Source organism: Neltuma alba, unplaced genomic scaffold (genome assembly GCF_004799145.2).
Source record: "Neltuma alba isolate B1F8T4 unplaced genomic scaffold, ASM479914v2 tig00010594_pilon, whole genome shotgun sequence".
Lineage (NCBI taxonomy): Eukaryota > Viridiplantae > Streptophyta > Magnoliopsida > Fabales > Fabaceae > Neltuma > Neltuma alba.
Window position 1 is genome coordinate 47,396 of NW_021635457.1, and position 60,948 is coordinate 108,343.

Sequence of the window (60,948 nt, forward strand, 5' to 3'; positions counted from 1 at the left end):
CCTTGTTTGTAATTTACAAACAAGGTCTTATAAGGACTGGAGGCAGTATATTGTAATTGTGATTCACGCACGTGCTGTTTATCATTGCTTAGCTTTCCCTCTCTCTCTGTTTTTTTTTTCCTCACTAGAATACTTAGCTTTCTCTTTGTACGTACCCCTGTATACCTGTGAAATATATGCCAAAATTCCCGTTTTTTATGTGCGTATGGGTAGATATTCAGTTCCTTGTTCTATACTGAAGGTTTTAGGCAGAGAAATATTAATAACGCACAACGTTCACTTCATATTGATTCTTATGGGCTAAGTTGGTCATATAATTTGCATGAAAAGGCCATGCATAACATGAAATGACACGGCATAAAGAAGGCGTAGAAAAAGAAGAATGAGGGGTTGGTTCATTGAAAGAGTCATATAGCGACTGTTTCAGAAAATTGAATAGAAAGAACTTAACTAATAGAGACCTTTAAGCATATCAAAACCAACCAGGGCACTGGCATACCCTTCTTCGGCCAAAGCTTCAACTTGTTTCTACTAACTGCTGCTTGCTTGCTTGCTTTTGGGCCATGTGTTCAACCAAACAAGCCCTTCCCACTTTAAAAACGACTTCACAACCCTCCCTGGAGGAAACACGTAGCTTAGACAAGAGCAATAAATTATGTCAGTGAGGGAGGGGTAGTTGAAGCTATAACTTCTAACTGATTGATGAAATTGGAGGTCAGTTACTATTCAAACAACCAACCTTAAAAACCATTCCCTTTATAGATTTCTATATAAAGGCCGCAAGCCATTTGGTTCTTCATTCCATCTCTCATCCTCATTTTCATTTCTTCAAGCTACATCTCTAGAAGCATTTCGTTCGAGCTTTCTTGTTCCAATATGAAGTTTCAAATCTTTCCCATCTTTGCTTTGCTCTCTGTGAGCTTCAACTAACTATTTTCTTTAATTAGCAATGCTGCGTTATATATATATATTTTTAAATCTTCCTTTTGGTCTGATTTTGTCCTTGACTTGTTTGTGTTAATGCTCTTGACCTGAGGAGCTAATGAGGTTGTTTGTGGGAAAATTATGCAGCTTGTGATGGTGGCAACTGATGCTGCTTTCACTTCTGAACTCTACTGGTTGTCCAAGCTTCCCACTACGCCAATGCCAAAGGCCATCACGAATCTCCTGCATTCTGGTTTGTTTTTTGTGTTCAAGGGCACCATTTTGAAAATTTCACAATCAGTAGATAAAGTATTTGCAAATTTCATTCTCATAGAATACGTATGGTATGCATGTTACTGTAAGATTTTTCAAGCTCTAAAATTACCAACAAAGATGACTAATATGCTGACGTGCATGGAAGGGACTCCTAAATCATAATTAAGGCATAGAGGTAGATAACAAAAAGGAAATGTAAGTGAGAGTGCAAGATCTAAATTTATCTCTTAATTAACCCAAGTATATTTGCAGAGTTGAAAGAAGACAAAAGCACATCGGTGGATGTAGGGAATGGTGGAGTAAACGTTGATGCAGGAAACGCGGGAGGTGGTGGCACCAACGTGGACGTTGGAAAAGGAGGAGTTAATGTAAATGCTGGACACAAGGGAAAGCCTGTATATGTTGATGTTGGGAACCCCTTTCAGTACCTTTATGCTGCCACTGAGACTCAGTTGCATCATGATCCAAACACAGCCTTGTTCTTCTTGGAGAAGGACATGTATGCTGGCAAAGAACTGAGCTTACATTTCACCAAGACCACACAAAATTCAGTCAAATTCTTGCCTCAACAAGTTGCCAAGAGAATACCCTTTTCATCAAGCAAAATCCCAGAAATATTCAGCAAGCTATCTGTCAAACCTGGGTCCTTGAAGGCTCAGACTTTGAAGAATACCATAAAGGAATGTGAAGAGCCAGGCATCAGAGGTGAGGAAAAGTACTGTGCCACTTCCCTGGAATCCATGGTAGAATTCACAACCACAAGGCTTGGGAAAGATTTGTGGGCCCTCTCTACGGAGGTTGATAAGGAGACCCACATGCAGAAATACATAATGACAGTTGGAGTGAGAAAGATGAGAGGGCTAAAGGCCATTGTGTGCCATTTAACCAAGTACCCATATGCTGTGTTTTACTGTCACAAAACAGAAACCACCAGAGCTTATTATGTGCCTCTTCAGAGTAAAGATGGCGGAAGCAAAGTGAAAGCAGTAGCAATCTGCCACAAAGACACATCACAATGGAACCCAAAGCATTTGGCCTTCCAAGTGCTAAATGTTAAACCAGGAACTGTTCCAGTTTGCCACTTCCTTCCTGAGGATCATCTTGTGTGGATTCCGAAGTAGAAAATTTAAGAGGGGACATCCATGAATAACTAGGCCGTTGTGGAAACATCAGCTCTAAAACTCAAGCCTTTTACTTGGCATTGTGTCATTTACCTTTACGCACATCTAGCAGTTTGTGCATCGTTAGTTTGTAATTGTGATGGATCACGTGTGAAATAGTGAATGTTAGTCTTTCCTTCTCCTAACTATGGGAATATATGTATTTTCTTACAAGAATTCAATTCCGATCAAATTACTTTAATCCCTTTGTCTAATTATTCTGGCAGGAATTTACAATTGGAATCTTCTAGCCTTTCGAACTTATATTGCTCTTCAGCGTTGTTAGATAGGGTCGATGTCTCTGTTATTTGATATAAACATGAACCTAAAAAGCCTTCCTTTCTCCCAAAAAAAATGGTACAAACGGGAGCATGTTGAATTTTGAAGCAAATATCAAAATGGATAAATGAATTATGTGGTTCTTAACTTTACAAAATGGAAGATAAGTTGTTCCATTTACATTAGCTTTCATAAAAGAACTCTACAAGATTTAATTTTTCTATTAAAAAGAATGAATTGAAGAGGGACAACGGTATTTCTGGCAAAAAGAAAAAAGAAAAAGAAGAGGAGTGATAACAGTACTGGCGCATGCGGGGCATTGAAGCTCATCTTGTTGCTTCATTAATCGTTTCTCTGATTGTCTGACAGACGCTCCATGATTGATCACTAGAGTCGCAGCATCGTTCTTTCCTCCCCTTAAGAGACAACAATCCTCTCCAAAGAATTTTCCTGTTTTCCTGCTAGTCTTTTTCTTTCACTGCCAATCTACTGTGGCTGCATTTCTCGACGTCTTAAGAATTTTCCTGTTGTCCTGAAGAACTAGTCTTTAAACTCAATCAGGTATCAAAGGCTCCAAAGATCCCCATGTTCTCCCAACCATAAGTTTAACGGGCAGAGGAACTGCAAAGTATATACATAACATTAAATTTCATATGAACAGAGAAACTCATCCTCTTTTACCCAGCCTCTTTCCAACCCAAAAAAAAAAAAAGCAACATGAAAAATAAAATAGAATACAAACCAAGAAGTGAGACAGCATTCTCCATGCTAGCCTTCAACAACAGGGCAGCTTCCTTAATTACCGAGGGATCAGCTTCCAGCACCAATTCATCATGAACCTGAACAACAGTCGCTTAGAAAATGAAAAACAAACAAATAAAAATAGAGAGGGCATAATCCTTAAAGTTACCTGTAACAGAATGCGACACCGATCTCTAAGCATATGAAACCTGGTAGCCAAAGAGCAACTGGAGCCTGGGCTATTAATGTCATCGACAATAACAGAGTAGATTCTTAACATTGCAATCTTAATTACGTCAGCAGCAGACCCCTGGAGCCAAACACAAGAACATAATGAACATTAGCAAGCTCTGAGGGAAAAGCATGCTTACCCAGGCAGGAAAAAATAAGTTATACCTGACAAACGGAATTCACAGCTTGCCTCTGAGCTTTTGATTTTTCTTTACTGCCGCCAAATTTTATTTTTGACAAAAATCGTTTTCTTCCCTTGAGAGTCTCCACATATCTAGGAAATGCATTCACAAATGGTTAGTCCAAATATGGCCCACAAGTAACACGACTTTAGCAGAAACACACGGATTACAAGACCAATGAGATATCATAAATCACATCGTTTAAATAATTAAAAATGCTATAATAGTATAGGAATAAAGCCAATGACCATTTGCTTGCGCAACAAACGTTCAAAATGACTTGCATAGAGAAACTAAAAAAGGGTCACAACAATTTAAATAACTACTTAAACTAGAGAGCATTCAATGCTTATAACATAATCATTCTATTAATGCTAGAGGAAGCAAATATGTCAGACATGATATGCACAATTGAAACAAGGAGTCCAGACCCTTTGCTACGACAAGACGCAACAGCTTCTTGAAGCCAAGAAGCAACACCAGGAAAAGAGCTTTTGAAGTTTTTAATCTTTTCATCAGCTTCGACGGGAGAGCAGTCCAGTTGTTCTGCAAGGCTATTGGCACCCATGCCATAAAGAATGCCATACACCATCCTTTTGGTCTGATCTCTTTCATGGGAGCCCACACTATCCTCAGAACACCCAATCCATCTAGCTGCTATCATTGTAAAGACATCGCCATCAGGTTTGCTGAGAAGTTCAACGAGTGAAGAGTCCTTTGAGAAGTGAGCCATCAACCTCAATTCTACCTGAGAGTAATCTGCTGTTAACAGTAACCAATCTTCCTGCAATAAAAAACAAATAAATAGAAATTCACCATGAATATAACTGACAAACTTAATGTATTGAAGTTAGACAAATAAAACGAACAAGACAGCTAACACTATGTTCAGCAGTGCTGGAGTCAAGGAAAGAGTGAAAGAGAGAAAATTTCTTTGCCCTTTTGAGACTTGAGAGATAGTGGAAATGAAATAATAGACGGGAAGAGTTATGAATTGCGCAACATGTTAGATATGCTTTAGAAATTTATATATTAAGACGATAAAACAAAGAAAAATGATTATGATAAGAATGGCATAATGTAATTTGAGTGTCGGGGTTAATTACTAGTTGATGCTACACCTTAGCAAAAAAGAGTATGATATATCAAATTAGCAATGGAAAAGTTAAGACTTCTGCTAGGCGTAGGTGATTTTAGAAAATTCAATATTATTTTACGGCTTAGTAATTATATTTATTCTTAAAGGTTTGGTTTTTCATGTTATTTTAAATTTTGAATGTAAACTAAAGTAGTTTCAACTCTGCAGATGCACATGTAAATGAATTTTTCCAAAAAAAAATTTAAATTGTTAAAAAAATAAAATATAGTACAAAGCATTGAATAAAATTATTATATATGTTGGAACGTTTAGGACAATGGAAGTGCATTTAACTTATATGATATATAAGACTGAAGGCTGCAAGGACGATAAGAGATAGATTAAAAATTTCAGATAATTTTTGAATTTAAAGTGAAAAGTTTTTTGGGGAAGAAGAGAGAAAGAAGAAAATGAAACATACGCTGACAACCATAGAACATGAGGGCATCTGTTTGATGACTTGGTATTTTGTTTTCACAGTTTTAAGGAATTTTTTGGAGAAAGAAAAGAAAACCTGGGTAGCTCTCAGATTGTATAGAACTAGCTTCACTTTCATGATTGTTTCTTGTTCATTGCTCTTTCATATATGGGATTGGAAAAAAGGATCTGGGGGCGGGGAGGCATATATATATAAATGAAAAAATGGATCTTCTAATTAATTATGCTGAAATTCTGGTTTTACAAAAAAATAACTTTCGCAAAAATTGATTTTAGAGTATTCAGTTAGCTTTGTTCTCGAGTATTATTTAATATTACTAATGTTTCGGTCTATTTAGGAATTATTATTTCTACTTGGAGCAAAAAATACAAGGGATAAGGAATCAGCTCTGTAGAGTACCCCATGCAACAAGAACGAGAGGAGGAGAAAAAGAAGAATCGATTTTGTTGATTTTAAAGTGATGATAGGACGCCAAGAGACTACCCTAGTTAATGTAAGAAGTCATGCACAGAAGAAATCCAAGGTGCCAGTTAAAAACCAATCACCTGAGTGGGGATAAAGAAATCACGAGCATTAACAACGTAGTGATGATCATCAGCATCACCTCCATTTTTATCCTCTTCCATGTTGAATTCCACCTCATGCTCGACACACTGCATAACTCAACAAGAACCGCACATACTGTTAAACCTTACAAACAACCGGGGAAACAAACAAAAGCATGCAGTAATTCAGAATTTAAACCTGAAGATTAGGTTCTTCCATTGACAGCCGACCAGTTGCTGTGGACGTCTGGAGCCAATGACCATGTAACGTGTACTTCTGTGTGCTTACAGATAGCCTAGCCAGTGAGCATATAGACCCCAGAGTGGAGTTTAAGAGCTTTGCCAACATACGATACTCTTTGATGACTGGAACAATGGGATGCTCATGCCTGAAATACAATCTATCTCCCTAAAAAACAAATTCCAAACAAAGAAGACAATGGAAATTTCCCAAGTCCTATTCCCCCTGTGTTTCACAAGTTAAATGTTTTATTTCCTGTTCTTTTTCCTTAATTTTTTAATTGTAACCAGGTATTTATTTCTACGTTTTTTATGTTGTCTGACCATGTCATTTATTGTAGCCAGTCAACATCCATTTTCCTTCTTTAGACTCTTGGTTTTCGTTGCCTTTGTGCTGGCTTTATTAGCTGAATTTCAGGGACCGAACGACAAGATTATTGCCCTATGTTTCTCTATATATTTTCACCTTCTTCCTTACGAAGAGTCCTCAGTATGACCACTATTGTTATCAACTATGGATTATGAGACACAAAAAATGATAAGATAACCCGTCAAAATGGTACCTTAGCGCGTCCAAACAATGCTTATCAGTACTCAAATGTTGCTTTCCTTTATTGCTCCCACTAGGTACGGGCAGCTTCAGGTGTTCATATAGTACATTTGCAATATCTGCCGGCATATGCAATGAAAAAGTCCTCCCAGCCAGCCTATAAGCTTCTTTCTCAAGATACCTTAGTCTCCTTGCCAACAATTTACGAGCCTGGATGCATCTCTCCAAGTCAACACCAATTCCCCAGCATTCCATGTCAGCAAGAACATTTACCTGATAAACAAGTGTAGTGTATAAAGTACCATCAGATATCTCACACATGCAACCAATTCAAGAAACGAAGTAAACAAGCAAGGGGGCTTTAAATAGGGTCTGTAGGCTAGGGCAACAACTTCCGAATTAGTGTCCCATCATTAATTGCTAAATATAGATGAAATAAAACCGAAGCACAATACAACAGAAATTGTGATTTCATTAAAGGCAATAGGCATGAAATTATGACATGTTGCCCATTTCACAAGTTAAACATGACAATAATTCATCAAAGTTAGAAATACAGTCAACTAGGATAAACAATAAATTAGCTTTGATGATCCTTCATCTTTATGCTTGTTAAAGGTGCTGCATCTCCCTAGGAAAAAAATTACCAAAAACAACGAAAATGCCAAAGATGCATCAAGTCACATGTATGCACAAGATGTTTCCAGAGCATCCATCAGCAAAAGATGTCCTAGGTAAGTTGAAAACCGTTCAATATTATATTTCACTTTCGCAAGCATAAACATGCATCAAACACAAGAAGTGGTGTGTCTTAGAGTGTTGAACACGTCAGGAACAATACGTTTCTATCCAAGAGTATCAGCTTCATGAACTCTCACCAAAGGGATTTCTATGCTCATAAGCACTCCAACAAGCCCTTCAGAAACAAGTAATTTCCATAGAACAGAACATAAGGCTCGCATTTGTGCTGCCCGACGGCAGCACCCATTATGTGCGGCTCTACGCATCTGATTCTTCCATCTTCCACTCCGATTAGCTGCTGCAACATCCTCGCTGGATAATCTTTTCTTCACTTCCTGTTTTAGTTAACACCACATACCAAAATGTCTTTTTAAAGCATTCATATTTCTCAAATGATGATATGGGTAATTATTTGTCAACCACAGATTAAGATATCAAGTCTTAGATCACGAGCACTCTTATAATCTCTAATTAATTGTTTTAAGTTCATTTTCCTTATAAAACATCAGTTGTAGACTTTATGTTCTTCTTTTACCGAAGGGGTTTGAATTGGCTCCCCCTAATCATCTCTCAGTTTTAGCAACGAAATAAAGTACCAGGATATTGCTCATATGATCCACTAATCTTTCCCCTCTCCCTCTAGATATCTTCATTTCTTCCCTTTCCCTACTGGTTCTACATTACTGCTTGTTTATTTCTACCTTCTCCAGATTTGGGTTGGCGCTCCTCTCTTCATCAGGCCAGAGAATCCAAGACGTGATGCACAAGTCAATTGCATCTTTAACATGGATAGGGGGCAATAATACGTGTGAATTGTCTACAACAGAAAGGTCCATATTCTTGTCAATGTTATCCAGGCAGCCAAATCTCTGAACTGAAACTGCAGGCCTTTTAAGCACCTGAATCTGAGTCTTCAAATTCCAGGAGAACTTCCTGGCATCTCTTTTCCCCATAATTTTACAAATCATGCTCCATCTATGCCTAGCGATCTCCAAGTCAGTCTTAGAAGATGAAACCTTATGTTTATTACCGAATGCACTCAAGGAAATGTTATCATCTCCCCTATCACCAATCCACAGAAGATCCTTGGGAAGATTAATATAGTACACAGGAGAATTTTCCCAACAGATGGCTATGCCATGTATTTCAAAAGGGGCAGCAGAGTTCAGTTCCAACCGCTTGTTGTAGTGGATATCAAAGTAGAATTCTGGTGTACTGTCCCATATATCCAAAAATGAATCAAACCCACCAGGACTACATGCTGCATTGATAGGACCTCTCTGGCACGGGTTATCCATTTTAACAATAGCCATATTTTCCTTCAAATATTGTTTCTCTATACCATGAGAAAGACATCTATCATGGAGCCCAGTATGATCATTTGGTTTCGGTAAATTATTGGTGGTGGCAGCAACCGTATCTTCAGTGGATTTAAAAGTACCATTGACCCCACCCCTCAGAGAGTCCTCAACTGAAACTAAAAACTTTTCAGTAGAAACATTACATCGCATTGCACTTCTTGATTTTTCTTCTGCGTGACCACCATTGCAAGATGATTTTTTTACATCTTCTCTCTCATTTTCTAAATGACCCTGATCAGAAGTTTCCATGTGGTCTGCATCAATAAAGCTATTATTAGAATCAGCTGCATCACTTCCAGAGGAGGTACCCCCTGCTCCTTGCCCATTAGAATCAGAAGCAAGAGGGGACAACACTGGGGGAGCAAACTGTGGGACATCGTAGCCAAGTGATTTAAAGGCTAAAAAGGCAGCAACCCTTGCCTCTTCAGCTTTATCAAGAACAATCTTACGAGCACCATTCTTTATCTTCTTGGCTACACCAACTTGTACACGCCTTTGTGCAGAACCTTCCAAAGGAATAAAATAAAATCTTTATAAGAAAAATATACTTATTAAAAACAGAAAAATATACTCAGGTTACAAAAGGGTGCATAGAAATATAGAGGAATTAGAAGGCAAGAACTAAAAAATCCAAAGAAGCTACAACTAATCACACAAATAGTATTACTGAATTCAAAGAATAATTTAAGAATTAAAATGAAAGATAAGTTACACATGATGGTTTGAATCATGGAGGGGGGAAAATAAAAATTGAACCAAGTAAAATTATAGTGTTACTGGTGGAACTCAGTACATTGTAAAAGGTAAAAGCTGGTCATAGGGATGGTCTAAAGTGGAGTTTGTTATAATAAAAATGAGATTGAAAGGTGAAATAACCAATGGCTGGCAGCAGTTAAGAACAATAGAAGCATGAGTTTTTAATCCAGTGATTTTTGTGCCAAGTCTATCATTAATAATTTCAAGGAGCAAATGTCAACAATATAAACTCATCCTTAACCAAAACAAAGACTTCACTCAATATTACTATTATATTACCACCAGAGGCCCATGATGCAGATTCAAATAGTGCTTTTACTATTTCAGGAATGGATGCTTCAGCAATTGCAAGAGGTGTACGTAAACCTGCTTTATAGAGTGCTCTGGCCCGAGAACCCTGCAAATGGAACAAGAGCAGCATGAAACAGATTCAAGTAGAAATACAAGCTAATATTGACAGCAAAGCAAAATTATGCAATACTGTCAAACCACATGAGTTGAGCTTACTTACCTTAACATATGGAATAGTGGTAAGCTCTACAATCTCTGCTCTGACTCCAAATGATACACGATTTTGAAACTTGGCAACCAAGCCTTCAAGATCATGCCATCCAAGCCTCTCACAGAACACAGAAACCATTGATGCAAACCTTCCAGCATTCTCTTGCAAGGCTTGAACCATTCCTCTGGCAACTTTAAACGCTTCACAAACCTCACTGACAGGTGTTTCCTTCATGAAATCATAATTTTTCCACAAAACTATAAGCTCAAGTGCTCAAGGCCACACCAGATGAAAATAAAATATAATCGAATAGGTCAGTAAAATAAATACTCCCAACATTTAGACCAAAGGTACAGGGGACACAATCAGAGGAAAACCTCATAAACTGATGGTACCAAGAAGTATTTGAACCTAGAGAATCAAACACGCATGCTAGGATTGTGTGTATAATATTGTGAAAAGGGGATGAAGCTAATGTTTAAGGATACAAAATTTACAATTTAACGGACAAATTGGCAGGAAACAAACTTAAAAAGACAACCAATCAAAGGAATTAAAAACTTAAGGGACTAAAATATTAATTTAAACAAATAATATTTTTGAAAAAACACAGTGCTACTGTGAGGGGACAGAGAAGAAGAACTGGAGCAAAAGGAGAAGAAAAATGAGGAAGACAAAAGGAAATACCAAAATAACAGAAAATAAATATTATTTTTGTAACAGATATATACATATATTCAACCAAATATCTAGTTGGATAGTTGGATAAGAGTTCTAAGATATTAAATACGTAATCCATCCATTAAAAAAAATGTAATCCAAAAGGTTAAAGATATGAAACATTCAAAAGTCTCTCTTATCAGGAGAAATTTGCATTAATGTGAGAGAAATGCACCTGAACTAGTCTTGACAAAATAAGAGCAACATAGAATCTTTTACACACACGAAGTGTGTGATCATCTGAGTTAGCTGTTCCATGGGATATCGCAATTTGATTTCCTTGTTTACGGCGCATCCATTTTGTAGTGTCTCTTGACTTGTTTGAAGTGGATACTGGTGCGCCATGAGCCATGCGCATCAAGAATGGTTCTGTCACACCCACTCGATTGCCTACTGACTGCAATGATAATATAATACATTAACTAATCGTATTTGAAATATGGTAAGGCATTCCATAATTAACTAACCACATTTAAAATATGATAGAGCATTCCATAATAAAAGCAAATATACACAAGCAAGTATAACACATCAAGTGATTCTTCCAATAAGGGGAACACAATTCAAACAGTAAATGGATACATAAAGGAGAGAACACAAAAATGATGTATCTATTTGAGGGATTACCATTTTAATGATGTATCTATTTGAGAGATTGCCTTCTTAATTTATTTAAAACGGATTTTCATTTTTGAAAAACTGTAAGAACGGAGCAGTCTGTGTTCAGCAAAGCCATTTGTTAACCGTTTTTATCAATATTATTGTATTTGGCAATTATTGCAAAGAAAGTGTAGTTGACTAACAAATTACTTAAAAGGGCACGTCTTATAATGGATCAGTAAAAAGGATAAAAAAAAAATCATAAAATAATTAATGATTTTGATAGGTGATACTTCTGGCATTAAAACAATAATGTTATGCTCCCTTTTTATAATTTGAAGGAGTAGCTACAACCCTCTGCTTCCTTCCCACAGCCCCAAAAGAGGGGGGGGGGAACTGATGCTGTTTCGACCACAATTTGGTAAGCGCTCATTTTTCTTGCAAAAATAGTTCTGCCAAAAGTTAAAATTTCAAAATAAGTCATTTTATGAAAGAAGGGCGGCTTCTTCAGCTAGATAAGCTTGACCCAAAACATCGGTTTACAACATCTAAAGTTTTGCATTGCAAAGCAAGGAAGGGGAGAAAAGATCAGGTTACTAAGAAGCATGCACCTGATCAAGTGGAGACAGCTGCAGAAAACGCTCATAGTACAGTTCCCAATCTGGCTCAACATCAACATTGATTGGTGTCACCAAGTAAACTAAATGCAAGTCTGATGCAAGGATAAATCCTTCCCGTGCCCTTGAAAGGTCAGCTAGCACAATCTAAGAAATCAATTAAAAAGTATAGTTATGTCAATCACAGCACGATTATCCAAAAACTGCCAAAAGTCAGCTGCCTCAATTTGAAAAATCAGGTACAAAAGTAGAGCTAAACAAGTTGTAATAGACAAAGCTGACTGGACAAAAATTCTCAACAGCAGTAAAAATAAAATAGATTGAAGTACTTACAAGTGATTCTTCAGGACAGAGAGAACTGCCAAAGGCTGCCCGTCCAAGAGGTGTGGTACTGTAAAGTTTGGTTTCTTCATTCCATTCAACGAATTTTCTTTGGCACAGCCACCTAAGGGATTCTTGCGCTGATTTCACCACATCTTGAAATGGTCTTGTGGAGTTCAGAAGAGTGCATCGAACATAACGATGAATATCATTAGCAGTTTGAACCGTTCCTCCAGCCACAACTTCAAGGATTGCATGAGTCATTCCATTGATATCTTCAGACAAACACGAATGTAATGGTGGACAATTTTCATTAAGAAGTCCCATAACTTTTTTTATTTCTTCTGATTTGCAGATGAGTACCTACAAAGATAATCAAAATTTGATAGCGTGAAGGAATAAATTAACACAACCCTGCAAGCAATGTCATCAGCAGATAAGCCAGATATAGGCATATACTATTTATGTAAAAAAAACCTACAAAAAATAAAACAATAGCATATATGCACAAAACCCTCCAGAACAATCAGTATGTCAACCTGGATGAAAACATATAAGGTACCCATTTAGTACTAGACAAGATAATAAGACGTACACTTTCTCCTTTTGTATCAATTCCAGTGCGACCAGCCCGACCAGCCATCTGCTTGTACCTCGTCCCATCAATAAAATCACGACCAATTCTGGGCTGGCGAAAAATGACCCGCCTGGCTGGCAAGTTAACTCCAGCTGCTAAGGTTGATGTAGCAGTTAAAACACGCAGAAGGCCTCTGCGGTAACAAGTTTCAATAATCTCTCTTTCCTCAACCTATAAAAGCAGCACCAAAAAATAGCCCAAACCATAAGAGGTAGGTAGGTATTACAGCATTTTCATGCATGTAATGAATAAATCAAAACCAGTTATCAAAGATGAGCTTCAATGAACAAAATTCATGATAGCATTTGTGAATAGAAGCCATAAAACCAAAAAAGAAAGAATGAAATACCGTGAGTCCAGCATGGTGAAATGCAACACCAGAAGGAACTGTTTCCTCCAGTATGGGGTCCAACCCACCCGGGCATTTTCTCAAAGAGTCAATAGCTGACGTAATATCAGCAAACTCACAATCACTTTTGTGAATGTCAACAGTAAACTTGTTAAGGAACTTTGCCACATGCTTTGCAGTTGATTCACATCCCTTTCTGCTGGAGCAAAATATCAACACTGAATGTCCCTCTTGAACAACCTGATAGTATGCAAATCTATCCGCAGTCAGATTTAGCTTTCCAAAACAAAACAAATAGCAGTAAGACATTGAAGCACACCTCATTACACAGTTCAACAACATGATCAGGATCTCTACCACCAAGGTCAGCTGCTTTTGAGACTGTTCTAACAAGTTCCATTCTCTTGTTATAGATGCAATTACCAACCTTAATATATTCTTCTAAGGGAACTGGTCGAAACTCAGTCTGATATAGTGCTGCCTTCATGAAAGTATTTGAGAAATGGGTTTAAATGTGTGCCAAGGTGGCAATTTTAGAAATGAGTCAATTTAAAACACAACAACCAAACATTTCATTTGAAAAAGAGAATACAAAGCTTGAAGAAGTAAATGTATTAAAGACCTACAGAGTCTATGCCATTCTTAACAAGAAGATACAAATATGCTCATCACTTCATGGGTTGCCACCCGACGTTATCTCCCATCTGTAGTCTACAACACTTTTCAGGATTCATAATAATAAATCATCTTTACACTAAGCACTTTCTGATCACCTGATTGCCAAACTCATAAAGATTATAGAGCATTTCAAACATTCACCAACCAACCCTTTCCTGATCAACAATTTTTAATTAAATTTGTGTACCATATTAGAATTAGACATCAAATGCCACAAAGATTGGACAGAGTTTTGTGTTAGTTATTGAGAGCCCAACACAACTCTTCTCCTTTATCCGAGCTTAGGGCCGGCTATAAAACAATTTACACAAAGATTTGTTCATTGATAGAGTATACAGGTGTTATGCGATTCATGTAACTAATCCCACCTAGTGGGATAAGATTGCTTGTTGTTTTCATTGCTGTTAGACATCAAATGACATGATATAATCCATAGCAATGTCCACTTGTGTCCTATAAATAATGAAATGTAGAAGCTATAACTTTCATTTACTAGACAATAACGCAAAAACTCAGAGAAGGTCATACATGATCAAGCAGTATTAAACACAAAATATGCTTCTAAAATAGGGAATGCTCAATTTTGAGGGGAAAAATGTGAAATTCAGATGGATACAAAATGTTTTGCAGACTAATGGATCAATTTAAACAGATCCCAATAAATCCACTACCAGAAGTCACAGCAGCATAAGAGGACTAAAAAATGGACCTCCCAACGTAAAATAGACCTATACAGGTCATCAGTACATAAAAAAACTTATGCTTGCAATTATCCTTACTTGAAGCCAATCAGCAACTGCAGCAACATTAGGCATTGTTGCACTCATTCCAACCATCTGCAGTCCTTGAGCAGGATCAGCTTTATTGCTGCTCCCACCTGAACTTTCTCCACTACTTGATTCTGAATGACCTTCGCCAGCAGCATAACGAAGTTTTGTCAACATAAGTTCTAGAAGATAACCTCTACTTGGATCCCCAACCTGTTATCAGACACAAGTCAGGAAAAAGAATGAGAGCCATCCCATCAAATCATTAAGAGACAGTTTTTTCCTTTTTCTGAAGGGGCAAAGGAGCAACAGAAAGAAATGATCGCAAACATCTAAAGAACAGTTTTCCGAAAAAAATAATGTCATCAGAATTGGGGGGGGGGGGTAGAAGAAGTACCATTTGCAGTTCCTCTACCATAATAATCCATAAAAGGTCAGCAGAAAACAGCCTGTAAAATAATTTATGAACAGACAAATAACAACAAAACAATGATGAAAGATACCATATGTAGTTCATCTATCACAATAACTCCCATTTCTGATAGACGGCCCTCTTCCAATAATCTATTTATCAAGGAGTTTGCCTTCTCTATTGTGCATACAGCTACGGAAGTATCTTTAGGAAGCGTTCCACCACCTTGATTCCCATAATAACTACGTACATGTTTGCCAAGCGGCTCAAGAAGACGCTCAAGGTGTTCTGCCTGCCAAAGTCAAAATGAAAATGCATTATCATATTTAAAACAATTATTAATATCTTAAACATGAATACTGCAAACGGGCACACATATATAAAGAACCATTTAAACAAAACCCACCATCTGAAAAATATTTAAGGAAAGAAGATAACCTTTTCTGCACAAATTGACACATAAGGAAGAACAAGCATGGCCATTTTTCCCGTCAAAACCACCCTCCGTAGCATTAAAATCTCAGCAACAAAACTCTTCCCGGCACTGTAGAAACATGAGAAAGATCAAAATCATCGCCCCAACTTTCTTCACCCCTCTCCCCAAAAGAAAAGAAAGAAAACAAGAAAGAAGAGACAAGAAAAAAGAACGAGCAGCATGAGACAAACAGAAAAAGGGGAGGACAAAAAAAAAACAAGAAGAAGAAGAAGAAAATAACATAGAGAAAAGATGGAGCAGAATACAAAAGAAACAGCACAATGAACAAGAAATGAATATCAAATCATCAGGTAGCTTAATTAAATGTTCAACACAAGAAAAGGAATTATCAATAAAATAATTACAAATTATTCTGCCCCTAGTCCCAAAGTAGACAGCATAAGTGTGTAAGCCAAAATTCTGGTTAACATCACCAAATCCCATCCTACTCCTCGAATCTATGTCTGATCTAATTCTTTTACCTGCATAAAACTGAAGATAACACAAAAACTACTCAGGGTTTGCTGTAATTTCCAGTCAAATGGGAGAATACCTTGTAGAAGCACAATATACCAGATTTCTTCTCTGCAAGACACCATCCACCTGAAGGCAATCAACCTAAAATACAGAAAAATAAAATAGAATTGTCAATTAAACATCAAACCGAAAGAACTTTGAGCAGGAAAAAATGCAGTAAAGGGGCAGGCAGCAAATTTTTGGGCAGAGGGGTCAAATAAATTATATAAATCGAAAATGGTCCACTGCTAAAATGCGCAGAACCTACACTCTAAAAATGCAAATATACCTGCCACTTATATAGCTTTGAGATTCCTTTTTTCCTATATATGCTGCATATTTCAGGTGGAAGCCACCTGTTAAGGTCTAAACGATCATGAAAAAACATATTGCTCGAAGGAGTGCTGGTTTCATCAGATGAATGAGTACGGGCTGAATTAGATGTCAGAATATCATCATGCTGGCTTGGTAAATTCACTTCCCTGCTTGCAGCATGGACTGAAGCCTTCTCCTGCACTTCATTCGTTATTCCATCTGTATGAAGTGTCCCAACTACAGTGAAGTTCTTGGTAAAGTTCACTTTTTTAGTGTTGACGGAACCTATTTCATACTGTCTGTGACCCTCATGAGTTATGCTGATCAGATCGCCAGCACCACATTGTTGTGGAGAATTCTCATCCAAATTAGTGTCCTCAAATGAAAAATCAAAATGCTTAACAGGCAGGCCGGACACTTCTTTCACAGAATCTTTTCCATGCATCCCAACCAACCCAAAAGGAGTAACACTTTCCAAATTCTCACCTCTGCTTGGACTCTGACGCAATATTTTGCTTGGCTTGCCCTCGTTGTTTTGTAAATTACATGAATTCTTCTCACAAACTTGGTCTTCTGCCATCTCATTATGTCCACCAGCCTCACAAGAATTATAAGTTCTGGGAGCACACAAACCATCAGCTAGTTGAATTGCTTCATCCCAAAATGCCTCCCCAGGCGAAAACATTGAGCTCCCACGTGTTGACTTTGGGGTCTCCTTAACGCAATCTTTAACAACCAAGGATCCTGGTGTGAAGCATTTATTCATATTCACAGATGATTTAGGTGTATAATTACATCTTTTAAAGCTTCTGTCCAGAGCATTATTATCGTCACCAGTGTAAACCTGCTGCTCGGAAAGCATGACATTAAAAATCTCAAAAAAGTTGCAATGAGAACCTGGCTACAAAAACCAAATTAATTTTGAACTTGATCTAACCTCTGTGTTACTGCCAGAGACAAACGCTGAAGAAATACCAGCAGCATCAGGATTGATGTTGTCAGGGTTTTTGTCAACAGTGAAAAGGTTTTCATCACCAGAAGGGGATTCATTATTGGCATCATTACACTTCTGGAGCAAACTACTCTTCACCTCCGAGAATGTTAAAGCATTGTTTCTCTTAGAGTCATCTTCCTTCACCTCTAAAGGAGAATTAATGCTGCGTAATCCACTGCAAGTTGCATAGATTTAACCAAAAAGAAAAAAGAAAACAGAGAGAGAGAATGAGAGCGAGAGTAAACTTTGAGAAAAAGGGTGATAATTGGACCGATACGTCAACAAAATATTGTCACCGTCAAACAAATCAAACCTTTCTGATATGTGTGGAGAAGTTACCTACAATACAGCGACAAAAAGTCTGCTGCAAACTGTTTACGCTCTCCCTGTCTGCTATCTGCGTTATTTTCTCGGGCAGGTTTTTCAACTGCTTCATCACTCGCCTTGGGTAAATCATTTGTTAGTCCCTTCTGAGTTGCTTGAGAGTATTGATGAATTTGAGCAGGCGGAACAAGCTGCTTACGTTCATTGTCAAAAGAACTATTAATCATAGGTGCCAGACTTCTTTTGACTGCATCCGCCCTAGCCGAAGGATCGGTGGGAGTGTATGACAGCCTAGCAGCACTGGAATTTTCCTGCGAAGAAACCAGGTAACTGTCCAGGGTACCTTTAGCACTCGGAGAACCATCGACAGTAGTTCTTCCACCCTTTTCAGATCTTCCATGCTTAGAAACAGGTGACTCGGCTTTCCTTTTCTTTGAAACGAAAAACTGCATACATAAATCAACAACAACATCAAGAAGTAACCCATTGAGTTCGTAAGAGTGTATTCGAAGCTACTGTCAAGCACGATTCTTGGGACACAGGCTAAGCAAAGATTATTGAAAGACTTATTTTTCTTGGTCCCCAAATATGTAAGCCGGATTTGTTTGCACGTTGAGTTCTGAATTTTCGAACCCACGTGGTTTCAGTCCATTTCTTGGCCCCCAAACGGAAACATTAGAGATAACTCATGCATCTTTTCCAACAACTTTTGTAGTCAGCCAGAGGGATAAATTTTTCTTCTTTGCACCAAATTTCATACATAACTCAAATTGTTGGTTTCGTTCGTGATGCCAAATAAAACCAAGAAGAAATCGGAACTTGTGTGATACAATGCGCAAAGGAACGGCATCGAGGGTTTGCAAGCTCCTGATGCAAAGAGAAAGACCTGATCGATACGGTCCCTAGGCGAACCAGAGGCCATGGTGGATGAAATAAAACCAAGAAGAGTATGCAGAAAAGCTGTGTGTACATGCGCGCAAAGAACGGCATCGAGGGTTTGCAAGCTCCTGATGCAAAGAGAAAGACCTGATCGATACGGTCCCTAGGCGAACCAGAGGCCATGGTGGACGAGGTGGAATTCCACGAAAGTATGCAGAAAAGCTAGGCCCTTCTTCGCCGTCGTCTAGGCGCGAGAGTCCCACCGAGGACGCCGCTAACCCCTTGAGTCCTCATGTCGAGCGTCTCCAGTTCAGCCGATTAAGGAGGGAACGGTTCTGCAATGGCGGCAGTTCACTCTTCAAATTGAAATTGACGGAAGGTACAAAAATCCATCTAACTTTTCGTCAATGCATATATAAGGGGGTGTTTTTTTTATTTTTCAAATTTTAAGTAGGTTTTGGTTCTTCAAATGCTTTTATTTAAAATATTAATTTTTATAATTTAATAAAGATTTATATTATTTTATTTTTTGAGACATTAATATTATGTTTGGGTGGAGAGAAAATGAAAGAGAAAATAAAACTATGAAGGAAAATAGGAGGACAAGTGATTTTTTTCCTTATTTGAATGAGGAAGGAAAAGTGGAAGAAATAAAAGTTGGGAAGAAAACGAGGTGGGTCCGCAGCCCATTTTCCTCCCAACTTTTCTCTCCATATATGGAGAGAAAATAAAAAGAAATATATTTTTTTTCTATCCTTGCATATTTTTTCTTAGCAACATAATCCCTATTTATTTTTTTTATTTTTTTAATTTATTTATTATTATCAAGTATTTCTTCTGTGTTTGTTTGGTTGAAAATAAAATAACTAAATTGCAAAAATCCTTCTAAGATGAATTGAAAGGAAAAATGAGTTTTTGTTTTGGTTTTTTTAGCATTACATTGCACAAAATGTTTTTTTTTCCTTTTTTTACAAAATTATTTGATATTAAAATATAATAACATGATAATATGTCTTTATCAAATAATTTGATTTTAAATTATATGATTATGTTAATGTAAATATGGTTTTTCATTATGATATTTAATTTAATTTTAATAGAGATATATTTTGATGTACCAGAAATGGTATTTTAGTCATTCGTATATTTACTTATTTTTTTCCTTTCTGTTTTCTCTTGTCATCCAAACATAAGAGGTAATAATATTTTCTCTTCTTTCTATTTTCTCTCCTCTCATTTTCTTTCCTCTTAATTTTTCTTTCCATCCAACAAGGGTAAGCTTATTATTTGAAATTTAAGGGTAACTTATTTTTATAAAAATCTGTTTTAACAAAATATAATTATTTTAAATATATTATAACGAATAAATATGAGTTTTGCATCGATTTGAGAAAAATGCTTTTCAGAAACATTTTTATGTGATGCCAAACACCCCCTTAAAGACTCAAAATTAACCAACAAGCAGTTGGTCAAACTGGTAAATGGATTCGCCTCCATAAGAATGAGAACGCGTGCTTGAATCCCAGTCCCACCTATGTAGGTGGTACTCCTATCCCTCGATTCTGGATTAGTCGGTTGTTAATAAGCACCGGATTACCGGGCAGTGTAAACCAAAAAAAAAATCCAAATTGAATTATATTAATCTGATATAATAAAAAAACTGTTGTCAAGAAACTCACTCCTCCACCGACAAGAAAGGCTCAGACCTCGCCACTGTGGTTCTCAGATCGATGATATGGATTTGAGTCCGATGATAAGGATGTGGATTCATTATTTCCTCTTTTTTCAGTCCATAAAAAAGATTGCAGTTTAGTATTACAAGTTACTCATATTATTTGAAAGAAAAATAAAATTGACGATGATTGTGTTATATGATATTTATTTCTGGGTACACTTATTTTGTAATGGCTAATTTTTCAAGTCAAGTTCAACATGATAGAAAATGATTAATAATTAAAGGCCGTGTTTGGGTGACATCCCAAACCATGGTTTGGGGAATAAATCACCCAACACCCCCACCCAAAACCAAAACCATGGTTTTGGAAAAAGCAAAAAATTTTGTTTTAAAGAAAAAAAGGAGAGTGTGAGAGCCTATAGATATGTATCTTGTTATTTTTTTTATAAACGTATTTTTTATAAACATATTTAATCTTATATTTTATAAATATATATACATATTAATTATTTATTAATTATATTATCTTATGTATTATTAATTATGTTAATAAAAAATATATTATTAATAATTTTATTCCTTTAAATTAAAATATATCATAAAATCTATTTTTCTGTAATTATCATATTAACTTAAGTATTTTTTAGTAATTTGTATATATAAAAAGTGCTTCTGATAACAACTATCCAAACACTCTCACTTCTCAAAATTACTTTTTCATAAAATCTATTCTTTCCAAAATCTATTCTTCTCAGAATCTATTCTCCAGAATCATTTTTCTAAACCACGGTTTGATTTCATCCAAACACACCCAAAAACATTAAAGCAGATGCTGTTTATCTTTCTTTCAGCACTTCCCATAAGCTTTTTGCTTTCTTTTCTCATCATCCCATGGTGAGGTGATTCACATTTTCAAGGGGGCCTTTGCCACCCTCATCATCGACTCAAATATATCCTTGAAGTGCTACTGTGAACACTGGTTGGTACTGGGAAAATGGGATGCACGCTAGGATGGTGTTTTTTTTCATAATAGTAAGCGGCAGATAATGCTTGGGTCTTCTGAAAGTATTAGAATTAAACTGGATATGGTAACATATATCATGAGAAGCCATGTGTTGAAGCTGCTTCTTCGTACCACACTTCTGAGGAGCAAGGCGGTGAGGCCTGGGTCTCTCTCATCAGTGGAGGAGTGAGTCTCCTCCTATGCCCTGTGCTCTCTTTCTTCCGTCATCACCGCTCGAATATCCATGGCCGACAATAACACTCAGATCGAGAGGAGAGGATCAATTGGAGAAAGCTGATATGGAAGCTATTTTGACCCGCCTGGTGCTGACTTGTGCAGTTATATTAGTTGTTTTTGACATGTAGGGTGAGTCGGGAGATAAAATGGACAATAATATTAAGTAATAAAGAGATGACGGCTTGAGTTACATGCGAGTCAAAAGTTAAGCGGCCGACTCGTATCGAGTCATAGTTGAAAGGTTGAATTATAAAAAGTTAAAAGTATGAAATATTAATTTTCCCTTATTTATAGTTGGGTTGGTATTTTTAAGAAATCAATTTGAAAAGTTAAAAATTGTCTAAATAGATAATAAAAAAGTAAGTTTAAATATAAAATGACTGAAAAATGTATGAGTTTTTATACGAGACTCAGTTAACTAATTTGATAAAATTAAAAAAATTAAATAAATTACTATAAAATATTTATGTTTATTATTTTTCTTCAAACTAATTTGCTTTACTTATAAACTAATATATAATACAACGATGCACATAAATATTTTGGAGACATCAGAAAACGTATAATATAATTAAGTAATTTATTTAGCTTTTTTAATCTGTTTAAATTAATCTATTAGAATTTTATATTAAGGGACAGATATAATAATCATACATATACAATTTGATAAATTTCAGAAAAAAATAATTAAATTAATTTAATTAAATTTTATTAGTTACTTTTTTCTTCTTATAAAAAAATCAAATTATCGAGTCAAGATAAGACATAGATAAATACTGTTATTTTTGTTTTTTATCTTCTCCCGACGTTGGTAAAAGCAAAAGCTAGAAAAATTGACATATGCTCTACTGAGCATTTATTTCAGAAGCTAAATGGGAAAAAAAAAAAATCCAAGCAAAGCTCCATCTTGACCACACCACCACAACTCACTTTTTACACTTTCAATATATTTTTTCATATTCAAAGGGTGATCAAAACATATTTTAATAGTATGTGATTATTTTTATTTAACTATTGATTATTTTGGTTTTGCTATTTACTATTTGTTTCTTCAATAATTATTCTTTTTAAACTATTTTCTAATTTTTTTTATTTTATTATTTTGCTTTTATAGTTTTAATGATTACTAGTATTTAATTATTTACGATTTTCACAGAATGCAATCAATGCATTACCAACTCCTAAAAATCTAGTGAACGTTCACAAAGAGTCGGAAATGCCCTCGGGCTCAAACTCCGGTGTGCTCTGTATCGTGCCTAAAAAAATGTGACCGTTGTTTTAAAATATGTCGACAAGACACCTAGTCGTCAAATGTCGCGAGTACCTTCAATTTTCTACTCTCCGCGACTGCGCAAATTTCTGTTCTCCGCACTGCTCCTGCTGCTCTCATCATCCCCGTACCGCTTCTTGGCTGTATCTCACTCTCCCTTTGTGCTTGACACAATGCCCAGCTAGCCTCACGCATCCGCTTTCTGGGACAACAAGCCCTTTTTTCCTCTCCCCAGCCTTCCCTCAAGATCTTCAAGCCGTTGATGTTGTTTTTTGCTTCGGCCAAAAAGCCGTTGTTGTTTGAAAGCTCATCTTTTTAGCATGATATAATAACTTCATCTCTTCATTTTCTCAAAGCGAAGGCCTTTTTCTCTCTAACAAATCCGGAGTACTTCCTAAATGGGTTGTGCGCAGTCGAAAATAGATAATGAAGAATCGGTGGCTCGCTGTAAAGACAGGAAGAACTTGATGAAAAATGCGGTAGTTGCTCGGAATGCCTTCGCCGCCGGCCATTCCGGGTACGCTATGGCTCTGAAGAACACTGGAGCGGCACTGAGTGACTACGGCCACGGCGAAAGCTACATCACTGAAGAACTCCACCAGCCGCCATTGGACATCACTTCAGAGCTGCCGCCTCCGCCTCCGCCGATCACGGAAGACAACCTCCCGCCACCTCCGCCCCCGCTCCCAGATTTCTCTCCGAGCCCGCTTAAGCGCTCTGTGACGATGCCGGCAATCACTATGCAACATCAAAAACCCTCCCGCATGATGGATTCCGACACCATTGCCGAAGAAGGTGAAGATGAAGAAGAAAATATTAAAATGAGTAAAGGTAATGGAGGAAAGTCGTTAAAAAAGGGAGGATCTGAAGCAGCGTCGTCTTCTCCGCCTCGGACTCCAGATATGAAGTCAGTCCCGCCTATGCCTGAATCGAAGGGCATGGCTTGGGATTACTTTTTTATGGTGGATAACATGCCAGGACCATCTTTGGGTGGGGAAGATGAGATTGGAAATGAGAACGAGGAGAGTGAAGCAATGGGTTATCATGAAGCGGAGAATGTGGGTGTTGGGGCAAGCAATATGAATGAAGTTGAACCCAAGACGCCGGAGAAGGTAGAGGAAAATGTGCAGGAGGAGATAGTGGAGTCTGTGAAGGAGGCAAAGCATATTGAGCACTCGAAAACTGCTCCACCAGACTTTAGAAGAGCAACGAAGGTGGTTCCAACCGTTAATCTGATGCAGATTCTTAATGAACTTGACGATCATTTCTTGAAGGCTTCGGAGAGTGCACAAGAGGTTACCAAGATGCTTGAGGCCACTAGATTGCATTACCACTCAAATTTCGCTGATAATCGGGGTAACTTTCATATATCTATTCCCTTGAAAACGTCGTGATATAATCTGTAATTAACCGATATAATTTTTTTATGTGCTTTAGGCTTATGTTTTATGTTCTCAAATATTTTATGTCTGTTGTATCCAACAAGCTTAAATAACCTGCCAATGACGCGTTGAGTGATTTGGGTTCACCATTTTTGTCAGATTCCTCTGGATTCTCCCTGTTTATATATTATACTTGGCCATACCCCTATATCTTCAATTTTTCTGGGAACTATTGATCAGGTCTTGGCATAGCTGGTCATTCTATATTTGTTTAGATGCAACACATACTACTCATTCTTCTCCATTAAAATCCATTGTTCAATGTGTAGCGGGATTTCTACGAATCAATTCACTCATTTTTTAAACTTGGTTAGTATCATTATCACTGCATTATCTATGCAAATGTTGAAAAAGAAACAAGACTAATTATGGAGTCTGTTATTATCGGAATTCTGAAAGACATTAACTTCTTCCCAAACTTATGATTATTTGTTGAGCTTTTTGGATGAAAATGCCAAATCGCCTGTGTATTCTCAACTATCGTGATGAAATTGAAGTGTTTACGTTGTTTTATTCCCTTCCCCATTTCTTCAAAGGTGAAGTATGCCATCACTAATTATCAGTTTGAATAGATGAAAAATTGATGCTTGCTTATACGTCACATGCAGTTGCACTTTTCATTGTTGGACATAAATGGTTGAACTAACTTGCAGTTGTATGAGCAGGACATATTGATCATTCTGCTAGAGTTATGCGTGTGATAACATGGAATAGATCATTCAGAGGTGTGTCTAACGGCGATGGAGCAAAGGATGATTTTGATTCAGAAGACTATGAAACTCATGCCACTGTCTTGGACAAGCTGTTAGCCTGGGAGAAAAAGCTGTATGAAGAGGTGAAGGTATGTGTAATTTTACAGTTCAACAATTTTTTTAAACAAAGGAATCTGAGTGTCCAAATGTTTGGTTAAGCAGCCGAAGATGCAATCTTTTGTTATACCCTGTGCGCCTTTTTCTTCTAATTGTGTGGAACTGTTCTTTTATGACTTTGACGAGTGACTTTTTCCATTAAATGTTCTTGTCTTTCTGACTTTCATGCCTTGCCAACAGCAAGCTGAGCTGATGAAGTTTGAGTATCAGAGAAAAGTTGCATTACTGAACAAACAGAAGAAACGCAATGCGAGTGCTGAATCTGTGGAAAAAACCAAAGCAGTTGTTAGCCATCTACATACAAGATATATTGTTGACATGCAGTCAATGGATTCAACAGTCTCAGAAGTGAATCATATTCGTGATGCACAGTTATATCCAAAGCTTGTTGCTCTTGTTAATGGGTAAGTATTTACCATTACCAGTCTGAAATTAAAGAGATCACTGTACTACTGTGGCAGTGTTGCCTCTCTTTATTATTTATAGTATTTGGTAATTTTGTTGTGATGCATTCAGAACTTGGAAGATAATTTTGTATTTGAGTGCTGTGTATTTATGTTGCATGATATCTCTTCAGGATGGCCAGTATGTGGGAAAACATGTGCATACATCATGAGAGCCAGCTGAAAATAGTTGCAGATCTCAAATCTCTAGATATATCTCAAGCTCCTAAGGAAACAACCAAGCATCATTATGAGCGGACTGTCCAACTTTCTAATGTTGTCCAAGAATGGCATTCGCAATTTGACAAGTTTGTGACTCACCAGAAACAATACACATCCAAGCTCTTAGTAGTTGGCTGAAGAATAATCTCATTCCCATCGAAAGCAGCCTAAAGGAGAAAATCTCATCGCCACCAAAAGCCCAGAATCCACCTATTCAAGCCCTACTTCAAGCTTGGCATGATCATGTTGATAGGCTTCCAGATGAGCTTGCAAAATCAGCTATTTCCTCTTTTGCCGCTGTGATAAAGACCATCATACTTCAGCAGGAGGAAGAGATGAAGCTAAAGGAGAAATGTGAGGAAACCAGAAAGGAATACCTGAGGAAAAACCAAGCATTTGAGGAATGGTACCAGAAGTATTTGCTGCGGAGGGGTCATGATGAAACAGATCATGAAAGAGGAGATGAAGTGACTGCAAACAATCCTGTAACAGAGAAGCAGTTTGCTGTGGAGAGCTTGAAGAAGAGATTAGAAGACGAAATTGAATCCCACCAAAAACACTGCGTTCAGGTTCGAGAGAAGTCACTACAGAGTCTCAAGACTCGTTTGCCTGAACTTTTCCGAGCAATGTCAGACTATTCTCATGCCTGTGCCGATGCTTATGAGAAACTGAAGTCTATTGCACATTCACAGGGTGCGGCTCCAAGACCGTGACAATGTAAAAGCTTCGGTTCGCTTCTGATAAGATTATGTATCTTAAACCTAAGGTCTGATTCAGCCTTCCACACAAGGGGTTGTTTTTAATGGGGATGCAAATTTATCAGTCTGTTCTTGTGTGAAAATTTTGCCATGGCTTCTTGACCATTTTATTCGCGCAATGATGTGTCCCCCTGATATAATGACCTCGGCGCCGTAAGTTTTTTAAGCTAAACTCAAAATGTGAACGAAAAGTATTATCTGGTTCATATAGTAGAGCAAGATTTTATATAATTCATCTTACTTGACACTTCCAAGTCCTAATTTCTGGATCAGAAAATGCTACGCATCGCCCATTGACTTGTCACAGAGTAAAGGAATCTCCTCTACGGCTGCCGTGTTTGGCTTTGTAACGTGTGTGGTTGTTGAGTGTTCTTTAATCTGTACTGAGCTTCGTATCAGCACAAATAATCTGATTTTTTTAAGCACCCTTGCATTTCAAGGAGTCGAAATACAAAGGGATAGGAAGGTGGCTGGCAAATGATGACTCTTTCGGCTGTAAAACTTTGACGTTCCTAACTCATGTCATTTCAAGCCGATTGTTCTTCCGTGGGCCAATCCAATTTTCTAGTATTTAATTTAAGACGCCTGTTTACTCAGTTTTTTTTTTCAATGAAAAATTCAATTTGCTATTATATGTTACAGATAAGAATGAAGAATAAAACTCTTTAGAAAACAAAAGTCTTCGCTTCGAACACAAAGTTATCAGAAGAAAGAGCGAAAGGGAGTATAGAAAATTCCTTTCTTTTCCTTCCCTTCCTCATTGCCCTTAATAACTTATGGCCTAATCAGCAGAATCTGAATCATGGTGTCATGTGGCAAGCCTGAAGCATCACGTAGAAAGTTTTCGCTTTGATTTAAAGCCATAGGCGTTTCAGCAGCAAACTTGTGTCTCTCTGCAAATGGATGTGAAGAAGTACTGGTTCAGCTCAAGCAGTCAAGCAACTCGAAGCACCCGTCTAGGTCGAAGCTACACGAAACCACGTAGCCACCAGACCTACGACGGCACAAGAACAGTGTGGGATATGTTACGGAGAAAACTCAGAAGAGAGAAGAAGGAAGTTTATGACCCAGAGACATACTCCAAGAACTTTGACCAAGGAGTAGGATCCATGGAGCCCGACAACCTCTGTCGTTCATTCTCGGCTCGGTTTGCTGATCCATCCAGGATTTTACCACCAAAAATTTGTTGGATTCATGAACACAATGTAATATTTTCCATGTCCTCTGTTTTTCAGGTATCCATCTCATGTTATTTGATCTACGGTCTCATCGGCTTTGATCCAGTCCTACAATGCATATGCATGGTTCTTCCTTCCTGGAATTCATTCGTATCGTTTTCTCTTACTGGGTTTGACCATATGAACATGATGAAATGATATTGAAACAAATAGAGAAGCTCTGAATGCTTCAGAATTATTTTCTGCGTACCTTTCTTTAGTCTCAAGCAAAAATAAAAATGAGCGACCTAGCTCCTCACGCAGCACGCTAGTACCAACCTTTTTATCTTAATGAATAAACTGCTAGCGGGAAACGCCGCGAGGAAAAAACAAAAGGAATCTTTTTTTTTTTTTTGAAAAAAAAAGAGAATATATGCTCTCGTTTTCTCTTACTTACTGGGTTTGACCATATGAACATGATGAAATGATATTGAAACAAATAGAGAAGCTCTGAATGCTTCAGAATTATTTTCTGCGTACCTTTCTTTAGTCTCAAGCAAAAATAAAAATGAGCGACCTAGCTCCTCACGCAGCACGCTAGTACCAACCTTTTTATCTTAATGAATAAACTGCTAGCGGGAAACGCCGCGAGGAAAAAACAAAAGAGAATCTTTTTTTTTTTTTTTGAAAAAAAAAGAGAATATATGCTCTTGTAAATTTGCAGGGAATTTCACATGTGAGCATGTCAGAATCGCAATTAATATATGTTTTTTTTTTGGGCATAGATCAGAGTATCTAGATGTAGATTACCTGTAAATTAATGGAAGCCACCCAAATTGAAATGAATTTAATAAAACACTAGTCTTTTCAATTTTAGGGTTCGTTCAGATTTAACTCCGTGATGAGGTGTTTAAGGTTCAGACTCCACTCAAATTTCGTGCGAATAAAATTTTTTTGATATTCCACCGGTCAGCACAATATAATTTATGCATGTAGGATTCTAACGGTCAAAAACGACGTCATCACGTGGTGGAGACTCATCCCGCCGTTGAATATAATTCATTCTACAATGACTTTATTAACCAAGTTTGAATATTGCAACCTGAATAATATATACTGCACCCCTTTCATGAATTTCGTGAATGCATAGATCTTGATTTTTTTTTTTTGACTGTTAAAATTTGATACAAAGAAATCAAAGATAATGAAAGAGAATAGTTGGATCGATATTCGATGGTCGCGGGGCATGCTTTCGCCGAAAGGCTCAAAGTCTTTAGTGTGGGACAGCACGTGAAGCATGGACCCGAGAATCGAAGGTCCGGGCGGTAAAGGCTTTATTGTTCAGGGAGAAAATGGTATATAGATTTGCGTGCTTTTTGAGGTTTTCATTGAAGCATCAGAAGTAGAAAAACGAAGCATATTTTCAGAAGAAACAAGTTTTAGAGGTGTTCATGTAAAAACAAATCATAATTTTCAAAATATTTTTAGAAGTAAAGTAAATATGTGAAGCAGTTTATCTTGATTTGTTAAAAAATACTTTTTAAAAGTGATAATTGGGGCAAGAGGAGTGGCTGGTAAGAGAAGTTAATTTTCTTGGTAAATCTATGTTATCCAGTATTTATTAAAAAAAATGATTATTGAGTCATCTAAACACATTTTTAATCTCCTCATAGTGATCTCAACGGTTCTAAACGGCGAGAGATTATGCTCTGGAGGTCTCTTCTTCCATTCTTGGGCGTGGCAGCCCAGGGAGCTGTGCCATATTTGGGTATTTTAGCCCAATACTGGGTTTAACAAAAATCATCAGGCAAAAAAAAAAAAGGAAGAAGAAAAAATTGGTCTTCGCGTCCCCCCGGGCACTGAAATGTACAAAAGAGATATATTTGTGATGTTGGGGCAATTTTGAAATTTTGGCATGGTTTCCATGATGAACAGTGCATTCTACTGGCAAAAAGTCAAAAACAATAGGATAGCTAGAGAGGGAACGAAGCCCACGAAAAGATTTCGAAGGTATCAAACGCTGTCTTTTGTCGTTGGATAATTCATGGGGTCTTATTAAAAACAGTAACTTTGTTTTGCTTCTGTACTACTCATACAAGGGGGTTGATGAAGCTTAATAAGCCGCATTGCTATCAGGGCTTTTATATTTTATATATATGTGGACCGATATTGATGATATAGTGCTGGGAATGCGTCTGAGCATGGGAAGCATAATATCAGATGATCAATATATAAACAACAAAAGATGATATCCGTGATGAGTTCTTGACAAGACAAAACATTCAGCAAACTATATATATGCATATGCTAGTATGGAGCATGCTAAAAATTTTTACACGGGTGCTGCACTGTAGCTCCATGGCTACAAGGCCTCTCTTGGTTTTGATTCTTCAGCTCATCTCCAGCCACCAGGAAATATGCAGTGTGCCTGCAAAAATCACAAAATATGGGCCTGGGAAATCATTTGCCGGAAAGTAGTAGTACTTCTTCTGGGTTTAGAAAACAAATAAACCTGAGAAAGTTCATCATCTTGATCTTGGATTCTTCATCGATCTCTATAGTACTGGCCATTGCTTGCTGCATGTGATGTAACCACCTCTCTGCAGCTTCATGCGTCACAGGAAATGGTCGATGTCGAGCAATCAGAGCAGGATGCCCTACCACACACGCACACAAACAAGGCACCACAAATAAAGGTTTCAACTTTAAAGCGGACGACTAATACTGTATCGCTTCTCTTGAGCCAGTACGTAATACGTAAATATATGCACTACCCACAGTCTAATAACGTGTTAATACTCTAAACACTTTCTCAGTTTCCTGGCTGCAACATCTCGACTAGAGTCGCTTCGTCCATATGTTTCACTCCTTGAGATCAATAGAATGGCGTTCTGGTGATATATATCTATATATTGATAGATAGATAGTATGTTAAAAACTATAATGAATTGGAAGCTAAGAGAAGTAGAAGCAGACCTCTTCTCTGCGAGTAAAGAGGAGGACCTCCCATTCTCTGGGCAAGAAACTCGTACTGGTTTTGAATGGCGTCTTCTTTCTTGGAATTGGCAAATATTGAACGAAACCATTCTTCCTCGTCATCATATACCCTGGTTTCAGCACAAAAAGCACAACCCCATATATACGCAGAAAGTTTATGCAACTGCAGTAATGGGTTTGTATATGCCTAAGATTATTACCTGTTGTAGAAATTAGTAGAGAGGTTAACAAAAGGTTGAAGGCCGAGCTTGTCAAAGAGATTGGAACCATCAATGGCAAAAGCATCGGATGTTCGAACACCGCTCCATTCAGAGGCCTTGTGTTGCAGAGTCTGCATGTTGATTATGAAAGGCAGAAACCAACGAGGAAGGGAAGGAGGAAGGGATCGATGAGAGAACAATTAATAAGTGATATTATAGGGTCGAACTCGCGTGGATTTCACGCGGCAATTGGAGTGGATAAAAGAGTCGAAAGACATCACAGTAGGGGATATTATGCCAAGGAGAAAGCATCCCTATGCAACTTGAAGGGATCTTTCATTCTTTTTACAGTGGGCGTGGCTTCTGGTTTTCGTTTCATCCCACTTGCGAATCAGCAGCTGCTCAAAACAAAAAATAATGCAAAACACACACTGAAAACCAAAATAAAATGAAAAAAATTCATGTATATTATGTTTCCTTGGAATAAATACAAACAGGACGAACCTTACGTTAAATTTCTTATAATTATTAATACTCCTCCTGTCTTTAATATAGGACCCAGTTTTTGAGTTAGTTTGATTCTAAATATAATACCTATTTTTTCATATTTATCAATTTTCTCTAAATACCCCTATGGATACTCCTTCAACCATAATTAATCAAGTAGAATAGGGAGATGAGGTATTAAGAAAGATGATTATGGTATTTTAGGAAAAACGTGTCACTTTTCTATAATTAACTAGCTTACCTAACTTTTTTAATCTAATTAATTAGTTAAATAGGTTTTATATTAAGGACTGGATGAGTATAATATACTCAAAGAGTTAAAGATTCGAATTAGATAACAATAATATAGTGCTTGACATCCAATCTTGTAAATATCCATTTTGATCCCAATATATAAGACGTATTTCACATATTTATTAAATTTTTTTCAAATTAACTCTAATAATACTCTCCAACAACAATTAAGTAGGCAAAGGAGGAAGGGAATTAAGTAAGATGTCTAGGGGTTTAAAAAAAACATATTATATCAACTAATTTAACTATTATTTTAATTTACTTAAATTAATTAATTAGTTTTATATTAAGGACGGGAGGGAAGAAATAACTGTTTACGGAGGATGAAAGAAACCACTTGTATTTTTAAAATTAACACCATCGGTGTTTTAAAATTACCATCTCAAATTTCATAATACTTCATAAATTAAGAATGTTTTTATATAAGTAAGACGTCAACTTCTAATTTTTAAAATTTAAATTTAAATTATCTAAAATACTGTACTTATAATAAATTTTGTCTTATAAAATTTTAGTTTTAAAATATTATATATTATTGCTAGCATATAGGAGTATATTACATTATTATTATTTATTTATTTTTTTGATTTTTATTATATTAAGGGGGTGTTTAGATTGAAACAAAACTATGGTTTAAAAATACTTTTATGATATACAAAATAAATATATAAAAAAATTTATCTTGATTTATAAAAAAATATTTTTCAAAAATATGTTTACCTCAAGCATACGACATCAATTATCAGCTTACTTTATTTTTTTTTTTTGCCCCCTTTTAATTTCAATTACTAATAATAACAGCGCGAAACGCAATATAATCAACAAACTTCGCGCAAAACGCTTGACCGCGCCGTTCTAAGGTCTGATTGCTTTGTTGTCCGAACCCTAAGCTCGAGGATTCCCGGCCTCGAACTTTAAATCGAAGAGCCTGAAGCCCCTATTTCAAGTCCTAACCTGTTTTCATTGAGATTGTTTGGTAGGATACGACTTGGCTGCTGATATTGTGACGAGACTCAGATATAACCGGAAGGAAGGTTTAATTCTGCGCATGGGAGCTACAGAAATAAAACATATGGAAAGGGAACGAACCCGGAAACGGCCTCGTTTAACGTGGGACGATGCCCCATCTTCTGAGACCGAGGTTGCTTCATTGCTATGCTTGGATTTCCTGATTAGGTTTTAGGGTTTTCGGAAAGAAATATGGGTACCGCTAATTAGATGAAATCTGACAAGGAGTTGGGATGGTTCTCCGTTGCTTCATTTAATTCTGCGCATGGGAGCTACAGAATAAAACATATGGAAAGGGAACGAACCCGGAAACGGCCTCGTTTAACGTGGGACGATGCCCCATCTTCTGAGACCGAGGTTGCTTCATTGCTATGCTTGGATTTCCTGATTAGGTTTTAGGGTTTTGGAAAGAATATGGGTACCGCTAATTAGATGAAATCTGACAAGGAGTTGGGATGGTTCTCCGTTGCTTCATCTTGTAGGCGCAAAGGGCTCTTGTGATGGGCGATGGAGTGTTTCAAAATAGGCATGCATCGCCTCCAAGAAGGGACGACGATCGTGAAGGCCATTACGTGTTTAGTCTTGGCGAAAATCTCACTCCTAGATGTAAGTTCATCGCAATTGATTTGCTTTTATATCTGATTTTTGATTGATTTACTTGGGTTGGGACTGGCAAACAATTATTTTTAGTCATATTTAGGCCCTGTTGTTGTTTGTGGGGAAAGCTACACAGCTGGTATGCATTGCATGCTTTGTATGTGCTATTTTTCTATGTATTTTTTGGGTCCAGGCCTCGTGTGTTCCGTCTTACGTTTAAAGTTCCTTTATTTTCCTTAATGAATATATCGAAGGACTCTTTATTTTGTATTTTATAATTCACTCCCATTTTAACTTATTGTCAACCTTACTTGGGTCGTGTAACCTATTACTCGGTGTTTTAGATTTTATATTCAACATGTCAGTCGATATCACTCATTTTGAAACAATGCAAAACCTGAGCGTCATGTTTTCGGTTGTGTGACATGATGCTATAATATCTGCTTTTTTTCCCCCCTTGTTTTCTTGGTAGCCTTTGCTGCTGTAATTTCTGACTTTCTCTAGAGAAATATTTCTCACTTTCTCTTTGATATCTAACAGATAAAAAATCCTCCAGCAAGATGGGTGAAGTTAAGCGCGTAAGTGCATCTGAGATATCAGTTTATTTTATGTTTTTTGATTGCTTGTGTCATTCAGCATATTGCTAGTGCTGTAGGCACGTTTGGTCGAGTTTTGGAATGTTGGGACCGCCAAACACGAGAATATGTGGCCATCAAAGTAGTTAGAAGCATACCAAAGTACCGTGACGCAGCAATGATTGAGGTTGATGTGCTTCAACGTCTAGCCAAGAATGAGAGAGGCAATTCACGGTAAAAGATCTGGATGCAAATGACTGCTAGAATTTGATTGGATGTTTTCTGGGACAACTGATATTTACTTCATACTTCCCTCATCGCAGTTGTGTACACATTCGGAACTGGTTTGATTACCGGAATCATATTTGTATTGTAAGTATGCTTTTTGGATTTCTTTCCACGAAACACTTCCCTTGATTTAGCATCGCTATTCTGATTGATTGTTGCGATATGTTATTGCTTTTTTCAGCTGCATCTACTATTGGGGTTTAGTTTTTGCATTATGTAATGGATTGGACTGATTGCACTCCCCCATATCCCCTGGGAGGAGTATTTTGGTCACTGCGTTGTGACCTATTGGTTGTTCCAGCGCTGTTGTGTTGTATTTGCATGCCTATAAGATATTATAGTCTAGTTTCCAGGAATGAGTCATGGGTTGTGCCCATTTGTGTTACAAGTGAATGGTTTTTTTTTTTTTTTTTAGTTCAGATGTAGTGTGCTGTTATGTATATGTCAATGTGGGCTTTATTCATAGATCTGGGAACTAAGCAGAATCCTTCCTTTCAATTCATTTTGATGGTGTTACCAGGTGTTTGAGAAGCTTGGACCAAGCTTATTTGATTTTCTTAAGAGAAATAAATACTGCCCATTCCCTGTGGATCTTGTTCGGGAATTTGGACGACAGCTTTTGGAATCTGTAGCATGTCTGTGGATTATTTTTGCTCTTCAGTTCATCTCACTTTTTATTTTTGCTTCACAAATCAACCACCTTTTTCCTTTGGCCTGCTTAGTCTGTCCAGGGATACAACGTATATTGGATCCATTTCCTTACTATAATTTTTTTTTGGTGATTTATCATATACAGATATGCATGACCTACGCCTAATCCACACTGACCTGAAGCCAGAAAATATACTTCTGGGTTTCTGAATTCGTAAAGATCCCTAGCTGTAAGGTATTTAGCATTTTATGTCACAAAAAATTGACATTATGGATATTAGCATAGACTTGATTATAATATATTTAAGAAAAATTCTTGGAATGGTACAGAGGGTTTTCTCAGACGAAATGCAATTCAGGTGCTTGCCCAAGTCTAGTGCTATTAAGCTGATTGATTTTGGTAGTACTGCATTTGATAACCAGAACCATAGCTCCATTGTTTCTACAAGGCATTACCGAGCCCCTGAGATTATCCTAGGTAACTAAGCGTGGTTTGGCTGACAAGAAATTGTTACTTCTATTGCTTGATTGTTTTTGTCCTTCGGAGTGCAACGCAGAAAACATTTTGGGATTTGATGTTGGTAAGGGGATTGAGACCCCTTGAAAATGTAATTAATGGCTGGCAGTCAGAGTGAATGCTCACAGCTTAGTTACTTGCCACTTATTACTTCTTATCATCCTGTAATTCTGCAGTTTGTGATTTTTCCTTCATTGGAAGTTCTAAGTCCCTTTGTACAATAATGGAAAACACTTTGCTTAAAATATATTTGTATGCTCGCATGATGCTTATTTGTCGTTGATTATTCCTTCCCTTTATATTTTGCGGCCCTTGTGTTCTTTTGTGATCGTGTTCTCCCCCTTCTCAAAGGGCATTTATAATTACAATGCCTTTCTCCTCAACTTCAGAAGGGAAAGAAATAGATTAAGTGCCGAACCTTCATAACATGTTAATCTTTTTGGCTTGAATTCACTTTTACGGCAACACAATGAAATGGAGCCATTGGGGGGTGTGCTGTATGGCTATTTCCTTGGTTGCTCGCTTGGATAGATCAAATATATGAAGTTCAGCAACTAACATGTAATTATGCTTGTTATTTTTTTTCTCACCTTCACTTGACGTGATAATTTCAGGTCTAGGGTGGTCATTCCCATGCGATTTGTGGAGTGTCGGATGTATTCCTTGTTGAACTAATCTCGGTTGGTTCATTTACGGCAACACAATGAAATGGAGCCATTGGGGGGTGTGCTGTATGGCTATTTCCTTGGTTGCTCGCTTGGATAGATCAAATATATGAAGTTCAGCAACTAACATGTAATTATGCTTGTTATTTTTTTTCTCACCTTCACTGACGTGATAATTTCAGGTCTAGGGTGGTCATCCCATGCATTTGTGGAGTGTCGGATGTATTCTTGTTGAACTAATCTCGGTTGGTGTTACTTCTGTCATGATGTGTTAAACATGTTCTAACTGATTCTTGAACATGTCGTCTTAAAAGTTTGCATGTGCAACTTTTGTCAGGGCAAAGCACTGTTTCAGACTCATGAAAACTTGGAGCACTTGGCAATGATGGAGAGAGTGCTGGGGCCTCTCCCTGAGCACATGGCTCGAAGGTCTAAGTAAGTATCTCTACCCTGGCGGATTAATTGATTCAGACTGCATTCAAACGCTGGTTTTTATGGAAGCTATGAATCAACAAAGGGAAAATGGGCAATAGCTCTGTTTAATTAAAGTTTAGAGTTCACTCCATGGATGTAGCAACATACTCATTTCCCCAGCTTGGTATTATGCAGCCGAGGTGCTGAAAAGTATTTTAGGCATGGAACACGACTAAATTGGCCTGAAGGGGCTGTTTCAAGGGAGAGTATTCGGGCAGTGAGGAAGCTTGATCATCTAAAGGTATGTTTACGTTTCTATTTTCCCAATCGTTTTTTAGCCGTATGTCAGCTCTTAATTGAGGTCGTGCTCTGCAGTGTGTATAACATTCTTCATGGGTGGCCTTATCTTTTATATATAATACTTTATGCAGGAACTTGTAGCACGCCAAATGGACTCCTCAAGATCCTCTTTAACTGATTTGTTACATGGATTACTGGCCTATGATCCGGCTAACCGTCTAACGGCTCGCCAAGCCCTCGATCATCCCTTCTTTAGGAATCCCACTTGAGAAGTTGAATTGACATGCCCCGGTGATATAAAAATGCAGACTTTCTTGTTGGTTATTATGTAAAGTTCGGCTGATCTGGCCGCAATTTTCAGCGTAGAGGAGGGGAATGTTTTCTATGTGCATAATGGCTAGATCCTAGATGTTATTGGATTTGTAGCTGTAGTCGCCTTGAAAATAAATTAAATTAATAGGATATACTTGCCTTCCTTTTTATGTTCTCAATCCCCACTACAGTACTTTTCCCCAGCATGTTTCAACACTGATTGTTAACGCAAGTGAATTCACCCATAATCAAGTATAATTCCACAAATAGATCAACGCACCGAAAATAGTACTTATTTTCCTATCTCAAAAATCGGAGGTTAATCGTTTCAACTATTTTCTTTAGCATGGAAGTCAAAAAAGGAAGAAAAGGCCGAGATGAAGAGGATATTTACTTTGGTTTCGAAGTGAAGCTCGTTATTTTTCAAAAAGGGAAAAAGTGTAGCTCGTACATATCAGGCCCCCAAAAAAAGTTAAAACTCGTTAAAAAATCATTGGAGAGAGTTGGAAGTTGAACAAGGGGTACCAAATAGCTGGACTTCGATGTCCTTTTGAGAAATCAGACCCATCTATGTTGACGGAGTCAATAAATTGGCATCACCAGTAATCTCCACAAGAACACAAGCCATTCTCAAATCTGTGGAATCTGTTTGCGTCTCTCACGACGAGCACAATCTTCAGAAGCTTTGACAAACCCTTGATAAACGTATGGCAGTCACCACAAACTCTCAAGTTTTTGAAAATGCGAATAATCCTTTTCCCATCTTTGAACCCACCACTTACCAGAGCCAAGCCAATCGCCAACTTTTCGCTATGAAACCTTAAGCTCTCCACCTTCGACTCCTCTTCAACATCATGCAATGCAAAATTCATGTTATGAACATAACCAATTTCTTCTTTCATCCTCTTCTCCATTTCTTTCAACACCTCCTGGATTTTCTCTGTAAGTGGATGGGTTTCGTCTCCATTGTAGAAAAAGTGAACTTTCTTGTCTATTTCTACCCAGCTACGTCCTGCCTCTTTCTTCAATCCTTTTCTCTTTACCATATATCTTATTCTCTCACACTCTTTCCAATACCCTGCATTAGCATAGATGTTTGACATCATCACATAGTTGACTGGATTGTTTCTATCTAATCTAAAGATTATCTCTCCTACTTCTTTCCCCATCTCGACGTCCCCGTGAATTCTACAAGCACTGAGTAGTGTCTGCCATATACCCACATTTGGCTTCAGTGGCATTTTCTCTATAAGATCCTTTGCTTCCTTTATACGTCCAGCCCTTCCAAGCATATCGACCATGCAAGCGTAATGCTCCACTTGTGGCTTTCTTTGCTGATTCCTACAGAAACTAGAGAAGGATTCTTGACCTTCTTCAATAAGTCCAGAGTGGCTACAAGCTGAGAGTACAGCCAAGTAAGTCACATTGTCTGGTACGATCCCTTCTACTTGCATTTTATTGAAAAGATCAATTGCTTTTTTCCCAATACCATGTTTTCCGTAGCCAGTGATCATAACTGTCCAGGAAACTACATTTCTTGCTGGCATCTCTCTGAAAAGTGCGTCCGCCTCATCTGTTAACCCACATTTCATGTACATATCCAAAATTGAATTTGACACTGATATTTCTAAACCAAATGGGAGTTTAAAGGTATAAGCATGCATTTGCTTTCCCAGCTCAACAAGGGCGAAATCGGCAAATACACCTACGAGGCTTGAAAGCACAAACCCATCCACTTGATGTTTCCTTTCCCTCAGCTGCTGAAAGAAGTCCATGGCTTGTGGCAAATTGTCTTCCTGTGCATATCCAAGCATAAGTGAGCTCCAAGATATCACATTCTTTGGTTCAATTCGATCGAACACCCTCCTAGCCTCAACTATGCACCTGCATTTGACATACAGATCAACGAGAGCCCCTGAAACAGTTGATTGAACCAAATATGGGAATCCTTGCGTGATTAACGAAGCATGTACTTGGGTGCCTTCTCTTACTGCACCAAGACAACTACATGCCTTCAATATACTTGAATATGTATATTCATCTGGAATGTCACCTCTCTCTTGCATTTTCCGAAACAGATTTAAAGCCTCTGCACCATGTCTTTTGAGGGTGTATCCAGCAATCATTGCATTCCAGGTTATGAGATTTTTGACTGGCATAACGTTAAACATTCTTGCTGCCTCACTAATCCTATCACATTTTGAGTACATATCAACAATAGAATTGGCCACAACAGGCAGCCATTCAAAACCAGATTTTGCACAAACCCCATGAATCTGCCTGCCATTCTCAGCGATACCCATAATCCCCGCAGCTTTTAGATTGGTGGACAGTGTGAACTCATTAGGCTTAACAGCTGCATGACCCATTTTAGAAAATAAGGATAATGAGGTTTTCGCATCACCATGTTGTAAATAGCCGCACATCAGAGCCGTCCAAGAGACCACATTTCTCTCTGGCATTTGATCGAACACAGAACAAGCAAGGTTCATCCTGCGGCATTTCGCGTACATATGTATGAGATCATTGTTTACCACCATATCACGCCCAAATCCTAACATCTCTACTAACCCATGTACTTGCTTCCCCTGATCAAGCAAACAGTTCTTCGCACACCTCTTCAGGAGCCCGGTCAATAGTTGTCTGTCAATCATCAACGGCAGAAGATCACAAATTGCTTTATAGCAGAAGTTAATGGAATTTTCATCCACAAAATCACTGATGGGAAGGGCAACTAGAAATCATGTTCTTAGAGAAATGGAAAATCATTTCGTCCCAGCTCTGCGCAGTTGTATGAAAATAGCGCAGCTAAAAAAAATCCATGCTTGTATCGTCAAGCTATCGTTAACACAGAGCAACTTCTTGGTGACAAAAATGGTGGATGTATGCGACATTTGTGGCGATACAGATTACGCGACCCTGCTTTTCCAACAACTAATAGAACCAAACGCGTTTTCCTACAACGCAATCATCAGAACTTACTCCCACAACTACCTATATAGACTCGCAATCAGTACGTTTAAGCAAATGATGAGGCATCCACGGAAATTGGCAGAAAATCCGATTTCGCCAGACAGATTCACATTCCCATTTTTGATAAAGTCATGCGCAGGGCTTTTATGTTATCGTCTTGGCCAGCAAATTCACGCGCAACTATGTAAGTTTGGGACCCATTCCCTTTGTACAACGGAGAACGCGCTGATAGATATGTATGCAAAATGTGATGATTTGACCACTGCATACAAAGTTTTCCAGCTAATGACTAACCGAGATGCAATTTCTTGGAATAGCTTAATCTATGGACACGCGCGGTTGGGTCAGATGGAAAGTGCAAAAGCTCTGTTCGACGAAATGCCTTGCAGAACAATTGTTTCTTGGACAACAATGATTGCTGGGTATGCAAGAGTTGGCTGCTATTCTGATGCATTAAAAATTTTTCGCGAAATGCAAATGGTTGGTATCGAACCCGATGAGATTAGCATCGTCTCTGTTTTACCTGCCTGTGCACAGCTAGGAGCTCTTGAGGTTGGGAAATGGATTCACATGTACTCTGATAAGAATGGGTTTTCGAAGACGACTAGCATTTGCAACGCACTAATTGAAATGTACAACAAGTGTGGTTGCGTTGATCAAGCTCGGGACTTGTTTGATCAATTGGTCGAGCGGGATGTGATTTCTTGGAGTAGCGTGATTGGAGGATTGGCTAATAATGGTAAAGCTCATGAAGCACTCGAAGTCTTCAGAGATATGCAGAGAGCACAAGTAGCTCCAAATGCGATCACATTTCTCGGAGTTTTAACAGCCTGTACACATGCAGGATTATGGAAAGAGGGATTAGAATGTTTCGATTGTATGAGAGAGGATTATCATATAGAGCCAGAGATAGAGCACTATGGTTGCCTAGTTGATCTTCTGGGACGCTCGGGACGCCTTGAACAGGCTCTTGAGACGATAAGGAAGATGCCAATAAAGCCAGATTCAAGGATATGGAACTCTCTCTTAAGTTCTTGCAGGATTCATCACAATCTTGATATGGCTATTATTGCAATGGAGCATCTTCTGGAACTTGAACCAGATGATTCTGGGAGCTATGTTTTGCTTGCTAACATATATGCGGAGCTTGGAAAATGGGAAGGTGTATCTAGCATTAGGAAACTCATTAGAAATAAGAGAATTAAGAAAACTCCAGGGTGCAGCTTGATTGAGGTTGGCGATGTGGTTGAAGAGTTTGTGTCAGGCGACGATTCAAAGCCGTTCTCAGAAGAAATCTTCTGGATCCTAGACGGGTTGGCTTTGCATCGAAATGGAACCAATGAAGTGATGGAATTTGAACGGCATGCTGATCGAGCTTTGTGTTAGGTTGTAAGTTTCATTTTTAACCCTTATCAAAAAGTTTCATTTTGTTGAAAGGCGTCCCCTCTTCTGATTAATCATAAGATAGAAAGGAATTGTAAGATTTCAGAAGGAACTCTTACATATTTGATTTCTTGGAAAGCGCAACTTGTCCCTCCCGCCATAGCAGCCTTCCAAGCTACACCACATAGCCATTGTCATTTCTCAGGCCAATATTCTAAACACAAACAATTGCATATACCCTTTGCCATGAAAAACTTCGCACCTCATAAACTGTGCAAGTTATATGAACGCCACCAAATGGACCTCAATTTCATCAAGCACGCCTTCTTTGTGGATCATATATTATGCATCTTTCCCAATTTGGATGTTAAAAAGTTAGAGCCTTTCTATTCAACAAAATACCCATCTACTACTGTAAAACAAGTCAATTAACAGGACGTATTATGAATATCCAAACGCTTGCCAAACTACAAGTTATCTACACGTTGGTATTGTTTGTTGAACGATCCACATAATACAGAACTAACCGGAAAGGACAAGTAAATGGAAACGAAGGGCAGATCTTGAGGCAGACGCGAAAGAATTACTTGCCAAACAACTGCAGAAGGGAGAGGCCGCATATGACAATGATTGCATAAGAAGCACAATCCATAAACATAGCATCCATCACGTTCTGCATCACCAAACCCGCTTCCAATGATCGACTAAGATGATCAACCCAGTGATCTCGATCAGAAGAAATTTCATTTCGTCTTCCTGCAGCCCTTCTTTGTTTAACAGTAAAAAGTTGCACAACCACAACTGTTACATTTGCCACCAAAACCATGTATAGTGGCCTACAGCTTGGTATACTCTTTACATATTTGCTATCTAGCAGAGGAAATCCTAGATAAGATAATACAACTAGCAGGGCTACACCAATAGAACAACAAAGGCGGGTAATCTTTGATGCAGTGATGGCAGAACTTATTTCGCCAGGGGTGAACAATTTAGGGTCCCTAGATTGGAAACGTGACTGGTGCTCAGTTCCTGAAGTAAAAACAGATGAATCAAGCGGAGGTTGTACTCGATTAACTTCTGAGGTAACCACAGATGAACCTGGAAGCTGTTGCATTTGTTCCACTACAGAAGTAAGCAAGCTTGAAATTCCATTTTGATGCTCAAACTCATGCAACGGTCTCTGGTCGCTGCCGTTGTAGGCACCGGAGTGGTAGGGATCAGTAACAGGATCAGCATTTAGCAAAATAGGATCTGACTCCTCTGCCTCCCCTTGCGGAGAAACTGCCCATAAAAATAACTGATCAGTGAAAGTAGTGACATAAATTCCAATTTTTTAGTTGATAAGTGAGAGACAGAAAGCATTAACAGTTATGACAAGTGACAATGCTTTGCAAGGTTTCATGCCCCCGGACATTGTCGAGTTCAGATATAATGAGATATTTAACGAGTAGTAACTTGGGTACAAGATTAGAACCAAGGACCCTAGTTTGTCATCATCTAACATCTCATTTCCCCAACCGAGCAAAATTAGACGCAACTTCCATTCTACCTCAGTAGTTTGTCCACACATTGTACAGCTCAAAAAACTGTCTTACCTATGGTAAAGCTCAGCGTCTATGTAGGAAAAAAGAACCGCTGGAGGCTTTAATCATGAGTTATGACAATAGTATCTAAAGTGATATCAAATAGTGATTTTCCTTCTAAAGGAGATGCTTCTTATAGGTGCGCAAAAATTCATTGAATTATCAACGGACAGCTATATGTAGCAAAAGCCCATTACACAACATTCACATTCTTAGGCAAAGGCAATACAACCCAAAACAGCAACATCCTAATTCTGTTTCTCTGAAGCAGACTGAGTATGTATGTATATGGACAGGGACCCACCCTTCAGAATTTCTGAATAGTTTTTCTTTCTCGAGATTTAAACTCCAAAGTTCCAACTACACGCTATTTTTACCTTATCATGGATTGCAAACCTTTCTATCATCTTCCCATGGTGTTTTTTTCCCAATAAAAGGGAGACCAATGCACCCAGACGAGAAGTGAAACACTAAAACCTAAGTTTCAAGAACTAAGTCGATGTCACCACAATCTCGGGTGCATAGAACATTACCTAAGAAGTTAAATATCTCCTGTCATTGGATACTTCAGGTACTAGCATGTTTGAAATTAAAGAAAAAAAAAATTACACATCAATTATAATAATTGGTTGATACACGGCCAGTCTATTCGCATTTAACTTAAGAGGAGATTTGGCGCCAAAGAATATATTTTCACTGAAAGGAAATTTGGAGAAAGAATAAGTATACCAGTAGTGTTTGGATGGGAGACGAAAGATCGAATGGCTTGATCGTCTGCAATTAACGGCTGGGACAACGAATCGGCATCGCCACTGGAAGGGTGGACGCCACTGGAAGGGTGGACGTGGGATGAAGGCAGAGGAGGTTGAATAGTGTGGACCCGACCCGTTATCATGGCTAATCGGTCGGATCCCCGTTCCAAGATTTTCCTTCTTCGGGCTTCTTTGGCTGTCGCATCCATCACGTAAACCTTCTGACAGAATAACATAAATACTGACGCTCCTAAATATAAGACTTGAGTTTTTTATGTAACACCGGAGAAGTATTTTTTAATTATTCACCTATATATATATGTGCGCTTTTTTTTGTTTGTTTGCCAATATATATGTGCCTTTTATCATGGAGAAGTTTCACATAAAGGACTAATTATTCTATAATTTATTTAATTATCTATGATTAATTTTAATAATGTTATTATTTTTTAAAACATATATTTAGTGATAATATGATGATAACTTTTTTTTGGCCAGCAGATATATATAATTAACTACGCTATTAGTTTTGGCAAAAAAACTACACTTATTAATATCAATATCAATATTTAATATAAAAAACACGCCGATCGGTGATATTAAGCCTATTAATCAGCAATATCAATATTTAATATAATTAACTACACTATTAATCAGCAAATTCCAGAACAGATTGGATTTACTGAAAAAAAAAGAAAAAGAAAAGAACAATCAAGTAATCAACCAGTCACAAGTGAAGAGGAAACATAGGGATAGTGAAGAGACCACGTGCTTGACCTATCTATCAGCGAAATTCATGTAAGAAATTCTCCTCCTTTGATTCTTCTCTTTCTTTTCCCTCTCAACTTGTACTTAATTATATAAGCTGCTTTTCTTGCATCCTAAATATTCTAACAACTTCAGCCAATACGTACACTCTGAAAAAAATGAGCAAAGTCATCAAGTTCATATTATTAATTAAGTAACGGAGCTAATTAATCGCAGCCACTAATACTTTATTTTGAATTGCTTGATAAGTAGCATATATAATAACAAAGCACAGCAGAAGAGGGTCATTTTGGACTAGGGTTTCTTCTTGATTCTTGACGAATTCCTGTCAATTATTCGTCTATAAGCATCGACAGCTCGTCAAGGATTTATAGTTTAATTAAGATTTGATATGATTGTGCCCTAATAAAGATGTTGATCCTTTCATAACATGTCTAATCATAAAAATTGGCCAAAAACCCTCATTAACGTCTAGAAGAGAATATCCTATAAGTTTGAATTCAGGACTTAATTATTATCTCAAGCGTACACCAATTAATCAATTAACATCTTTTTTAAATATAGTTATAGAATAATCAAACCCTAGCATCAGAGTGATGTGTACATACATATACACCTACGTACTTACGTATGTCAGACCCAACGATTTCATAATAACTAATAATGGAGCCGATATCAAATTATGGGGATTACTGAAGGAATTGAGCACTGGCAGGGATTTATATATATATATATATATATATATCTCTTCATATTTAACTTTCTGGTAGAGGTTTGCAAAAATGAAGAAGGATCGATCACTGGTTATAGATATGAAAATCTACTTGATTTATAATTTAAACAAAAAACCAATTGTACATCACGTTTTTTCCGTTAAAGTAAAACAACCCGGTGTTCGTTAATCCAAATAACCAGCTATATATATAGCCTAATGACTTGTGTGTTTTATCTCTTTATATTGTGTGTGTGTGTGTGTGTGTGTGTGTGTGTGTGATCATATTGTTGTTGTTTTGGCCGAAATATATAATAAAATCATATTAGTTGCTTGCGTCAGTGTGTAATCATGAAATTAAAGTAGTTGTTGGGTTTATATAGCTACCTGGAGAACGATACATAGATAATCAAGCACTTTCCTGGGGACAGATGAAGCCTGCTTGTTCTGCACTTCAAGGATTAAAAACTTCATATATTAATTGACATACACATGCATATACTTATATTAATTAATATGTGCCTGCTTTAATTTATGTTCTCACCAGCAGCTTAATTATTGGGTTTTTAGCATAGTCCCTTTGTTTTTCGTTGATCCATCATCTTTAAACAGTTTTGTTTAACGTATTGACACTTCTGATTATTAATTATCTATATAGTCCACCGGTGATTAGTTTATTGCTAGCTGGTGCCTGCTGATCAAGGGACGCACACTGCAAGAGTTCAAGTTGTGGACATCCCATAAATTAGAGACCATAGCTACGAATTCGGACACGAAAGTGCTAGATTTTGAGTAGATCACAGTGACCTAAGTGAGATTTCTTCTAACTAGTTTTTCCATGTTGCTGGGTCATATTTATAATATATGTGTAAATTATTAACTAATCTTTGTCTTGCTCCTCTGGTCCTTAATATAGGACCTAATTCTTGAGTTGGTTTTAGTCCTAAATATAAGATCCTTTTCTCATATTTATTAGTTTTCTCTAAATTACCCCTATGAATACTCCCTCAACTACAATCAAGTAGAAGAGAGAGAGGGGGTTATTAAGAAAGATGATTATGGTGTTTTAGGAAAAATGTGTCACTTTTTTCATAATTAACTAACTTCCCTAACTTTCTTAATATAATCAAATTAGTTAAATAGGTCTTATATTAAGGACCGGAGGAGTATTAATTAATGTGCGACAGCTCTTGAATTATTATACCTATGTACGTGCTTTAGCATGTACTTACAGGTACCAGATTTGCAGGATAGATCAGAAGATCAGTGATGACGATCTTCTCATCAGAATTCCATTTCGTTTCATAATTAATTTAAATGACCAATGTGGTTAATTACCAACAACAAGAAACATACGAATTTAACAGCTTCAATAATGCAGGTAATAAAGATAGATTGAGGTGATGTTTTCAGAACAGGTGAACATGATCGAGACAGTTGAAATTTTGATATATGAAGTGTGTTATAAGAAAGCTTTGGATTGTCCTTAATTTGTCCTCAAACGCCAAAGGCATGCTTATTTTACTTCATAATTCAAATCCAAACCTATGAATCTTCCCCAAATCATAACTAACCTTTGACAATACAGATCAAAATTTTAAAGGGACTTCAAGTATATATAATTCATTATCCCGGCAATTACTTCAATTCAAACACGTAAATTCAGCTTTCACATTTGAAGACGATTACATCAGTTCTTCAAAATATCTCTGATCAGTTCGGTCATATATTGTATCGCACAAAAACACAGTACGTGTGTGTGTGTGTATACCGGCAACAACATCGTTCATTTGATGATAAATAAAAAGAACGCATGGTTTGGGCATCAGCATCGGCAGGCTAATAAATTATATCTGCTAGCTGTAATTGAACCGCACACAAATAAGTAAATAGGAATATGATTTGAAGGTCACAGGATATATATATTAATCCTCCGGTCTTAATTTTTCTGTCTCACTAATTAGAAGAAGCCAAGCATGATATATCTTGAACAAAAGAATCTCTCACACACACACGCACTTTTTTTTGGCAGCATAAGTATTCTCTTATTAAAGACAGTTCTGTTCAAAGCACTGTCGGGTACTAAATGTGAGCATATCTCTCAATGAGAATTCGAATATTGATTTATCATATTGTGAAAACTGACTCCTTCTATTAAACTCAATTCTCGTTGGCCACACACACATGCTTTTGATTGTATACCAGTGTTGAATAAACAAGGAGAAAAATCTGCACGGTGAATTGTGATGAAAGCCTTCAAGCCTCTCTGATATACTGCAGGATAAAACCTGGAGAAAAGCAAAGAAAAAGGCGCAAAATTGAGGCTAAGACTTCTCATGGTTTGAGACTAAAGTATAGCAATTACGTATGCTTTCTAGATATATATATTTACAACAGCATAGTATACATATAATTTGAATACATACACATATACGTATAATTTGCGAGGAAAATTAAAGTATTGCAATTAATAAATGAACGTCTGTGTAGACAAGAAGCCCTAGAAATCAAACCAAATTTCCCTATCCAGCAGGCGAAATGGAATGGAGCCAAAGACTTGACTTGAGTCAATGTATTGGCCCTATGGATACGCGCAAGAAGTGCGCAAGTATGGGTCTGTTTGTATACGTAACAAAGGTTGAATATTTTATATGAAGAACGTAGAGGAGTATTCCTTGTTAAAGTAATAATTAAGGTACAATTTTTCTAATTTGTCGTTGAAGGTTAAGGCATAGAGAAAGAAAAAACATTGAAAAATACTAACTCCGATCTTTAATACAAGAACTAGTTAATTAATTTGAGTAGATTAAGAAAGTTTGTTAAACTAGTTAACTGTAATAAATAAATATTATTTTTCCTAAAATACCCTTGCTAATCATGTGCATTAACTAGAACTACCGTTTGATGACACATTTAACATGTGCAACTACTACAAAGACTACTTTTAAAAAAAATAGATAAATATGACGCACAAAGTAGATTGAGGTATGATATTTAAGATCAAATTAAAAGTCAAATTAATTTTTATATTAAAAACCGGAAGTAGTACTATCATATATTTACTTCACACTCCCTCCGACTCGTGGAGATTGGTTCTGGATGGCCCTGGGCAGCCGTCAATTTTGATCATATAGTCTTCACAACTTTTTTTTTGGGGGGGGGGGGGACCAAAATCATAGTCTTCTTTTGCTACATTTATCTTCTGCACGCGCGAAATTAAAATAAGAAGAAGAAGAAGACGGAAACGATTCAAACGATATCGCCTCCAATGAATGGATTTATAGACATGATTCCTTCAATTTGTCTCACATTATTTTACACAACTTAATTAGGATTTTAAGTTATATAATAAAATGATGTAATGTAATTTAATTTGGATTAATCCTACCTTTTTCCTTAGCCATGTCTTCTCTATAATCGGAATAGAAAAGATTGTGCACAAAATTAAAAATTAACACCGGAATTAATTAAAGATTGTCCCAACATTATCTGTATTGTATAATATTATACATGCAATTAATAGTTATATGAAAAGATTCGAAATATAATAATTGAACGCGAGATTATCACACATAGTTGCCTAGTGCTGCCAAAACAGGATGAGATTGGAAAGACAGACGTTGCTTTAATTTGTAGAAGGTGTTACCACTAATTAAATTAAAAAAGACCCAAAACAAAAAGAGACAAGAATTCAAAAAAAAAATGAAGAGAGAAAACCGAATAATGGACAAAGGCCAAAAACATCCCGAGACTGCTATATTAGTAGATTCCGTGCTTTTCGCTTCCGCTTTGTCTGTCTTTTATCACAAGCAAATTATGACCATATTTCATCAATTTCATGCGATATGTGCGCTTTATTCATTTTTTGTTACTTATCCTTATCTTTAGATTAACTCTGATTAACTTAACCTTTGCATGCCTTGATCTTTTTCTCAGCCAAAGTCAATACGATCCGAAATCAACACGTTTCATTGAACTTTTAGCCATTCCATTTCTACTTTCAACTGATGTTACATGCACAGTACTTTTTTCTTAAGGGAAAAACACAATCTGTCAAGAATTATATACATGGGTATATACAAGGAAAGATGAAGGAGACAGGAAACAAGAACATAGAATCCTGACAACTAGTCAGTGAGAGATGAGAGGGTGTTTAGTGTCTTATTGATAATACTATCTCTAGTCTTTAATATAGTTTGGCTTTTATTTTGATCCTATACTTTTTCTCTCATTTTTATTTATTTATTTTCAAGATAATCATTGTAAGCCAATATACTTAATTAGTATGTATATTTTAGGAAAGATAACACAAATTTATTATAAATAACTAACTAAACTAGTTTTCTTAATCTAATTAAATTAATCAACTAGTTTTTATATTAAGCATATATTATTGTTTTATATTGAGAGTGGTTGCCTTCTGTTGGGGGACTTGTTGCATCCTTCTTCGCCTCTTTTGACTCTTCCATTGTCTTCACTCTCCATTACTGGTCCACATAGATCATGTCGCTTGATGACACGGCATCTCCTGATTGGTCATAGAAATCAAATAGCATTAGGTAAAAAGCGTGGTCCACCCTCTCACGTGCATTATTGGCTCGTTGGCATTGCCTGTTAAGTGTTACGTTGGCTCAGAAATTTCATCTTTGACGAGGTCATGACATGGTTATTTTGATTTGGGTTTTGCTGTATACGTTCAGACTATTAGTAATTAATCTCATCAGGATAGATACAGCTGGTATATATTTGCAACTTGAAGGTCAAGACCCACGTTTGGTGAAAGCTTCACAAACACTCTTTTTAAGTTTCCTAGCCTTCCTTCTCTTCTTCATTTGTCCCTGCACTTAAATTCCCTAACTTGTCGTGCATGGTGAGCACAGAGAAAGCTTCCTGGCTTCCTTTTTATCATACGTTTACATATATATATTGGTGCAGTATCTCTCAAGCCAGTGTTTCGTTTCCTAGCGAACGAGACAACATCCTCACATAATTAAACGTCGTCGAAACCCGAATCGAAGGAGAATTTGTCTCTCCATGCAAGTGAGTGTAACTGCTTAAGAAATTAATCAACCCTGCAGATCCTTCTCTTATTTGAGGGAAGTTAATTAATACATACAAGTCTCTCCGAAATGGTTTAGCTTAATTCTTTTTTGGCAGCTTAGAGAGACAAGTGTCGGAGCTGATTGATCTTTCTTTATATTATATGCATGATGTGTTAGTTTTTTTGTGTGTGGGTACAGAAGGAGAAGGAATCAAGCAAAGAGGGGAAGGGGAGGGAGAGGGAGATGGAGATGGAAAGGTGTGGAGAAAAAGAGGAAATCCTTCCACCGGGATTTCGATTCCATCCTTCAGATGAAGAGCTCATCACTCACTATCTCATAAACAAGATCTCTGATTCTAGCTTTACAGGAAGAGCAATTGGTGATGTGGATCTCAACAAATGCGAGCCTTGGGAGCTCCCAGGTATAATACTTGTCTTCATGCAGCTATTTATCTCTCATCATGTTCAATTCAAGATCCATTATGGTCAAATGAAAGCCATACTTACTTTCGATCATCTTTCACAGTCACACAACATCTAGGGTTTCTGCTCTCTCTAAGCCCTTATCCTTCCACAATTTTCTGTATTAAATAACTGTATGCTATTCTGATATAGATGATGTTGCTTTCTTGCTTTTGATGTGTGTGTATATATATAATTTTTATTAAGGAAAAGATTCGTCTATATCTATGACCCAGTAATAATTACTGTATAAAGCTTGTTCGTTGGATATGAAATAGGGAAGGCGAAGATGGGAGAGAAGGAATGGTACTTCTTCAGTCTGAGAGATCGGAAGTACCCGACTGGTGTGAGAACGAATCGAGCAACGAACACAGGCTACTGGAAAACCACAGGCAAAGACAAGGAAATCGTCAACGCCGCCACATCGGAGCTCCTGGGCATGAAGAAGACTTTGGTCTTCTACAAAGGCAGAGCCCCAAGAGGCGAGAAAACCAACTGGGTCATGCACGAATACCGCATTCACTCTAAAACCAACAAGGTAATCAAATTAAAACACAAAACACACACATGCCGATATATATATATATTTATATCAGTTATCTATCTGTATCCTATTATGTACAGCTGAGCTAGGGTTTCACTGCATGACCATTAATTATTTCGTCTTACGTGAAACAGCAAGATGAATGGGTGGTATGCCGAGTGTTTCAGAAGAGTGGGAGCGTGGTAAAGAAGTTCCCTTCGAACCATGCAAGAGGACTGAATCCTTATGGCCTGGACATAGCAGGTTTTACTGGTGGTCCTGGTGCGAGTATTAATATGCCACCATCGGTGATGAATATGATGCACCTTGGAGATCCAGCAGCTCATTTCCTTTACGGAAGGAACAATAATAATTACATGATGGGTAATTCTGTACCAAGCAATAATACTAGTCTGAACCTACCAATGCAATCCCATCAGTTCAACAACTATCCCGTTACAGCATCAGGAGGGTTCAGTATCTCAGGACTCAATTTGAATCTGGGAAACGCATCAGTAGTTGCAGAGGGAGGAACACCCACCTCACAACCCTTTTTGCGACCATTCAGTAACCAACACGATTTGTTGACTTCTAACAACGTTGTCACACCTGTCACTTCTGTCGCTGCAGACAACCTGGGGGGCTATGGTATGGACATGAACAACGTTAATCCTCAGACTCAGAGTACTAGGTATATGGGCATGGCAGATCACTGTGTGGATCTCGATGCTTACTGGCCTTCCTACTGATAAACCAGAAGGAGAACGAAGACAATAGCACACCACCTTCTTTTTAGGTTATTATTATATTTACTAGATATGGTAATATAATGCAGAGAGAATATAATTGAACTTTAGTTGGATCAGCTACCCTCATAAACGTACGCTTTGCTTACTCTAGTGTTCTGTTTAAGTTTCTTGTGTGGGTAATTTCAATATATCGCCCAGCAAGCCAAGTCTTGTATTCCTTCAGAATCAAGCAACTTCTCCAATAATGTTTTGCTTTATCAACCTTCTTTCCTGAATTCAGTATTACTACAGAATTACGATATTGCGTTTTCCTCATATGATCTGCGCAAGTAATTTTTATATATGTTTCATCGGTTTCTTGTGTAAACATATAGGTCGGAGCTCGCTCATATATATTATATCGCTTAGAATATATATATATATATATATATATTTAACTACTGTGCAGTCCGAGATCTTTTTACCTATTTACGAAGTCCCTTTCTCTTTCTCTTCTTAAAATTTATAAATATGTGTGTGTGGTGGATCCAGTATATTATGGATGTGAATGCAAAAGTACAAATGGTTTTATATATAATGCTCTTCTAATGCAGCTAATACTTTATATATGCACACAAACATGACCATTATTTAGTATATCTAACATTTGATTCTTGCAGCTATTTTTGATATTTTGAGTGTACTTGGATTTTAAATGAAAGGTAGCTCACTGAAAATAATATTTTAAAAATCAAACTATGATTTTAAAAATAATTTTACGATATATTAAGTAAATATGTGAGAAAAAATTCACGTTTAATGTTTTTTTGAAGAAGCCAAACACCCCTTGAATTTGAAACATTATTTAAAAAAGGAATTTGAAGAAGCCAAACACCCCTTGAATTTGAAACATTATTTAAAAAAAGGAACCAGTTCCAAAGAACACTGTTGATGATAGCATAATTTCGGTGCGTATTGCGGCAATGCTCGTCTTAATGAAGCAAGAGTTCCCTCACGTAAATCGGTCAAAGCTATGCATGATTTATGTACGAAGGAGTAAATCACATCCTCCAGGCTGTATGAAGGAGTAATAACATTTCTCCTTCTCTGGCAAAAAAAAAAGAAAAAATCCGCTTCAGCTCAAAAGTTGCGAATTATTCAACTGAAGGAAAGGTTAATTAGAATAAGATTAGTTATTACTACCTTTAATCCTTAATATAGGACATTGTTTGACTTTTATTTTGATCCTAAATATAAGGTATCAATCTTCTTTTTCTCTCATATTTATGTATCTTTTTTCAAGATAATCCTTCCCACAATAGTAATTCTAACTAATACATTTTATTAGTAAGAATATTTTAAAAAAGACGACACATATTTATTATAAATAACTAATTTAACTTCTTTTCTTATAATTAGAATAAGAGATAGTACTCTTCCGGTCCTTAATATAGGACCCAATTGTTGAGTTAGTTTTGGTTTTAAATATAAGACCCATTTCTCATATTTATCAATTTTTTCTAAAGTACCCCTATAGATGCTCTCTCAATCATAATCAAGTAGAAGAGGGAGAGGATGTATTAAAAAAGATGATTATGGTATTTTAGAAAAAACATGTCACATTTCTTATAATTAACTAACTTATCTAACTTCCTTAATCTAATCAAATTAGTTAAATGGGTCTTATATTAAGGACCGGAGGAGTATTTTGATTAGAGAACTTTTCTGACGTTTATTCTGATCTAATCCCTTAATTTTTCAAGTACCCTAATTCCTCAAGCCCATCTTGTTATTTTTTTTAGTACATAATTGGGTTGAATTAAAAAAAAAATAAAGTAACTCAATTTCCTTCAAATTTAAATCTCAAATAAAATTAAAAAAAAAAAACACATTGACAAAGATACCATAAATTGAATCCAACAAAGCTTCAATCTAACCCAATAATACTAAATATCATATGATTGTATAAAAAATATTTCTCAGTTTTTTCTAGTATAGATGAATTTTTAAGGGCGGATTCTAACACGAAAAAAGAAAAGAACATGGCCCACATTGAAAGTCAAAGGAATAAATTGAAATTAAAAAGATTAAATTGAAATAAATAAATTAAGAACGCATATATATATTGGTAAAAAGATCAACTTCATTTAAAACGAAATAGAAAGCAGACCATAGTTAAGTGGGTATAATTAAATTATATAAGACGGAGCGAAGGATAAACCAATACAATGTTCAGTAGCTAAAATTCTAATAAACGGCTTTCACCAAAAAAAAAAAAAATCTAGTAAACGGCGGCCATGATCCGTTGCCCAGCTTCACGGGCTAAAACTGCCCAGCACGTCCTGTCCTGTTCACCAAAAAATGGATAGAAGCCAAGGTGAAACGGCACAACCATCTGCAAGAAACAAAAACATTTTTATCACAACTCCGTTGAACTGTGCAGAAAGAATACACACACACACACAAAAATAAATTCCAACAGTAGTAATGAAAAGTAAGCCTCTTGATTCTTTTCATTTTTCCTTGTTAAAAGAAGAAAATGGTACATTATGTAGGTAGGCTGCTTTCAGGTTCCATCACTCACGAATCATTCTCAATATGAGATACATATGCCCAGCACTACCTCTTCCAGCTGCCATTCTCACACACTACATAGCGAGAAATTTGAGAAGATATGTTAGCTGGCAAAAGCAATAAGCCCCACTTTCTTAATAGTCGGTCAAATGAAATTGATTCTTCACCAATTTCGATCATGACATCATACAAAAGATCAGGAGAAAAAGTTACAGACATGCACCATTCTCAGATCATATTTACAGATAAAGACCAAGCTATGATTATTCTCAGTGAACAGAGAAATTTATTTGGATATCTATAACATTCGTTGGCCCTATATAATTTCAATCAACTGCAGAGAGATGGAATCATCGAGTAAAAATTGCTAGGATATCAACTTCTCCAATGAAGTATTTTCTTTGTGCATGGCACTATAATAACAGGCAACGAACCAGGCTTCAGACCAAAAATATATTCATAAATGCTATCCCAGAAAATATTAAAAAGGCATACCTAACTACTCTCAACAAAATAAATTAAGAAAATCCTCTGTCATCTACTGGTCACGACGTCCCCGCTTAACTTTCCGGCGTGGATGGTGTGAGTCTACATTTCGCAATGGTTTCTTTGCCTTTCTACTGCAGCGCAGCAGACAAGTGAGAAAAGTTGTGACTGACAGTTCACTACTTCTAAAATATATTAACATTCACAATTCATAAATGTAAATGGAAAGCGATTAACAGACAGCAGAATCAGAAAAAGAACTAAGAAAAAAGAAATTTCACACTGACCAGAAAATGGCAGAGAACACTCTAGCCAATAAAACAAAAGGTAAGACCAAAAGTGCTGATGCCTGCAAATTTACAGTGTTCATTAAACCACCCAAATGATTGATTATATCAATTTCACTAGTTATTTGTCGGGAAAGATAAAATCATTAGATACATACAGCAAACCATTCCAACTCCTTTGTAGCAAAAGGCCTAGTAAGTTCATGCTCCTTTAGCGTCTGCTGGACAGTAGCTTGCACCTTAACAGCAAAAGAAAATAAAAACACTCTATAGCAAGCAACAGAAGATTATCTTCCTGATCTCTCTTTAGCAGTACAAGTGTGCACAGAAACAAACTTAGAGTGAATAAAAGCACCCAGAATTAGAGTTTGACAAAAAAGTGATTACGGATCCTAGGTACACAATACAGTAAGAGCAGCAATTATACCAAAAAAAAAGGGTCTCCGCAAGATCATGATAACAGAATCATTTTGTGGCCACTAGAAGTAGGAAAGTATAAAGAAATAAAGAATCATGAAATGTGATAATGCACTAAGGCAGCAATACCAAGTTGGGTTCGAGAAAAATTTTCTTTCATTGGTCAGTCAAACAAGAACCAAACAGAAGGCAAATGACCATCAAGCAACATATAAAGCATTAACTAATTGCACTTTAATTAGATGAAGATGAGCCAAGGAAATACTAAGACTGACCGTAGGAATGAAGAGCTAAAACAATCAAAAGATAGAATTTTCAAGCAAATTTTACACTTTCACTGGGCATATATGCAGATAATTTAACAACAAAAATTACCCCAAATTTTCATTACGGGGAAAAATAGCAGAGTTAGAGCCTCCTACTCAATAACAATTCTAAACAAAGGAAGGCCAATTCTAAACAAAAGAACGTGACTAAAAGAACGCTTTATCAATTCTAGGAAATAAGCCATCAAGTCTAATAACAAGGAACTTCATGAACTGTTGAACAAGGAATTTAACGAAAATTAGATACCGTGGCAAGTTCTAGAATTGCATTCATACGGATGAATCATTGAAAGAGGGGGCAGGGGACTAATCCTTACAATCCATTTAGGGACCAAACAATTGTTATCCAGATATAAAATTTGCAAAATTTTAATAGCAATAGAAGAGCAGCAGCAAGATACCTGGCTATGATACGTAGTAGCTGATTCCAAGAACTTCCCATAAGCATGCATGGCCTTCATCGTGTAGGGCTCCAAAGCCACTAGTAATCTATCAACATGGGGTTTAGCTGCAACAGCAGCCTGATCGAGGTATGGCTTGCTTAACTTTTTAGCTTCCTGTAGCCCATTAGAAATCGGATCAAAATATACATCAACAGATCGAACTAACCATAAGGTTCAAGTAGCATAATATGTACCTGATAATAAGGATCTACAGCTTGTTGTACGCTGGTCAAGTGTGAGGTGACTACACTCTTCGAAACCTCATAAACTTCAACAATTTTTGTAGTCAACAATCGCATATGAGGTTCAGCATTTGTTTTCAGCACAGAACACTGTTCTCTCATAGCCGGGATCCATTTCTTCAAGTGATAAACAAGAAAGAATGAAAAGGAATGTAACCCAATTTGCACGAGTGTTAAACAAACCAGCTATTTCTTACATAAAAACCCAACGCCCAAATAACATGATTAGGCTATGAGCCTATCAAACAGAAACTTAAAAAGGAGCTTCATCTTCTAGCCACTGGGCATAGCTTCATCTTCTAGCCACTGGGCATAAGTATAGTAGGAAAAGCTACCATCCAAAACGTGATGCCTCTTAAATATACATATTATTTAATTATTTTATGCCATATAATCCTTAGAGATACACACATACATAGAAATTTCTCCAGACAGAATAGATCAAAATCTGAATTACATAAATACTAAAAGGAAGGCTTACAGTTTTAATTGTTTCCACGGGAGGTTCAGCCCACTTCCCAGCTTGTGCCTTTTTTTCTAGAAACTGGAACAACAACAACATTAAATACAGAAGTCAACAGGTCCCATTTTTAGTTATTAAGAGAAAAAAGGGTACCTTCTGTGTAATCACTTCCAAAGCAGGTTTCCCATGCTCATTCCAATGTGTCTGAAGAAAGGACTGGAAAATTCAAATAGTTTCAGAGCATTCATGAAGAAAGCTGTTCTCATCAACATTATTACAGTATATGAAAACAACTAACCTTACAGCGGACCCAGTGTAAAGCAAGCCAAGGTGGAAGCCAGGCAGCATAGACCTAATAATTAATATCAGCATTCATCACTCACATGCCAAATGCACATCATTAGGATTATTATAATTGCTAGTCATAACTCATAAAATGAAAACAAGACAATATTCAATCTATCATTAGTATAGTAGGTATAGACAGAAACTTCTATGAAAACCAAAACAAGACTTTAATAAAGCCACTCAGCGAAATATCATATCGTTAATGGCACATCAGATGTCTAGAGACCCTCCAACTGTGTTTGAGATAACCCTTAGTTATTTTGAATTATTTTTCAAAAACATATCCAGTAACTAGGACGGCTCAACAAAGTGAATCCTAGTCAACCTACCGCATATTGGGTCTAAAAGCAAACCAAGAAATGCCATTCAATCAACCTATAATTATTTATTTTTCCCTTCAATTAAGTGACATGATATTATCATTTCCAAAGATTCCCTTGACAGATACTTTTGCTGCAATAGGCAAAGTCATTGACACTAAAAAACACTTCCCTTTATTTTCAAGAAAAATTAAAATGATTTTCAATGCATCACACTGTCAATCATTAGCCTGGATTAATGGCTGTCTGGGATTACAAGTAAGTAGGAAAAATCATAGGGTACAAGCATTCATGTAAATAAGTACCTCCATTAACTCTTCTCTTCTGGAACTCTCCTCAAACTTTGCCCTCATCATTTCCTCCTTTATCAAAATATTGGGTGAAGAGACCAAGAAACTTTGTTAAAATTGTTACAAGGTATATTGCACAGGAAAGACAAGAACACAAGTACTTTAACATACCTCAGAAACTCTGAGAGCACGTTCAATTTTATGAATTTGCATCTTTTGTTCCTCATTTATCTTTCGAAGCTGTCAGGAAATCACTGCACAAGTCACCACATAACACTCGAACAAATATTGTTTAAGTGATGAGAAATTGAAGTTAAAAGTTGTACAAGTTGATGTCTACTTCCAATAGCCGACACCATTATAGTCTTGACTATATAATAAAAACTAGTTTTACAAATCCAGGTCTAACCTGAAGCACTGACTCCCTGCCCCATCAAAAGAGAAAGAAGATTGACAACTAAGGAGCATGCACTTAACAAAAGATGACATGTTGCTACCAACAACTTCCAGGACCTCAGATTCTAAGCCCTACTGAAAGATGGAAATATATGGGAGGAAGAACTCATCATGTCTATTTTGCCTAAATCGATGTTTCATCCATTTAGCAAAGGACTCATTTTACGGCTAGATTTTGTCACTTACTAAGGTCTACCACCTTCAAGCCCTGAAACCATATTGTAATGAAGTAAGAGCATAAACCCCCACACACAATCCAACCAAAGGGTTCCGAAGACACCATTACCACATCGGACATGACAAAAGCAAAATTTGAATGATCTAGCTGAACACAACTTACATTCTCTAATTTTGAGTTCAATCCATGGATCTGTTCCTCAGCTTCAATTACTCGCGTTTCCAGGGTCACTTTATCCCTATTTTGTGTTTCTATTTCCCTTTGAAGCTTGTCCGCCTGCAAAAAGAACCTCAGAGGAGGGGAAAAAGAATTCTACTCAATTAAATCCTCTAAGTGATTCCTACCAACCTGTTTTTCTAGTTCAATGGCACGGGCTTTGGCCTTTTCAACCTTCTCCTCAGAATCTAATGCACCTTTTTTCTAAGAGCGAAGTACAGAATTAGGAGAATTAATTTTATAATAATCATTAAGATACAATGTATACAGAAATTACAATAAAAACAAGATTCTGTGATCCCTCCTCTAATAGTGTTTCGAGATGCAGTAATAAGAGAAACGATTGTTTCACGAAAAAAAAAGAAAAGAAAAGAAAATGAAGCAAACTTTTACTTTGCATGCCGAGAGATGACATTTCGTTCTCACCTGCAGAGAAGCAATCTCATTCCGCAAGGACTCAATGCTATGTGACCTATCCTGAATAATTTTTTCCTTTTCTGCTACTAATTTATCCTTGTTCTTTAATTCTTGGGTTTTTCCACTTGCATGGGATTCTACATAAATTAAATAGAGAGTGTATTAGTTATTAAATAAAGTGCCAAAACCCATCATGTACACATGATTGACAACAACAATGAGAAAAGGGAATATAACGTCTTGGAATTTGCAAGGACCTATCGGCTAAGTAGGTCCCTCCAATCACGAACAAGCAGCTCTTCATAGGGATAGCGCAAAGGTTGCTAGTTAGGAGATTTATCAAAGAAAACCCGTGTCTGACTATAGTACCAACAATTCCAACATAAATTTTTCAGCAGAAGTTCTCAGACCGTCCTAACACTCGACTTGCTAATCGAGAATGAAAGAAGCCTTAAGCCGGAACTCTGAGTTCCCTCTGTTCTTTCTTTCTTTTTGCATTTTTCACTCATAAGATACATTACATAAAGATGGAGAATTTCAAAACCAATACCTATTAATTAAAGAATTTCACTTTGCACATTGTTCGGAAACATCCCTATATGCGGGTTTGCCAACAGAATCATTATGCTTGTCTTAAGCTCCATTCAACTACGGGTGCATCATGTAAATTCATTATGGCAAATTAAGGGAAAGAAAAGACTGATAAAAGAACATTCTAACTTCACCAAGTTTCAGCTTCCTGAGTCATGACAAAATAGGATCGAAGTCCAGGTAAAAAAGAATAGCATATGACATAAGGCATGAGCCATGACAGCGACCTCAGCGAAAGTTCACCGTCAAACCTCGAAGAATAGAAGGACGCTGGCATGGTTCACTTGCTACTTAGAGTTACTGTGCTAAAATCTAAACGCTGGACAAAAAAGAAAACTACTTTGCAACGAGAACCAACCGAGAGTTTGGATCTTTGAGTTGAGTTGATCAAGTTTAGTCTTGAGAGGCGCTGAATCAGAGCCGTCGACCACGTTTACACGCAGTGATTCATCTTCTGCAGCGCCTTGTGCAGCGAAAACGTTGGCCCCAACATGGAAGAAAATTAAGGACAGAAGAAATATGAACAGAACAAGGAGCTTTGGAGACGCCATGGAAATGCAGATTTGCCGCCAACAAAGCAGTTGAGAAGCAACAACTTAGAACATAGACTGCCTGATACTTTTCCAGCAATGGTCCTGCGCGTCAAATCGCAGCAGATTTTTCTTTACTGATATTGGGACCCGATCAAAATAAGGTGAATAATGCTGCGCTGCATCCGTCAGTTCGCCCGTAAGGGAATCTCGACGCGACGTGGAATCTCGGCACGTGGCGAGAATACGGGATCTACTCAATTGACACGGCACTGGTTGGTTATAATTTTTGTATTTATTTCAAAAATAAGATCCACCTACAAAAACTACAGATTAATTTAATGATTTAAAATTTAACAACAACTTAAT

General features: G+C 37.1%; 9 protein-coding genes and 1 pseudogene across 15 annotated transcripts; 5 read left to right on the plus strand and 5 right to left on the minus strand.

The window, feature by feature from the left end:
• The first annotated feature begins 812 nt into the window (after positions 1-812).
• Positions 813-2,562, plus strand: LOC114757397 (BURP domain protein RD22). Its single transcript, XM_028946437.1, has 3 exons — positions 813-915; positions 1,072-1,177; positions 1,453-2,562. The coding sequence occupies exons 1-3, from the start codon at positions 877-879 to the stop codon at positions 2,319-2,321; spliced, it is 1,014 nt and encodes a 337-aa protein (XP_028802270.1). The 5' UTR covers positions 813-876; the 3' UTR covers positions 2,322-2,562.
• Positions 2,563-2,682: 120 nt separating this feature from the next.
• LOC114757424 (helicase and polymerase-containing protein TEBICHI) lies at positions 2,683-19,020 on the minus strand. Of its 3 annotated transcripts, none has more exons than XM_028946485.1 (26): positions 18,677-18,713; positions 17,806-18,236; positions 17,410-17,641; positions 16,447-17,319; positions 16,195-16,259; positions 15,605-15,710; positions 15,258-15,458; positions 14,767-14,967; positions 13,629-13,790; positions 13,310-13,549; positions 12,919-13,131; positions 12,336-12,686; positions 11,997-12,149; positions 10,961-11,182; positions 10,075-10,293; positions 9,843-9,960; positions 8,148-9,313; positions 7,584-7,781; positions 6,719-6,978; positions 6,115-6,304; positions 5,916-6,023; positions 4,225-4,577; positions 3,777-3,885; positions 3,550-3,690; positions 3,382-3,478; positions 2,683-3,260 (listed from the first exon to the last, which is right to left on the minus strand). In XM_028946485.1, the coding sequence occupies exons 1-26, from the start codon at positions 18,710-18,712 to the stop codon at positions 3,193-3,195; spliced, it is 6,513 nt and encodes a 2,170-aa protein (XP_028802318.1). In that variant the 5' UTR covers position 18,713; the 3' UTR covers positions 2,683-3,192. The 3 variants fall into 3 exon arrangements, with proteins under 3 accessions (XP_028802318.1, XP_028802319.1, XP_028802317.1); XM_028946486.1 differs by lacking the exon at positions 18,677-18,713 and adding an exon at positions 18,817-19,020 and having other exon boundaries at positions 2,687-3,260; positions 16,447-17,316; XM_028946484.1 differs by lacking the exon at positions 18,677-18,713 and adding an exon at positions 18,817-19,020 and having other exon boundaries at positions 2,687-3,260.
• Positions 19,021-22,962: 3,942 nt separating this feature from the next.
• On the plus strand, positions 22,963-26,655 carry LOC114757425 (nitrate regulatory gene2 protein-like; annotated as a pseudogene).
• A 3,300-nt stretch (positions 26,656-29,955) lies between these two features.
• On the minus strand, positions 29,956-31,095 carry LOC114757426 (two-on-two hemoglobin-3-like). Its single transcript, XM_028946487.1, has 4 exons — positions 30,943-31,095; positions 30,722-30,852; positions 30,258-30,402; positions 29,956-30,173 (listed from the first exon to the last, which is right to left on the minus strand). The coding sequence occupies exons 1-4, from the start codon at positions 31,077-31,079 to the stop codon at positions 30,068-30,070; spliced, it is 519 nt and encodes a 172-aa protein (XP_028802320.1). The 5' UTR covers positions 31,080-31,095; the 3' UTR covers positions 29,956-30,067.
• A 1,494-nt stretch (positions 31,096-32,589) lies between these two features.
• Positions 32,590-37,249, plus strand: LOC114757427 (serine/threonine-protein kinase AFC3). The gene is given in 14 exon segments (XM_028946488.1): positions 32,590-32,813; positions 33,038-33,108; positions 33,234-33,357; positions 33,889-33,918; positions 34,004-34,157; positions 34,247-34,295; positions 34,732-34,846; positions 35,008-35,062; positions 35,064-35,097; positions 35,193-35,340; positions 35,994-36,044; positions 36,359-36,479; positions 36,654-36,759; positions 36,890-37,249. Coding segments are annotated over 14 exon segments (1,218 nt in total). The 5' UTR covers positions 32,590-32,791; the 3' UTR covers positions 37,028-37,249.
• Positions 37,250-37,541: 292 nt separating this feature from the next.
• LOC114757393 (putative pentatricopeptide repeat-containing protein At3g15130) lies at positions 37,542-39,764 on the minus strand. Its single transcript, XM_028946434.1, has one exon. The coding sequence runs from the start codon at positions 39,722-39,724 to the stop codon at positions 37,667-37,669; it is 2,058 nt and encodes a 685-aa protein (XP_028802267.1). The 5' UTR covers positions 39,725-39,764; the 3' UTR covers positions 37,542-37,666.
• Positions 39,764-41,705, plus strand: LOC114757394 (pentatricopeptide repeat-containing protein At2g20540-like). The gene has a single exon (XM_028946435.1). The coding sequence runs from the start codon at positions 39,765-39,767 to the stop codon at positions 41,427-41,429; it is 1,665 nt and encodes a 554-aa protein (XP_028802268.1). The 5' UTR covers position 39,764; the 3' UTR covers positions 41,430-41,705.
• A 104-nt stretch (positions 41,706-41,809) lies between these two features.
• On the minus strand, positions 41,810-43,970 carry LOC114757418 (uncharacterized). Its single transcript, XM_028946473.1, has 2 exons — positions 43,739-43,970; positions 41,810-42,707 (listed from the first exon to the last, which is right to left on the minus strand). The coding sequence occupies exons 1-2, from the start codon at positions 43,968-43,970 to the stop codon at positions 42,010-42,012; spliced, it is 930 nt and encodes a 309-aa protein (XP_028802306.1). The 3' UTR covers positions 41,810-42,009.
• A 6,074-nt stretch (positions 43,971-50,044) lies between these two features.
• On the plus strand, positions 50,045-52,273 carry LOC114757420 (protein CUP-SHAPED COTYLEDON 3-like). Its single transcript, XM_028946475.1, has 4 exons — positions 50,045-50,281; positions 50,482-50,704; positions 51,023-51,282; positions 51,423-52,273. The coding sequence occupies exons 1-4, from the start codon at positions 50,276-50,278 to the stop codon at positions 52,014-52,016; spliced, it is 1,083 nt and encodes a 360-aa protein (XP_028802308.1). The 5' UTR covers positions 50,045-50,275; the 3' UTR covers positions 52,017-52,273.
• Positions 52,274-54,116: 1,843 nt separating this feature from the next.
• LOC114757423 (uncharacterized) lies at positions 54,117-60,748 on the minus strand. Of its 5 annotated transcripts, none has more exons than XM_028946480.1 (16): positions 60,408-60,746; positions 59,468-59,595; positions 59,174-59,245; positions 58,988-59,101; positions 58,363-58,431; positions 58,207-58,263; positions 57,532-57,585; positions 57,387-57,449; positions 57,252-57,314; positions 56,723-56,887; positions 56,487-56,642; positions 55,516-55,581; positions 55,343-55,404; positions 55,065-55,189; positions 54,542-54,643; positions 54,117-54,390 (listed from the first exon to the last, which is right to left on the minus strand). In XM_028946480.1, the coding sequence occupies exons 1-14, from the start codon at positions 60,598-60,600 to the stop codon at positions 55,108-55,110; spliced, it is 1,344 nt and encodes a 447-aa protein (XP_028802313.1). In that variant the 5' UTR covers positions 60,601-60,746; the 3' UTR covers positions 54,117-54,390; positions 54,542-54,643; positions 55,065-55,107. The 5 variants fall into 5 exon arrangements, with proteins under 5 accessions (XP_028802313.1, XP_028802312.1, XP_028802314.1 ...); XM_028946479.1 differs by having other exon boundaries at positions 55,501-55,581; positions 60,408-60,745; XM_028946481.1 differs by lacking the exon at positions 55,516-55,581.
• Positions 60,749-60,948: the final 200 nt, after the last annotated feature.

Excerpts from the sequence above, each read along its gene's own strand:
- LOC114757397 (XM_028946437.1), top strand. The coding sequence starts at position 877 with ATGAAGTTTCAAATCTTTCCCATCTTTGCTTTGCTCTCT. Across the intron at positions 916-1,071 it reads CCATCTTTGCTTTGCTCTCT|CTTGTGATGGTGGCAACTGA; the intron begins GTGAGCTTCAAC and ends AAAATTATGCAG. Across the intron at positions 1,178-1,452 it reads CACGAATCTCCTGCATTCTG|AGTTGAAAGAAGACAAAAGC; the intron begins GTTTGTTTTTTG and ends GTATATTTGCAG.
- LOC114757418 (XM_028946473.1), bottom strand. The coding sequence starts at position 43,970 with ATGGATGCGACAGCCAAAGAAGCCCGAAGAAGGAAAATCTTGGAACGG. Across the intron at positions 42,708-43,738 it reads CTCCCATCCAAACACTACTG|TTTCTCCGCAAGGGGAGGCA; the intron begins GTATACTTATTC and ends TTTTATGGGCAG.
- LOC114757393 (XM_028946434.1), bottom strand. The coding sequence starts at position 39,724 with ATGATTGACAGACAACTATTGACCGGGCTCCTGAAGAGGTGTGCGAAG.
- LOC114757394 (XM_028946435.1), top strand. The coding sequence starts at position 39,765 with ATGGAATTTTCATCCACAAAATCACTGATGGGAAGGGCAACTAGAAAT.
- LOC114757424 (XM_028946485.1), bottom strand. The coding sequence starts at position 18,712 with ATGGCCTCTGGTTCGCCTAGGGACCGTATCGATCAG. Across the intron at positions 6,024-6,114 it reads TGGAAGAACCTAATCTTCAG|TGTGTCGAGCATGAGGTGGA; the intron begins GTTTAAATTCTG and ends TGAGTTATGCAG. Across the intron at positions 3,691-3,776 it reads CTGTGAATTCCGTTTGTCAG|GGGTCTGCTGCTGACGTAAT; the intron begins GTATAACTTATT and ends GTTTGGCTCCAG.
- LOC114757423 (XM_028946479.1), bottom strand. The coding sequence starts at position 60,600 with ATGGCGTCTCCAAAGCTCCTTGTTCTGTTCATATTTCTTCTGTCCTTA. Across the intron at positions 59,246-59,467 it reads ATGAGATTGCTTCTCTGCAG|AAAAAAGGTGCATTAGATTC; the intron begins GTGAGAACGAAA and ends CTTCGCTCTTAG. Across the intron at positions 58,432-58,987 it reads TGAACTCAAAATTAGAGAAT|CTTCGAAAGATAAATGAGGA; the intron begins GTAAGTTGTGTT and ends ATTTCCTGACAG.
- LOC114757420 (XM_028946475.1), top strand. Across the intron at positions 50,705-51,022 it reads CGAGCCTTGGGAGCTCCCAG|GGAAGGCGAAGATGGGAGAG; the intron begins GTATAATACTTG and ends GATATGAAATAG. Across the intron at positions 51,283-51,422 it reads TTCACTCTAAAACCAACAAG|CAAGATGAATGGGTGGTATG; the intron begins GTAATCAAATTA and ends TACGTGAAACAG.
- LOC114757426 (XM_028946487.1), bottom strand. The coding sequence starts at position 31,079 with ATGCAGACTCTGCAACACAAGGCCTCTGAATGGAGCGGTGTTCGAACA. Across the intron at positions 30,403-30,721 it reads TCTTTACTCGCAGAGAAGAG|GGCATCCTGCTCTGATTGCT; the intron begins GTCTGCTTCTAC and ends CGTGTGTGGTAG. Across the intron at positions 30,174-30,257 it reads AAGATGATGAACTTTCTCAG|GCACACTGCATATTTCCTGG; the intron begins GTTTATTTGTTT and ends TGATTTTTGCAG.